At 32.3% G+C, this 72,089-nt stretch overlaps 4 protein-coding genes, 1 long non-coding RNA gene and 1 pseudogene across 5 annotated transcripts; 2 read left to right on the forward strand and 4 right to left on the reverse strand.

Moving 5' to 3' along the window:
* Positions 1-13,539: 13,539 nt before the first annotated feature.
* Positions 13,540-16,009, forward strand: LOC145571774 (EPD1-interacting receptor-like cytoplasmic serine/threonine-protein kinase). The gene is made up of 5 exons (XM_081630809.1): positions 13,540-14,235; positions 14,339-14,474; positions 14,593-14,729; positions 14,885-15,011; positions 15,203-16,009. The coding sequence occupies exons 1-5, from the start codon at positions 13,822-13,824 to the stop codon at positions 15,673-15,675; spliced, it is 1,287 nt and encodes a 428-aa protein (XP_081486935.1). The 5' UTR covers positions 13,540-13,821; the 3' UTR covers positions 15,676-16,009.
* A 5,403-nt stretch (positions 16,010-21,412) lies between these two features.
* On the forward strand, positions 21,413-22,035 carry LOC145570727 (protein DMP7 pseudogene; annotated as a pseudogene).
* Positions 22,036-22,805: 770 nt separating this feature from the next.
* On the reverse strand, positions 22,806-25,026 carry LOC145571776 (trimethyltridecatetraene synthase-like). The gene is made up of 2 exons (XM_081630810.1): positions 24,059-25,026; positions 22,806-23,639 (listed from the first exon to the last, which is right to left on the reverse strand). The coding sequence occupies exons 1-2, from the start codon at positions 24,962-24,964 to the stop codon at positions 23,010-23,012; spliced, it is 1,536 nt and encodes a 511-aa protein (XP_081486936.1). The 5' UTR covers positions 24,965-25,026; the 3' UTR covers positions 22,806-23,009.
* A 2,809-nt stretch (positions 25,027-27,835) lies between these two features.
* Positions 27,836-30,110, reverse strand: LOC145571777 (trimethyltridecatetraene synthase-like). The gene is made up of 2 exons (XM_081630811.1): positions 29,109-30,110; positions 27,836-28,585 (listed from the first exon to the last, which is right to left on the reverse strand). Exons 1-2 carry the CDS (start codon positions 30,015-30,017, stop codon positions 27,956-27,958), a joined length of 1,539 nt encoding a protein of 512 aa, XP_081486937.1. The 5' UTR covers positions 30,018-30,110; the 3' UTR covers positions 27,836-27,955.
* A 31,540-nt stretch (positions 30,111-61,650) lies between these two features.
* LOC145571778 (uncharacterized) lies at positions 61,651-63,638 on the reverse strand. Its single transcript, XR_014096624.1, has 4 exons — positions 63,543-63,638; positions 63,277-63,441; positions 62,729-62,843; positions 61,651-62,493 (listed from the first exon to the last, which is right to left on the reverse strand). It is a non-coding gene; the product is annotated as an uncharacterized LOC145571778 (long non-coding RNA).
* A 3,674-nt stretch (positions 63,639-67,312) lies between these two features.
* LOC145571779 (trimethyltridecatetraene synthase-like) lies at positions 67,313-68,998 on the reverse strand. The gene is made up of 2 exons (XM_081630813.1): positions 68,081-68,998; positions 67,313-67,943 (listed from the first exon to the last, which is right to left on the reverse strand). The coding sequence occupies exons 1-2, from the start codon at positions 68,996-68,998 to the stop codon at positions 67,314-67,316; spliced, it is 1,548 nt and encodes a 515-aa protein (XP_081486939.1). The 3' UTR covers position 67,313.
* Between the last annotated feature and the right edge of the window lie 3,091 nt (positions 68,999-72,089).

A 72,089-nucleotide genomic window follows, 5' to 3' on the forward strand; every position in this document is an offset into this window, starting at 1 on the left:
GTATTATGTGTTAATAGCTTTTAAAAAGCATGTTGGTGAGATTGGGTAGGAAAGAAATTGGGCATATAAGTTAGAAATAATCATGTTCTTGTATGCATTAATATTTAGGTTGTGATGTTTAATCATTTTTATGGACTACTTGTGAGCATGTATTTATGTGGTTAGAAATAAGAAAATTTTTTGATTGAACATTGAACCTATTTCATGCAAGAACTGTATTATTTTGTTTTCTTTGGGAAAGGGAATTCTTTTCTAAGTCTTTTCCTTACAGGATGCCGAATCTTCCTAGCAGATACACCGAACTAGGCACTCTCACTAAGAAACCTAATGAACATCCCTATGATTACGTTCAAAAGATTCGCTTTTACTGTTCCTACAGGAGCAACGTGTTAAAGGATAGAGTTTTTGATAGCCCTGATCGTATTTCAGCTATGATTGTCCGTTGCTTGTCGGATGAGCCCCCTTATTATGCTATCAAATCCAAATTTTCTGATTTCTATTTACCAGGGGGCATCCCAAACTACTACAAATACAGGGACTATTATGGACAATGGTACCTGGATTACAGATTTTTAATTTCCTATCTTGTTAGGGTTGAGAAAGCCCATTGCCGACAACTTCACCTTCCATACCAGGACTATTGTTTCGAAAATCCAGTGGGGCAAAATCCACCTTCTCCTAGTCATCAGTCAGGAAGTTCTTCTTCTTCTCCTTCTTCAGGGGAAATCAAGCAGAAAATGAGGAACAACAACAGGAAGATAGTTCACTCATGGAAATTTCTAATCCATATCCACCTCCAACTCCAGTCATTATAGAAATTTCTTCTAATGAGGAGGAAGAGGGAGAGTTCGTGCAGGTAGAACCTGAACCAGAGTCACCTGAGCCAATGGAGGAGGAAGATGATCTAGAGTTTGACCCTGGTAGCTACAAGCAGTCGGCCGACAAGAGAAACGATGTCCGAAAGGATTAGATTTTTATAGTTTTCCTCGTCATGAATTTTCAGTCTTTATTTCAATTATTCTCATTTTAGTTTTAAATTAATAAGTGGCAGGACCACATAAGTTTCTAGAAAACAATTTTATTTTAGTAATTCCACACTACAAGAAAAATCACTTTTCGTGGCGATTATTTCGTAGCGATTGTTCATTCACTACAATATGCAAGTATGTTTGTCAAATAATTAAGGATGTCGTATCATTTTTACAATCGCCATGGTTTTCCCATATAAAATCGATACGGAAAGCATAATAATACATATCCACACTATTTTTACACATTTATATAATTTTGAGAAATCGTATCATTTACAATCGCCACTAAATCCTAAAAATCGATACGAAAAGCCTTTTCAACACTAGATATATAAATATTGTTTGACAAAGAATACATAAAATATGTCATAGCTTATTGGTGAAACATTTAATATAAGAGTTTGAGGTTGCATGTTCGAATCTTGTAAAGATCATACGCATGTTTTTATTTTTTTGAAGAAAATGAGTTGAACATTTATAGCGATTGTAATCGCTACAATAATCACCACGATTAGATGTAGTTTTTCGTATCGATTATTGAGGCCAACCCCAGCGATATTGAAAACCACTACTAAAGGCTAAGGCAACGGGGGATATTGTATCGAATGACCATTCGTTGGGAAAGCTTTTTATTGCAATTACAATCGATACTAAAGGTTAAAATAATCGCTACGAAAATGTTATTTTCTTGTAGTGCCAGATTATTTTAATTAATAAAATCTTATTTATTTCTTTGTTAAAATTATTTATATTATTAATAAATAAATTCATTTATTTTCCAAAATCTTCCATTTCACATCACTATTCCAATAGCCAAAATTCCAAGCAAATTAATTCCAATAAATTATTTCTAAGCTATGGGAATCTATGGGAATTATTTTTATTTATCTATGTGATGCTTTATTTAAATGTATGGTTGGTTAGCAATCAATAATTAATTGACAAAGCTACAAATTTAGGGAATTCTTAGCTTTTGCTATCCCAATTTGTTAGCTTCAAATTTTACTGTGACTGTTTCAAGGGTGCTAGGTAATAGATGAGTGTATGTCTTGAGAGCTAACCATAGACATCTCTAATATAGACCCTTGTCCTTAATTCGGGAGAAGCAAAATGGCAGGGGGAAATAATTCTAGTAATGGTGGAAACGATTTGAATGAAGTTGTGAGACAATTAGCAGTTGTAGCCCAGCAGTTGGCAAGGAATTCAGCCACCAACGGGGATGCTCAGGGAGAACTTTGTAAGAAGGTGGCCCAAAGCAAACCACCAACCTATCAAGGAGAGCCTGACCCTACCATACTGGAAAATTGGTTAAGGGAGTTTGAGAAACTGTTTGGGGCAGTTGGGTGCCCAGAAAATTTTAAGGTGGGCTGTGCTACTTATTACTTGAGAGGTGAAGCTGATCTTTGGTGGCAGCAAAATGAAGCAACTATTAGAGTGCTACATGGATTCAATTGGACTAAGTTCCAAGAAAAGATGAGAGACAAGTTTTACCCTAGCTTCTTACAGAAACAAAAGGCTGAGGAGTTCTCAAACCTCAAGATGGAGGGCATGTCAGTAACTGAATACTATACAAAGTTTATTGAGTTGTCCCGGTTTGTTGAAGAGTCTGTTTCTACAGAGAAGGCAAAGGTTAGGAATTTTGAGAGTGGTTTGACTACTGATTTACAACTGAAGTTATGTGGTCAAGTGTTTGAAACCTTGGATGAGGTGTATGGCAGAGCTGCGCTCTTGTATGCTTTGGAATTGAAGAAAAAGAAGGAACTGGCTGATGTGGAAGTGAAAGAGAAGAGGAAAGAGATGGGATAGAACTCTGGGAATCAACAGGGTAACCAGAATAACTTCAAAAAGCAGAAGTACCACCATAACAACAACAACTTCCACAACAACAACAATTCCCAAGGTAACAACCGTCAAGGAGGACGTAACTTCAATGGAGGGGCTAGAAATAATAACTAAGGGAACAACAGAAATGAGAGACGTTATTTTTGCAGGAGATGCAAGAATAACCATCCTGGAAGGGACTGTGATGGAAACCTGGTTACTTTCCATGCTTGTAACAAATTGGGGCATAGAGAATACAAGTGATTCTCCAAGGGTTCTAATGGGAATAAACCAAACAATAATTTAGGAGGGACCCAAAGGAACTTTCAGGGAAACAACAATAGCTTTAATGGGAATAAGGGAGCGCAGCAGAATGGAGCAAGGAATAACAATAACAGCAGCAATGGGAACAATCAGCAGAAAAGTGGAGTTGTAGGAAAATTGAATGTGTTGAGTAGGCATGAGGCGGATTCCACAAAAGATGTCATCACTGGTACTTTTTCTATCCACTCTATTCCTGTTAAAGTTTTATTTGATTCTGGTGCAACTTTTTCTTTCATTTCGTAAGGAATTGTTTCGAAACTTAAAGACTGTTTGAAAACAGTAGAAGTAGTAGATTAACCGATAACCATTCCGACGGGTGGGGTAGTGAACTGTACCAAAACCTTTAGGAATGTACCTTTAGAGGTCGAAGGGAAAGTGTTTCAGTCGGATCTTATCGAGTTTGGGTTAAAGGATTTTGATGTCATCCTAGGAATGGATTGGTTGAGTAAGTACAATGCAGAAATAGGTTGTCGATCGCAGAAAGTAAAAATGACCACAAGTGGGAATGAGGCAGTGACTTATTGGATGCATGGAAAAGTCAAATGCCCTAGGTTGATTTCTGTATTGAAGTTGGCAAAGTACATGAAGAAGGGGCATCCAGTATACTTTTGTAGTGTGAGGAACATGGATTATAAGGAGGCAATTAAGCCAGAAGATATAGAAGTAGTGAATGAATTTCTGGATGTATTTCCGGACGAGATCCCTGGAATGCCACCTAAGAGGACAATCGATTTCACCATAGACTTAGTCCCCGGGACATCACCAATATCCAAGGTACCATATCGGATGGCACCGGCAGAAATGAGTGAGTTAAAGGAGCAATTGCAGGATTTGTTGGACAAAGGGTACATCAGGCCGAGTGCATCCCCTTGGGGAGCACCAGTTCTGTTTGTTAAAAAGAAAGATGGAAGCATGAGGTTGTGTATCGATTACAGGGAACTAAATAAGGTGACAATAAAGAACAAGTATCCATTTCCAAGGATTGATGATTTATTTGATCAATTGAAAGGCGTGACCGTGTTTTCTAAGATTGACTTGAGGTCTGGATATCACCAATTGAGGATTGCAGATGAAGACATTTCTAAAACTGCTTTTAGGACGAGGTATGGACACTATGAGTTTACAGTGATGCCATTTGAAATGACTAATGCTCCGGCAATCTTTATGGATTTGATGAACAGGGTGTTTCATCAATTTATGGATAAGTTCGTTGTGGTGTTCATAGATGACATATTGGTGTATTTCAAGAACAATGTCGATGGTGTGTACCTAAAAAGTGTGAGGAAGTGAAGAGAAAGCTAAAGGAAGAGGGGGCACAATACGCCCTATTCAGTACACCCAGGAGGGGATAAGCTATATAAGGACTTGAAAAGGGTGTATTGGTGGCCTAAAATGAAGTTGTGGAATTTGTAGCAAAGTATCTGACTTGCCAAAAAGTGAAAATACAGCACAAGAGGCCACAGGGAACAGTGCAACCATTGGAAATTCTTGGATGGAAGTGGGATTGCATTTTAATGGATTTTGTGACTTGCCTTCCAAAATCAAAGAGTGGAAATGACACCATTTGGGTAGTGGTGGACAGACTGACAAAATCTGTGGTGTTTATACCAATGAAGGAGACTTGGAAGATGGAGCAACTTGCAAAAGCTTACATCAAGAATGTTGTGAGGTTACATGGAATTCCAAAGGATATTGTGTCTGATAGAGATTCCAGGTTTCTTTCAAAATTTTGGAAAAGCATACAGGAAAACTTTGGTACGACACTTAAGATGAGTACAGTGTTTCACCCTTCCACAGATGGGCAAATTGAGAGAACCATTCAAACCTTGGAGGACATGTTGAGAGCTTGTGTTATAGACTTCCAAGGAGGATGGGAGGATAGCTTGGATTTGATTGAATTTTCTTACAATAATAGTTATCATGTGAGCATAGGAATGGCTCCATTTGAGGCATTATATGGGAGAAAGTGTCGTAGTCCAATTTGTTGGAACGATATAAGCGAAACAATGATTCTCGGGCCTCAAATGATCGAGGATACAGTGAAGCAAGTAAAGGGAATTCAAGCCAAGATTCAAGCAGCTCAAGATCGCCAAAAGAGCTACGCAGATTTACAGCGTAGAGAAGAGGAGTTTGATGTTGGTGATAAGGTGTTATTAAAGGTATCACCAATGAAAGGAGTAATGAGATTTGGAAAGAAAGGGAAACTAAGCCCAAAGTACATTGGTCCATATGAAATACTACAAAGAATAGGCAAAGTAGCTTATAGGTTAGCCTTACCTATGGAGCTAAGCAAAGTGCATGATGTATTTTATGTGTCTCAATTAAGAAGGTATATACCTGATAGATCCCATGTGCTACAACCTGAAACCATAGAGCTGGACCAAAGTTTGACCTATGAAGAGAGACCTGTCAAAATTCTTGATAGTAAAGTGCGTAGTACAATCAATAAGAATGTTAAGATTGTAAAAGTGTTATGGTCTAATCAAGAGTATGAGGAAGCCACTTGGGAGGCAGAAGATGAAATGAAAAAGAAATACCCTGAGTTGTTTCAGGTATGTTGAGTTACGAGGACGTAATTCGTTTTCTTTTAGGGGGTAGAATGCGGTAGAATTTCGCGTTTTTTCCTATATTTTCAGTTATTTTTGTGCTTTTTGCACAATTTTATCGAGTATTTTGAGTTATTGTGTTCTCAATTAGACACAAAAGGTAAAGGTATGACAAAAAGTACAACAATATTATACTAATTAAGGAAAAACTTCGGATTTCAGTTCCCAAGTTTCGGGACGAAACTTCTTTTAAGGAGGGTAGACTGTAATACCTCATATTTTTATACTTATTTTATTTAAAATAAGTATTTTGAGAAGTATTTAATTGAATTGAAATGTCTTATTTAAAGTATTTTAATTATTTATTTTAATAAGTTGGAAATATTTTATAAAAGGAAAGTTTATTTAATTAATTATTTTAATTAAGTTGGGGTTTATCGGAAGAACGATAGGTTGATAAGGCTGAAGTTGCTATGTGGCAAGGAGATTGTGAATGTTATCAGTGCTTATGCTCCCCAAGTGGGTTTAGATGCAGAAGAGAAACGACAATTTTGGGAGGACCTAGACGAGGTGGTGCAGGGTGTCCACCACTCAGAGAAGTTATATATTGGAGGGGATCTAAATGGGCACGTTGGGGCGAGCCGAGATGGCTATGAGAGTGTCCATGGAGGCTTTGGGTATGGGCAGAGGGACGCCGGTGGTGAAGCTATTATGGATTTTGCCCAATCATATGATTTAATTTTGGCTAATACTTGGTTTAAGAAGAGGGATTCACACTTGATAACTTTTCGGAATGGAGCAAATGCAACTCAAATAGACTTCCTGCTCACAAGGAGCATAGATAGACAAAGTTGCATAAACTGTAAGGTTATCCCAGGGGAGAGTGTGGTCACCCAACACCGGCTATTGGTAATGACTATTCGTCTGAAAGAGAAGGCGAAGAAAAAAGTTAGACAAGAAGAACCAAGGATAAGATGGTGGACCCTAAGGGATGCAAAAGCTAAGGTTTTTACAGAAAAGGTAATTGAAGAAGCGGATTGGGATGGAGAGGTGGATCCGGACATGACTTGGTTACGAATGAAGAACTGTTTCCTAAGAGTGGCCAAAGAGGTCTTAGGGGAAGTAAGGGGAAGAACTTCGGTACAGAGAGATACTTCGTGGTGGAATGAAGAGGTGAAAGCAGTAATTAAGCAAAAAAGGGAATGCTATCAAGCCTTAGGAAAATGTAGGAGTGATGAAACCTTTGCAGCGTATAAGGAGGCTAAGAGCAAGGCAAAGGCAGCTGTTCGCCAAGCAAAAGAAAAGGCATATCAGGAGGTTTATGAAAAGCTTGATTCCAAGGAGGGAGAAAGGATCATTTATAAGATGGCAAAGAGAAGACAAGAGGCAAGGAAGGATATTGGCATGGTGAAGTGTGTCAAAGATAAGAACCAAATGGTCCTAGTGCAAGAGGAGGGCATCAAGGACAGGTGGAAGGGGTACTTCGATGAATTATTTAATGGAAGTAATGGAGTTGTGATAGGAGATACCTCTATGAGTGATGAAGAAATCAACATGGAGTATGTGCGAAGGATTAGGAGAGTAGAGGTGGAGATTGCACTGAGGAAGATGAAACCTAAGAAGGCGGTTGGCCCTGATGGGGTACCGATAGAGGTGTGGAGGTGTTTGGGTAAGATTGGTATTGATTGGTTAACAAACCTTTTCAACAAGATATGGACGGCTACAAGGATCCCACAAGATTGGAGGAAAAGCACCTTGGTCCCGGTTTATAAAAACAAAGGAGACGCTCAAGATTGTTCTAACTATCGAGGAATTAAGCTTATGAGCCATACTATGAAGTTGTGGGAAAGGGTGATTGAACAAAGGTTGAGGGCATGCACAAGCATTTCAGATAACCAATTTGGTTTTATGCCTGGGAGATCTACTATGGAGGCAATCCATTTGATAAGACAAATGATGGAGTTTTATAGGGTAAAGAAGAAAGATCTTCATATGGTCTTTATTGATTTAGAGAAGGCATATGACAAGGTGCCAAGAGAGATACTTTGGTGGGCAATGTTGAAGAAAGGTATCCCACGAAGGTATGTAGACCTAGTTAAGGATATGTATCGGGATGTGTCAACAAATGTGAGGACATGCGGAGGGTTGACAAAAGATTTCCCTATTACAATCGGATTGCATCAAGGGTCTGCATTAAGCCCTTTTCTTTTTGCAACGGTTCTAGATGAATTAACTAGACCAATTCAAGATGAGGTTCCATGGTGTATGCTGTTCGCAGATGATATCGTTTTGGTGGATGAGACTAAGGATGGGGTTAATGTCAAGTTGGAGCAATGGAGGCAAAGGTTGGAATCTAGAGGGTTTAAGCTAAGTCGGAGTAAGACTGAATATTTGGTATGTCGTTTTGGCACTCAGAGGGGGACACGCAATGAAGTGGTGAGTTTGGATGGAAAGGATTTGACCATGAGTGAATGTTTTAAGTACCTAGGGTCGATCATCCAGAAGAATGGTGACATTGATCAAGACGTGACCCACAGGATTAAGTCAGGGTGGCTTAAATGGAGAGCGGCCACGGGAGTGTTATGCGACCGCAGCATTCCCTTAAAGTTGAAGGGAAAATTCTACAGGACTGCCATACGACCAGTGTTGCTCTATGGTACAGAATGTTGGGCTTCTAAGAAAGAGCATATTAAAAAGATGGAGGTTACGGAAATGCGCATGTTAAGGTGGATGTGTGGAAACACTTTAAGAGATAGAATCAGAAATGAGGTTATTCGCAAGAAAGTAGGTGTGGCGGGCATTGTAGATAAACTAAGGGAAAATCGTCTGCGTTGGTTTGGACATGTAAGACGGAGACCCGAGGGTGCACCGGTGCGAAGAGTGGAAGAGTGGGACCATGGAGGGATTAAACGAGGAAGAGGGAGACCAAAGATGACTTGGTTGGAAGGAGTGAGGAAGGATATGAAGTGCATGGATTTACGTGAGGATGAAGTTTTGGATCGTAAGGGATGGAGGAGAAAGATTTATGTTGATGACTACACGGAATAATCAAATTTGGTTCATGTTAGCCGACCCCACTTTTGGGATTAAGGCTTTGATTGATTGAAGTTGGGGTTTAATTTAGGAAAGTTTATTTTAGTAAAGTTTTATTAGGGATGGGATTAGGAAAATTAAAAAGGGAAAGTTTAGGGAGAAAGGTCTTAGAGAAGGGGTATAAACATCCTACATATGAGGCAAATCAAACTTTGCCCAGAGTGGAGAAAACCCAAGGTAAACTACTCTCTCCATTTTCCTTATTTTCTTTCTTTTTTTCCTTTCTCCTTTTTTCCCCTTCCCCTTCTTTTTTTTCGGCTGCCCACCACCACCACCACTGCCAGCCACCGGCAGCAGGTGGTTGCCGCCGGTAGCAGTGTCAGCCGCCGGCAGCAGGCGGCCACCGGCGCTAGCAGCCGGCGTGGTGGCTGTCGCTGCCTCCTTCCTCCCTCTTTTTTCGAATAAAAAAAAATTAATCTTTGTTTTAAAAATCAATTTAATCCTAGATCTAAATATTAATTATGGGTTTTGTGATTTGATTTTTGAGGTTTGATTATAAGTATTATGTTAATTATTTTCAGATTATGTTTTTAAATAAAAAGCCCCAATTTTTGAAACCCTAGGTTCTTGATTTATAAATTATTGAAGGATTATGATATATAATGGTGTAAACCTTTGATCAAAATGTTTTAAGACTAAATTACAACAAGATGTAATTAAAATATAGTGCTGGAATTTTTGGTAAAGCATTAAAAATCAAGTTTCTTTAAGGAATTTTAATTACCCATAGTTGGGATTGAATTATGATGTTTTAAATATAATTTCAGCTTATTTTAAATAAATTATGAGGGGTTTTATAATAGTATATATTGCTGGAAATTTGTGTAGGGTGGATTTTAATATTCTTCTATGATTTTAAATTGTAGGAGACTTTGAAGTGAGTGATTTCTATTAATTGTGGCGATATTAAGATCGTATTCAAGGTACGTTCGCGTACTTAGCATAATTATGTTGATGTAATAGCATGCTAAATGTGTTTGATTGATTACAAGTAGTATCATGCTAGGTTTGGATTGGAAATTATGATTTGGATGTCATTGGTGATTGGATTATGAAGCATGAATTATTTGTGATGGATTATTGAATGGAAAATAATAGCTTAGAATATTATTTATGAACCCATATTTATTTATGGCATGATAGAGAGCATGTTTAATTAAACTAAATATTTAATTTGGTTTGGAATATTGAAAATGAATTTTATTATGGTTTATATAATTTTTATTGACGCTAAAAGCATGAGGAAAGAGCTATATAAGTGTCTATGTACACGAGGAATAAATTGTATGTTGGTGTCTTAGTGCACTTAAGGTGTTTTAACACCGAGGGATAGGATTTGTGGCGCTTTATGCGTTTAAGGTGTCATTGGCACCGAGGTAGAATTAAAAAGGGTTCAACATTAAATATTATGTGGTCACTAATTATTCAAGAATTAAATTGAGACATTTGATTGTTTGAATAATTATTGTTGATTGAATGATTATGGTTTGAGAGTCATCACCAAGTTTAATAATCGGTAAATAACGTAAAGTGAAAGAGATTGTGCACCAAAACTCTTGGAACGTATATACCTTGAGTATGAACATATAGGGGGAGTTATGTGACTTTATATTTGATCATAACTTCTAATGGATTACAGGACGCTGTATATTCCTTTTATTATTATTATGCGCTGGAATTCCGCCACCTATGTGTGGTTTTGATGCTGGCACGGTTAGCTCCCGTGTCAGTAACCTCAACTTATTGGGGGAGGTTAGTGGGAAACCCGTTCAATGCGTAATCAACGCTAAATAAATTATTTAGTGTCTAGTGAGAAATTTTATTGAATGTGGTATGCTTGAAAAAAACAGGTGCAACAAGGTAAGTAGTGTGTTGATAGAGAATTGTATGCTAGTGTGTTAATTGCGTTTATGTACTCAGCTTTGCCGATTGTGTGTTTTGTGTGTTTGTTGGCCTTGTCTTTATCTTGGCCCTATGATGACCCATTTTTAATGAAGAGTAGTGGAAATAGGTAGAGATAGGCTTTTCAGGTGATGAAGCATTTTCATGAATGGGCATGAGTGAAGAGCGTATTATGCTAATTTCCATAAGTATATGATGTGTTTATCGCTTTAATTATTTATGATAAAATTATTATGCGTGACTAACGAAAAGGTTTGAATTTGGTTTGGTTTTAATAAGGGCCTATATTGGTTCCAAGTTGTAGGTTGATTTTATTTCTCTTCGTTTGACATTGGTTTGACTTTACTTTCGTTGATTGACTTTTCAAGTTGACTTGTTTTGAAAGGTTTTGAAATTAGTCTTCCGCTGTGTGTCTTTGATAGTTGTCTTAGCCATTATCACGGTGGCGGTAATGTCTTAGATATTCCTATTTTAAGTTTTAAACATGGCAAAACAGGTATTTTAAAAGAAAGGAATTTCTAGGGTGTTACAAAAACAAAGAAAAAAAAAAGAAAAAACCATAACTCCTAACCCCAGCCACCACCCTCACCACCGACGCCAGTTCTCCCTGCCTCCACCGTCGTCACTCCATTCCCGGTTGTCGGCTGCCTCAGACGACCACCCTAGACTGACGAAACCATCCTTACTCCTCTGCCGCAAGCCCAACCAAGCCTCACTAATCCAGCCTCCCGCCATCACCGGTGAAACATCCTCACTCGAGCCCAGCCACCAAGCGTAACTGGCGCTTAAAACATCCCAGCTAGCCACGAACGAAAACCATCCACCTTGAAACACCCCAGCCTTGAAACATGCCATCCCAACCACGATCGTAACGGCCGAAAGCCCGAAAACCACCAACTTTTTTTCCACCCTCAAAATGGCTGGAATCGATCATGGAAACCCAGAATGGTCGATTTCCACGGTCGATTTGACCGTTTTAAGGGTGGGGAAAGGGGGTGGTTTTACATAGTGGTGGCCGGGGTAGGTAGGGAAGGGAGCGATGGCGGTTGGGCTAGGGTTGTGCGTAGGGGCGTCCAGGCTAGGGTGGAGCGCCGGTGGCTGGGGTAGGAGAGGAAAGGAGCGCCGGTGACTGGGGTTGGGATGCTGGCAGTGGCAGTGGCAGTGGTGGTGGTGGGTTTAATTTTTTTTTTAAACCAATAATATGGTGACATTTGGCAATGTGGACCCCACTTAACGGATTCCATCCAAAAATCCGTTAAGTGGTGGTGAAATCAATTTTTTTTGGTTTTTTGTGATGTTATAATAAAAGTTTCAAATTTGTGGTGTTATAATCAAAATTTTGGCTATTTTGTAGTGTTATTTTCTAAAAAATCCTAAATAAACAACCAATAAAAAATTAGTACAATGATTGTTAATTTAAGGACGACTACCATAAAATTTTCATACAATTTGAGACAGAGAGAGTAATATATACATTTTCAAGGATAACAATATTGTACTCTAGCTCTCTTGTGATTTTGCCTTGTAGGAATTTCAGATATAATAATTTGCAAGTGGAAAGTGTTGATACCAATTCTTCATTAGTTAGAACATTGGTTTCACTATAATTTGGAAAGTTTAATTGGATTACATACTTTAAATATTTTGAGCAATAATTTAACGACAAAACTACAGGCAGAAGAACTTTTTCTTAAGCAACTAGCGTGTATATCCAAATGCCACATGGTAACGAAAGTAAGCACTATTTTTACACGGGATTTCATATTGCACTTGACTATTTTTTATTTTTTATTTTTTATTTTTATTTTAGCAACAATTTTTAGACTCAATATTTCTGGATAATTAGCCAGTCAAAGTCAACTATATTTTTTAGCTATAATTGTATGGGCCGTTACTTATCATTAGAAACTTCTATTATATTTACTGGCTTTATTTTAGTTTGTTTTAGACCTTATTATTCCTCAAGCTTTTTTGGCATTAACATTAACATACGCGTATAAATACTATATTTGTCTTATTTGTTGGAGTATTTTTCTCAAATTCCCTAAAATAAGGAGAAAACAAAATATATTAATCAATAAAATTGAATTGAATGAGACTAGGTCATTTGCAAATTTAAGCACAATTACTTCTACATATAAACAAGAATATATTAATGTTTGTGACTAATATAATATATGTATATAGATGAATGAAGCATTGAAGCTCAATAGCTAGATATTATTAAGTGGTTTTGAGTATCATATAATTGAAATGTTATGAACGTGTTGTATTAATTTTTGAAAAATGGTTTAATTTTTAGTAAGTAGGTTCAATTAATTAATCTGCCATGCGTACAATTAAAGAAAGAAAATCTCGTTTTGAATTGGTGGTGAGAACTCTTGCTTTTCACACACCTAGTTAGCAAGAGTTGTCACACACCATTACATTTACATCATCACCTTAGCTATGAGAAAGTATCCTTGTTGCTCCATCATGTACCACACAAATTTTAAAAATGAAAATACTTTATTTAATGACCCTTACATATCAAAAATAGTTACTGTATTAGATGGAAAATAGTAATTTTATATATAGGAAAAGATTTAACTTTAATATTTTATTGTATAAGAACTAAGAATTCTATCTACATACGGAGTAACAAGTTAGGCAGCTAATAAAACAAACTATAGTTAATTTTTTCTTCAGAACAAAAAAGAGAAAGAACCTACATAAATAGACTATTCACCCAATAATATTAGTGATATCTAGTTGATAGTCTTCACTCGATCTTATTCAATATACCAACCTAGCTTGTTCGTAATAATTTAATTTTCCTTGTTGATTAATTAAACACTTAATCCAGCTTGATCAACAAGAAATTCAAGGGAGTGGGGGAAGAGGAAGGAGGCCAAAGTCAAATCTATAGACGCACAAAGTTTCTCCTTTCACAACTTGTTTGTCTATAAATATTAGCACAATTAGGTGCATTTTTTCAACAACCATATTCCATAACTACTCTAAAAACAAACAAACCAATTACCCAAAATCATATATATCTCACATCAAAATTAGCATCAAATCAACACAAATTCCAAAAAAAAAAAAAAACACACACACACACAATGGGTTCTAAGAAGATTATTACATGGGACACCATTTTACCTAGTTGCTTTAAACCAAAAAGATCACAATCAAAACCTAAACTCATAACAAGAACTAAAACTATTCCACAAAGAGTAGTACCAAGTTCTCCACAAAGGTTATCCATCTCAGACATTAGCAACCCGAATTCGGAGATTTCGATCAACGATCTTTCGAGCTCGTTGATCGGGTCAAATCTTCAAGTATTCACAGTTGATGAACTCAGGATTATCTCTAACAACTTCTCTTATACCAGCAACTTCATTGGAGAAGGCGGTTTCGGAGCGGTTTATAAAGGGTTTATTGATGATAAGCTTAGACCCGGTTTAAAAGCTCAAACTGTTGCTATTAAGGTCTTGGATTTGGAAGGTTCTCAAGGACATATAGAGTGGCTGGTAATTTATTTTTTACCACCCAAATTAAAAATATCATATTATATATATCACATTTATATTTATAATATTTGGCTAATATATACTTTTGAAAATTAATTTTCAGGCTGAAGTTATATTTCTTGGTCAGTTGAGGCACCCTCATTTGGTGAAATTGATTGGATATTGCTGTGAAAATGAACAAAGAGTTCTTGTTTATGAATATATGGCTAGGGGTAATTTGGACAACCAATTATTCAGAAGTAAGTATCTAAATTTATTAATTTTATATTTTTTTAAAAAAATAAATAAATAAATTACTCCGGTAATTCACTAAATTCAAAATTTGTATATTTTTCTAACATTTTGATATGAATGCAGGGTGCTCTGTCGCCTTACCATGGTTGACAAGGATGAAAATCGCGCTCGGGGCTGCTAAAGGCCTTGCATTCCTACATGAAGCTAATAAGCCTGTGATTTTGAGGGATTTCAAGGCTGCAAATATACTCTTAGATTCTGTAAGCTCTCAACTTTCTTTCAACTTTGACTTAGTATGGTATTCTGCTTTATTAAATTACTCGGACTCTTTATTTCATTTCAAGTACTTATAACTGACACGATCTTTAAAGTCTTTGGTTCATTTTTCTTACTAGTTTTGTTTTTTATGGTATAGAATTTCAAAGCAAAGCTGTCAGATTTTGGGTATGCAAGAGATGGACCAGAAGGAGATAAAAGCCATGTAACTACCGAACACATTCTTGGCACCAAAGGCTATGTTGCACCAGAATATGTCATGACAGGTAATTAGTAATTTAATATATTTGAATTTACAAATTTTAATTACAATTAACGTTGACGATTAGTGCTAATATTATTAAGTCACATAATACGTGCAAATTTTATGGTTTTTCGTAACAAGCAAGACATACCTATTCTAACCACTAATAAAATTGTCAATATTCTAACATATTCCATAATATTAAATTTTCAGGTCATTTGACAACGATGAGTGATGTATACAGTTTCGGGGTTGTTCTTCTAGAGTTATTGACCGGAAAAAGATGCATGGACAAGATTCGTCCAAGAAGAGAGCATTGCCTAGTGGAATGGGCTAGGCCACTCCTAAAGGATCCACGAAAACTCGATATAATCATGGACCCTAGGCTTGAGGGTCAATACTCAGTCCAAGGGGCGAAGATAACCACTATGTTAGCCTATCAATGCCTAAGCCACAACCCCAAGTCGCGGCCTATTATGGGTCTAGTGGTTAAGACTTTGGAGCCACTATTGGAAATGAACGACATTCCGAGCCATTTTGTGTACGTTGTACCAAAAGATGGCCAAAAGAAAGAGTACGTAAACCAAGTTAAAGAAAGGAAAAGTAGAGATGGAAATAGAGTTAGACACAACAATTTACATAGGAGGCTTGTCAATGATACGGATTCCCCTGGTTTCCATAGATGAAGAAATCAAGAATACACATCATCAATTCATCACGTACTTCTATTATTCGAGCATAATATGTACATACATACATACATACATACATATACATATACATACAAACTACAAAGGTGTTAATTTTATTTTATTTTTATTAAAAAAAAGAAAATTAGTGTGGAGTTTAATTTTGACTAGCAGCTTAAATTAAAGAACATACTCTTAAGAAAGAAAAATGATGTAAATAGTGAATACTGTACGGTCAAAAAACGGCTTAAGCTTGTATTTCTTTAAAACTTTTATCAAAGAGAAATATGAAAAATGATGTATAATTTTTATGATTTTATATCTAGATGCCTTATATATACATCATGTATCATGTTGTTACTGTATAGATATTTATTCGTACTCGATAACATATATAGATATACATCATGTTATCATGTAACATTGTCTTACATCGTAACATATATAGATACGGTGTATAGTAGACAATACTCTCTTATTAGTCTCTTGTAATTAAGGATATGTTATACTCAAAACTTGAAAAGTGATTGACAACATATCTATCAACAATAATTGTATGCGATGGTGGAGTTTGGGTTAAATGTGTTAATTAATTGACATCCAATTCCATTTATGTACAAGCAAATTAAAGAATCTATAGAGGTATAATGATATTGGACAGCTATGTGTGATTACTGCTGCCAATAAGTGAAAGCAATCACCACTAAAATTTTAGTGATGACTGGTTATTATGACGTTCTTGGGAAAAAGTAAGTCAGTTAATCTTTTTACATTAATAAAATTATGCACTAATTAAGCTAAACATGCCACTTTCTTTAAAACATTAGTTATGGATTTGTATCATTACACCATTTACCTTTATTTTGTTGCTTGTCATATGGTTCATTAATTAGTGCCAATGGTGTGAAACACATTTAGAGAGTGTAATTCACTTAGTACTACGACTATTGTATGTCATCTATTAACCATACAATATAATACTCCCTCCGTCTCCAAAATTTCGACCCTTTTGGCCTAATTTTAGTCCCAATATAATCGACTCATTTGCATTAAAATACCCACCAATTTACAACAATATTTGTGCAAAATTATCTTCCCCATATAAAATTTTGATTTTCATGTATTTTTAATACTTTATCACTCTACTTTTTTACAAAACCCATGTAAAGTTATCTTTCCAATATGTTTTTATTTCTTTTTATTTAAGTTTCTTAATAACCGCAAAATCAACCCAAAAGGGTCGAAGCTTTGGGGACGGAGGGAGTAGGAGTATAATTGATTACTCAGTTACTTTCTTTGTTCCTTTTTACACGTTTATTTAATCATACAATAGGAGTACTCCCTCCGTCCCCTATTGATAGTCCCTTATGGGCATTTTTCACGGGAATTAAATATAAACACAAATAAGGATAGTAAAAGTAGAGAGAGAAAATAATAAAGTACCTTGTAAAACAAAATTTACATGGGAAAGTTAAATTTGCACAAATATTGTTGCAAATTGAAGGAAATTTTGGTAAAAATTAATATTAATGGTTGTTGGAAAAAGCAAATGGGGTGAACATTTTTGAACTAATATATATATATATATATATATATATATATATATATATATATATATATATATATATATATATATATATATATATATAAATACTTCATCCGTTCTTTTTTTATTGCACCATGAGGGGTTTTACGTTACCAATGCATTACTTTGGCCATAAGTATCTTTAATTATACTTTTGTAAAAATTATAAAAAAATTGATATTTGAAAAAATAGATTTCGAGACGAATCTAACTAGATCCCACATGAATATGTTTTTCTTAATGGATAAATCACAAAAGATAGTCAGAAAAGATTAGATGAATAATGTAAAAGTTCTTATGGTGCAATAAAAGAAAAACGGAGGAAGTATATATTTTGATATTTTTTTTTTTTAATTTCAAAAATACTGTACTCCGTGTTGTTCAGTGTTCATGAAAATCCAAAATTAGATTTAATCCACTTTGGAAATGAAGTGTTGATATTGAATACTCAGTAGCATATTATTCTCAATAATTTTATAAGGTGAAAAGGACAATGAATTAATTAGCATCACAATTTCAAATTTTGGTTGTGTCCAAAATACATACTCATTTGGACTTTAAATTTTCTTTATAAAATTACTTAATTAATTATCTGAAAAAAATTATCATTTTCAAAATATTTATAATTGTATTTTATTTATTTATGTATTATGAGTAGAATAGAAAATACTAGAGGTCGAGATTCTATCCTGATTTTTAGACATTTCAAATTTTGGTTAATTAAGAAAGGTTGGTGATTCAATCTTTTAGATTCTTCGTTTCTATCAATCGAGAAATTGAGTCATACTTCTCTCTTGGAGTAGTTTCTACTAGTCAATCCCCGATCCTTCAAGTAAGTGACCCTAATTTTTGTCCACCATTAGTAACAACTTAATCTTATCTAGTCTTAAAGTTCATCTTAATTATTGAATTTCACCAAACTCACTTAATTAACCCATGCTACAAAACTAGAATGAATCTTATTTTCTTCCGAAATGTCATAATGATTAGTCAACACTTATATTTTAAGTCATATTTACAACCTTCAAATCAATTAGTTGCTCTAATTCACAGTATTATTTCATTCATAATCCACAATATCATCACCTAGAGGTATATATTTTCTCCAAATAAATAGTACTATTAACATAGTAATTAAAGAATTTGTTATACTTAATTCAGATGCATTAATTAGCAAACCGGCCAAATACAGTTAATTTATGAACTAATTAACGAAGAATTATATGATTAAAGAACGGGTACATTATCACGTACATGTCATGAGCATTAGGAATTGATGTACCAACTAACATATCCCTTAATTCTCTGACTTTTTGCCCATTTAATGGGGTTTATTCAAATGTGGGCATGCCTAATTCTTAGACAAACAAACATACATATATAATACATTGTCAGCTTTCTAGAAGGTTAGAATCTTACTCTCATCATATTTGCCAATCAAGTAACGGCTCTTGTCATTTTCAATTTTCCATTGGTACTGTAAAATATTTACAGAAGATATTACATTTACTAATAATTGCACCGTTTGTCTTTTATAGGTTTAACTTTATACATAACAAATATTTTTCATGACATCCTGTTATATATTCTCAAAATATAAACTTTTTAATTTTTGCACTTACTTACAATTAGAGATATACAAAGTCAAATGAGTACTTAGAAGAATTTAACATAAAAATAACAATAAATTGTGCAACTATTATTAGTGTATGAGTGTTACTTCATCAACCTAAATTAATGTTTGATATATTATAGTTGTAACTAATAGTTTAGTTTATGCTAATTACAAGTTACTCCGTACTATAATAGTAGCCTAGTAGAAGTATTACTATATTATCACCAAAAAAATAAAAGATTATTATTGTGAAGATTTCAATGGATGACTTAATTACATGCTAGGGGCATGGCTCATGCACTTTTTCAACTTTGTGCAAGATATGTTATACAAGTACAATGTTGTTAATATCATGATGTCAATTGTTACGTTAAATGTACAATCTTAGGATCCTTAGTAAGATTATTCCTATATAATTCTTTAATGAATAAATAATGTTTTGAATGTACTCTATAATGAATCACATAAAGGATAGAATTGTACGGAAATACATGATGTAGAATTACGTAACAATATTCAATGTCAAACAATACCACATAACCCTACTGATCAATTGTACAATATACAGTAACTAGTTCGATCAACATGATTGTATATAAGACATTTAGGACTCTAGATGGCCCTCGAAAGAGTGTAGTTTGGTAGAATATCTTGTGTATGGAATAATAATTGTGATGTTGTAATGTAAATCGCCATTACATTCATATTACTATGCTTACGCATTGATCTAACGTTAATGGCAAAAAAAGAATAATGGGATGAAGCCATTGGTTCTCGAGATGAAAGGATTCTAATAACCCAGTATAATTCCTTTTCTCAAGTTATATTCAAGTGATCGAAAATGATACAGAATAGCAGAATACATCTTATTATTTGTATTGAAATGACAATGTTACTCACGAACATTATTACTACTACATCTATTCGATAAGTGGGTTAAAAAAATAGATTATTTTTAAAATCTTCGGTAGTGTTGACTTGGACTAACTTTCATTAATACTCCATGCTATTTATTCCTTAATTAATGTAAGCTTTGAGAGTATCAACAAGAAGAGTGATAGGCTATTAATTTAACTACATCCACTAGATACCTTTTATTATTACAGTACGGATTATATGTTAATTAGTGTCTAATTGTTCTGATAGAATTAATTGGTATTTGCTTGGTCAATGGAATACTGATCTAACTGTCATTGTGGCCTCGTTTTATAATCTATATTGTGTTATAAGACTTAAAACCAGGGGCGAAACTTGATGGTTTTGAACTTTGAATGAAGCCTTTGATGAACATATATATTAACACAATAAAAATAAAAAATAAAAAAATAAATAAAAAAGGTTAGAAACTAACTAATAAAACTGTGATTTTATGATAAATTACCTAATAAATTTTTTTGGTAAAACTACCTAATAAAAGGCAAAATGTCGTAAGATACGTATTACCTCAGGCCAAATTTCCACCATTGACCTTATTTTCCTACATTGATCCATCTCAAAATAACCCCAAAACCACCATGAGGGTTCGTTTTCAAGGTGGTAAAACTATTTTGGGATTGTTGGGGGATATTCTGAGTTGGTGAGGGTAGTTTTGGGCTACGAGATGGTGATTTCATGGGTATTTTGAGGTGGGTCAATGTCGGATTATTATTAGGTCAATATGGTGGAAATCCGGCTAGAGGAGGTAGTATTTTACATCATTTTACCCTTTATTAGCTAGTTTCTTGCAACCTTTTTTTTTTAATTATTTATTTTGTACAAAATATGGGTTTTATTAGTTAGTTTCTGACAAAAAAAATCCTATGAAAATTATGTGTTACTTAGCTAGGCTATGTTCTCCTTATTTTATTTTCGCCTATTTTATTTAGGTTTAATAAGTTTACGATAAATTAAATTAAGATAATACAAACGGTTGAAATTTAAATGAGATAAATTAAAGGGGTAGATCAATCTCACCTCATTGCTAATTTTAAGTTTAATAAGATAATATAAGGGCTAATAAATTTAGATAAGCTAATGGAAGGTTTAAATGAGTTAGGTGAAAACAATATAAAATAAATAAAAACGAGGGAGATAGGAGGGAGGTGATTTGTGCATGATATGTTATGAGCTATTTCAGCATTTATATAGAATGTATAATATTTCAATTAATTAATGCACATAAGTATTTATAAAATATTTTATTATATTAAAAGCGTTGTGAATGTTACAATCAAGCACCTCATAAATAGATTAACAACTTGAGTTCTTAACAAAAACTTCGATCACTAATTGAGCTACATGCGAGCGAGATGAAAAACTTTAATCCAGCAAGCAGTTTCTATTTTGAGCATCAATTTGTTATATAATATACCTACTAATTTTTTCATACAACCATTAAAACCCACATTTTTTGAAATATAAGACGGAATATTTACCTTTATAAATTTGTTCTGCTAATTTTCCTGCCTTCGATAAAATTCTCTAGTAATCCTTACATACATTTATAAAAAAAAAAATTTAATAATAATAATTTCTTTCTTGAGTACAATTTTACCATGGATATTAAAATTGAAGCTCAAGATAATCAACAACAACAGAGAAAACCTCTTCTAGAAAATGAATTAGAACCAACAAAAAAACCGAAAACTCAAACCCAAAAGGCCATTAGAAAAACATTCAAGAGCACATCCCACTTAACTAGCCTCCTCCCCTCAGGCTCAGTTCTCACATTTGAAATGTTTTCTCCCATTTTAACAAATCAAGGCCGTTGCGAAACGTCCCAAAGCCAACTTATAACATTATGCCTCATAGCATTCGTTGGTTTATCTTGTATTATAATGTGTTTCACTGATAGTGTGAGGGACGAACGTGGTAAAGTTCGATATGGAATTGCAACATTTAAAGGTATATGGATAGTTGATGGCTCTGTAAGTCTTAGCCCTGAACAAGCAACCAAGTATCGAATTGGGGTTTTGGATTTTCTTCGTGCAATTATGGGGATATTGGTGTTTATGGCTGTTGCTTTGTCGGATCAAAATGTTTGTTTCCATTGCCATCTGAAGAAACTAAAGAGAAACTTGTTATGTTTCCTATTGGAGTTGGAATTGTTTGTGGTTTGTTGTTTGTTTGTTTCCCTAGCAAACGTCATACCATTGTCTCTCCTCTTTCTAAACGCTAAATATTGTGTAACTACTTCTTCTCTGATGTGGGTGTAATTTTTACTTCTTTTTCATGTTTTTGGGTTTATTTATACTTATGCCTCATATTCACAAAAAGTAAGAATGACTTTAATGGTATATATACTTTAATTTTGCCTACTTGTTTTTTCTATTCTTCTTTTATACTTCGCAAAAATAAATGTATATAGTTAACTATATAGAGTTTTTCGTCATTTTTGGTTTACATGTTGATGTCAAAAAGAAAACAAGCAATTGATACCCTATTGCGAGGTTTAGAGTACCTTAAGGCTTTGCTAAAGAACTTATAATCTATTAACAATAAGGTAAGAATTATCTTCAGTATAGAAGATTACCAAATTATGTGTGAATAAGCTCTTAAACTTTGTTTCCTCAAAAAAATTCATATATCTGAGTACAGTTTAATATCACATTCAGCTCAATTTTTTTTTTTCATAAAGTTCAAATAAAAGTAACGACGAATTATCAAAAAGAATAAGTAATAGCATTTATTATAGTAATTAACTCAAGCATGAAGAAATGGGCTTCATTTTTGGTAAAAAAGCTGTAAGGGGCTAAACGAATTGAAAACACAGATGGCCTTTATTAACGGGCTCAGGCCGAGAAGCCCAAAATTTTCGATTGGGTTATAAACAACATAAGCCCAATGACAAATTGCAATAAATGTTCTTCCAAGTTCTAACCAGTTATGAGATTTTTATTGCAATTACACTCTTAAATTACTTCACCATTGACAATTGATTATGCACTCATTCCACTCAAAAATCAACGTTTATAAAATATCTAATTCACATTCTTGTAAATAATTCATAAATTTCTGATTCAGCTAAGATATTGAGCTGATAATCTTATTGCCAATCGTTATGACTAGTAATATAACTTACATTAAGGAAAGGAAAATACTTAGGTTTAATTAAGACGATAACAAGCACACAACATAGGTATACATATGACCTTAATATTGATACATATGAAGAGGAAGTCGAGGCTCAGCACAAGCAACGAGAGGAATTTTCTTAGGGTTTGAGAGACCGAAAATCTCATCCATGTCCAAATCTTCGGGTTTTATGTTGTCCGGTAATTTCCATGTAAATCCTTGAAGAATATTAGCCAAACTTGCCTCAATGATTTTAAGGCCAAGACTATACCCTGGACACATCCTTCGCCCTGACCCGAAAGGCAATAACTCGAAATCGTGACCTTTAACTTCTATGTTCTTTCCAATAAACCTTTCAGGACAAAACTCCTCTGGCCTTTCATACACTTTAGGGTCTCTTTGTATAGTGAAAGTATTCACAAGTACTAGACAGCCTACAGGAATATCGTACCCGTCAATTTGAACTTGTTCCCTTGACATTCGTGGTACGAGCATAGGTGCAACCGGGTGCAATCTCATTGTTTCTTTTACTATATTGCGAATGTAGGGTAAGTTTGGTATGTCTTTCTCTTCAACCCATCTCTCTCTTCCAACTACGCGATCAAGCTCTTCTGTTGCTTTGGCTAATGCGTCTGGCCTTCTAACAAGTTCTGAAATTGCCCACTCTACTGTTACAGTTGAGCTCTCTGTACCTCCAGCAATTAAATCCTGAAATTATACATATATTTGACTTAGATAGTTGTCAATTTTAAAATAGCTAGTTAATTTTTGGAACAATTTGCCTTTTGTATTTTTTTTTTTTTTGAACGCTGCCTTTTGTAATTTAATCCTACGAAACTATGTTATTTAATCGTGTGTAAAAAAAAAAAAAAATGTTATTTAATTTTTATTTTTTTATTTTTTTTTATCTATTAATTTTTTATAAAGATAGATACAAAGGGAGATTAATCTTCTTTTTTTTTTTGTTTATTAATAAGGGATTAGTCAAGAAAATTAAGAGCCCGTCCAAAAAGATGGAAAAACAAAATTATGTGGACTACAAATAAGCGATAGTGTTATTTATTTATTGAATTTTAAAGTCTAGTCTTAAAATAATTGAAAAACATAAAAGTTAGACTAGGACATACCTGACTAAATGCCTTGACTCCAATTCTTTCAAGTTTGACTTCATTATTTGGATCATCAGCAAGTTGCAACAAAACATCCACCATATCTTTAGCCACCCAATTTTCCTTCTCCTTCTCTCTTCTAGCATTATGTTCATCTAACACATGCTCCATAAACCTATCAAATTTTTTAGCCAAAACCTTCATTCTTTTCACATAACCTTGTACATCAACATACTTCAAACAAGGGATCCAATCACCAAGATTAAACACCCCATTTAGTAAGAACAATTCATCAAGCATCAACTTGAATTCGTCCGGTGTAATGATTGGTTTCTCTTCATTTTTGTCTAGGTACCTTTTCCCTAATACCATCCGACTAATCACGTTTAAGCTCAAAGTTGAAAGGTGATCTTTTAACACAATGGGCTCACCATTTGTGTTAAATATACCTTTTAACACGGAATTGAGCTCTTCTACACGTATGTACTCGTACGATTCGAGCCTCTTAACACTAAAGAGCTCCATCAAGCACATCTTTCGTGCTTGGCGCCAGTATGGACCATATTGAGACCATGTTATATCAGAGTAGTTATAAGTAGTTAACTTTCCTGCTGAGGTTTTGGGCCTCCCAGCAAAAATTACATCATGAGTCTTAAGGAATAATTTTGCCATATCAACTGATGAGCCCACTAACACTGGGACTGACCCAAATTTAAGCATCATTAAAGGCCCATATTTCTTAGAGAGCTCATGTAGGGAACGGTGAGGGAGTGACCCAATAAGGTTAAAGTTTCCGATAATGGGCCATGGTTTTGGGCCTGGTGGTAGATTGAGTTTACTACCGCGAAGGTGGTTAGTAAGGAGTACTAAGGCTATAGCCACTAGCCACGCAACCGCGTAGGCGGCCCAAGTTGGTGCCTCCATTAGTGATTGGTTTATGTGGTGTTAGTGAAAGAAAAAAAAAAAAATTGTTTGTGATTTGAAAGTGGTAGGTTGAATGGCTTGGCCAAACTCTATGATTGTAAGGGTATATATAGTACGTTATATGCAAGGAGAAACTAAGCAGTTCATAATGCATGAAGTTGCGGTTGGTAAACTTTACTCTTTTGTTAATGGTACTTGACATTGCGGAGTAATTGCAAGAAAGTTTCCCTCCTTTTTAACAAATTAATTAACTTGACCATAAAGACAAGTGATGATGTATTGATCAATCAATAATGCAATTATAGTATTATACACTCTATACTTTAAACATATAGGGATTGAATAAAAGTCCCAATTAAAACTAAGATTATATATATATATATATAAATTGATTTCGTTAAGTAAAAAAAAAAAAAAAAATTGAAGTGTTTCATGTTTTTTTTTTAGACCGAATAGTTTCATGTTTGATGTAACATAATAACGTTTGTTGACTACTTTCAAAGAGAATTTCCAAAGACTTTTTTGAGTTCTTGTAAAATTGATTTATGGATCCAAATTCAACTATATTGATGAGAGAGACCTCATGCCATGGACTTGTTAGGTGTATGTTTGGCTTATTTCGTGACTTGGTTCCTTGAATTGTCTTGCCCACGTACTTGACCAATGTTTTGTTGCTAACTGTTTTGCTTAAAAGTCTCAAATTTTAGCAAGTGAAATTTCCCACGAATCTCATGTGTAAATACTTTGAGATATCGGAGCAACTACTAACTAGTGCTACTACTTTGTGGAGTATTATTGGTGATTGACCAAGAAAAGACTCATGACTCGATTGGGTTCTTGTAAAGTATCATGAAGCAAGATATCTACTTTTAGTTAATTATATACAAAATATATATTTTAGAGTAATTGTAGACTATGTAGAGAGCGACAACAAATAAATAATCTAGGGCAAGATTTGATATCAAGCTTTGATTCAATCTCAATATTTTAGCCAATTAAATTACTTGATTTCCATCAAACAATTAAGGACTTGTATAGTACAGATCCGTCTAAGACGTCGTTCACTTCACCTTATTTTTGCTAAACTAAAATTATTTTCACTTAACTGAAATTATTTTTGCTGAAGTTAAATTATTTTTACTGAACTGAAATTAATTTTACTGAACTGAAATTATTTTTGCTGAATTGAAATTATTTTTACTGATTCCATGTTATATTTCTTCTTTGAACTTACTGATTTTTACTGAATTGAAATTATTTTTACTGAACTGAACTTATTTTTACTGAATTGAAATTTTTTTTGCTGAACTAAACTTATTTTTATTAAACTGAATTTATTTTTGCTGAATTGAACTTATTTTTATTGAACTGAAATTATTTTTACTTAATATTATTTTTTTTAAGGCGAAGTGAACGGGACCTAACTTCTAAAAGTTTTAGCCAAATGACAAATTAATACGAGTAATACAGTTGTTTAAACTTGTTTCCCAACTAGTCTAATTTATTACCATATTCTAGGATTTATTTGTCGTTTCAAATATATAATTAACAAAAGTACTCTTTTGGTCCATTCCACTATAACTTAATTAGAACAATCTAATGAAAGTTTATTAATTTTATTGAATTGTTTATTGTAATGTAAAGCGGGTACTTTCATTAGTAGAAAACTAGAAATTAAAGCATCGCATGTAGAGGAAGAGAGGGAACTGGGTTTGGTAGGGTATGTTTTTAACTTAAAAACTTAAACAATGGCTATAGTGGGTGTTTTGAAAATATCTTAAAATATTAGTAGTTTCTTGCTATTTTTAAGAGTGTATAAACTATATATCAACTATTATTAAGGAATAGCTCTGGTCCTGTTTTTTTGAATTTTTGAACAAAACAGAGCACATTTCAACATATTAGAGCAAATTATTATTACTCGACAGAACAGAATAGATTTTAATATATCATTGCATCTCAAAAGAATAGGGTCTAACATGAGAAGTTATTTTTAATTATCCAACGATTTTGTATAAATAATTAATATATCCGGCTAATTAAGATATTGAATGTAAATAGCTAGTTAAATTATTCAAGGGAATCATTTTTTTTTTTTCTTTTTTGAAAGGCCAACAACGGAATCAAATTTTGTCATCAACTACTCGTTAATTACCAAAAATACCCTTTAAGTTTTCCCATCCAAATTAATTAAGGAAATGTGGGGTCAAAAGATCCTCTTGTATATTACTCTTCAATTAGTCATGTGCAACTTGCAGTGAGCCTAGGCCCAACAGCTAATAACTCGTACAACAGTCTACAGAAACTCAAGATTGGTTATCAATTTACAGAATCATTTAATATGTTCATTCATTTTCCCAAATTGCATATTAATGGATCATCAACTAACAACAACATACTTAATCGCGTTAGGCAAGCCCATGCAAATTGTTAACGACTCTAGATAACAGCAATTATTTGTTTTTGTTTTTAGTGAGACGTTTGGACAATACAAACTACAAATGAGATAAAATACAAAGTAACAATTATTGTTATCGTTGGTATGGAGTATTAGTTTATAACATCATTCGAAACTAATTTTCACTCTAAATTAAGTGATGTTTATGCAATTTTAATTGTTACTCATGAAAATTACAGATTAATGACATCTAAAATTTTATACTATCTCTATCTCTAAAAGTTCTTTATATTAAGACAATGATTATCTCACAAAAATAAGTTATGAAAATAAGATTAGCTAGTAACATACGAATATATATACTGGATAAACATATGCTTCATAACTATATATGTAATTTTGTCATATCTCTTACAAATCCATAATTACTTATTTCAAGCGAAACATCAATTGAGTACCTTAATTTGTAGTAAATCAAACAATCATCTCTTATCAAGACATTATAATAAATAGTACAGTACTCCGTAGCACACAAGAGGAAAAACTAAACTCCAAGATTTAATTAAGGCAACAATGCAAATAAATCACAATGTTCACATATGATACATGTGATGAGGAAGTCGAGGTTCAGCGCATGCAACAAGAGGGATCTTCTTAGGATTTGAGAGACCGTAAATTTCTTCCATATCCAAATCTTGAGGCTTCATGTTACCAGGTAATTTCCATACAAATCCATGAAGAAGATTAGCCAAACTTGATTCAATAACTTTGAGGCCAAGACTATACCCGGGACACATCCTTCTTCCCGTCCCAAAAGGCAATAATTCAAAATCGTGACCTTTGACATCTATATTATTTCCAAGGAATCTCTCGGGCATAAATTCATCTGGATTTTCATACACTTCGGGGTCTCTTTGTATGGTGAAAGTATTCACAAACGCTACACAACCTTTAGGAATATCGTAGCCTTTGATTTTCACATCCTCCCTTGCCATTCGAGGGACGAGCATTGGTGCAACTGGGTGTAGCCTCATTGTTTCTTTTGCTATTGCGCGAATGTAGGGCAAGTTTGGTACATCTTTCTCTTCAACCCATTTTTCTTTTCCTATCACACGGTCGAGTTCTTCTGTTGCCTTGACAATAACTTCAGGTTTTTTCAAGAGTTCTGAAATTGCCCACTCTACTGTTACTGCTGAACTCTCAGTACCTCCAGCAATTAGATCCTGAAATTCGATGAGTATATAGACTTAAACCAATTGATTAACCAATTTAAAGTCAATAGACATTATTGTTACATAGGTGTGTTATTTAGTTGCAATCCTTCTTATCCCTATATAATATAGTATACTTGCTAGTTGCTACCCCTTATTTTCATTCGTTACATCTTATGTATTAAGTTATACATAGTGTAACTTGTATATATTGTATAATTAAAAGTGTTGCCATAAAAAATAAACGAATACTCCTTAGCAAGTGGATGGTATCATTTATAGTCATATAGTAACTACCACGAGAGAACCACTCATAATTACATGACCAATAATACAAATTTGGCTCCATCTTCCATCTTAACCCGTAAGCCCCCCCCAAAAAAAGTTGTCACTCTCTCCCGGAGTACAGTAACGTTCTTTATCGTTTCCATTATTACATCATTACATGTGAAACATCAAATAATATCTCTCTTTTCATGTTAAAATAAAGTAAAAATGTATTTTTTCATAAAGTTAAGTTAAGATTAAGACGTACCTGGCTGAATGCCTTGACTCCAATTCTCTCAAGCTTAACTTCAAGAGTAGGATCATCAGCAAGTTGTAACAAAACATCCACCATATCCTTAGGCACCCAATTTTCCTTTTCATTTTCTCTTCTAGCATTATGTTCATCTAATACATGCTCCATAAACATATCAAATTTCTTACCCAAAACCTTCATTCTCTTCACATAACCTTGTACATCAATGTACTTCAAACAAGGTATCCAATCCCCAAGATTCAACACTCCATTTAGTAAGAACAATTCATCAAGCATCATCTTGAATTCTTCGGGCGTAATGAACATTTTCTCTTTATTATTTCTTTTTAAGTATTTTTTCCCTAACACCATTTTACTAATCACATTTAAGCTCAATGTTGAAAGGTGATCTTTTAACAACGTTGGCTTGTTGTTAGTGTTAAATATGTCATTTAACACTAAATTAAGCTCTTCTACACGTATGTACTCGAAGGATTCGAGCCTTTTTACGCTAAAAAGCTCCATCAAGCACATTTTTCGCGCTTGGCGCCAATATGGACCGTATTGAGACCATGTTATATCGGAGTAGTTGTAAGTTGTGTACTTTCCTGCCGAGGTTTTAGGCCTCCCGGCAAAAATTACATCATTAGTTTTAAGAATAAGTTTAGCCATTTCAATTGATGAGCCCACTACCACCGGGACTGACCCAAATTTGAGCCTCATTATGGGCCCATATTTTTTAGAGAGCTCATGGATGGAACGATGGGGGAGGGCCCCAATAAGGTTGAAGTTCCCAATGATGGGCCATGGGTTTGGGCCTGGTGGTAGGTTAAGTTTACGACGGCGAAGGTGGTTGGTAAGGAGTACTAAGGCTATGGCCGATAGCCATGCGGCCACGTAGGCGGCCCAAGTTGGTGTTTCCATTGGTAAATTGGGTTGTGTTGGTGGGTGGTGGTTAAACAAATATGTTTTGGTTTGTGGCTTGGAATTGAAAGTTGGATTTGGCTTGGCCTAACTCAACAATGGTAAGGGGTATATATAAGTAATATAGTAATGCATTTTTAAAAAGGAATAATAATATAAAATTATGGATTTCCAAAATAATAATAATAATAATAATAATGGAAGATAGATTGCAAAAAGAAGCTAAATAGTTATGCATAATAAAGTTGTTTCCAATAAGAAATCATGCATAAAGTTGTGGTTGTTAGACTTCACTCTATTGTTTTGGACTTTTGGGACTTCGTTATTGCATTATACGAAGTAATTGCCAGACATTTTCGTTATACACGAGTAAGTCAGCAAGGAATTGTACAGTCCCTTTCCACATTGTTCAACTCCATATGACCAATTTGACTAGTTTGGGGGAAAGATTTTCTGATTTTTCACTTTCCATTATTACGACCATAAAAAAAATTTCTAAACAATGGTCGAACATAAAATAATGACTAATCTGAACTTATTTTTTCTAAAATAAATAAAAATAAGTTGAATTAAAAAGGCCTTAATGACAAGGTCATACGCTAGTAATCTAGTATGTTTTTATTAGATTTATCTCTATGCATAAATTTAAATTATCAACTTTTAGAAATCGAAGTATAAATACTTCATGTGCAATTTCTTTTGTATAGGCTAAACATATGCTAAGTAACATAATAAGTATTGTACTCCGTATGTATTAATGATCAGATTTGTTCATTAATAAATACAACCGAAGTAAAGTGTTATTCGTACGTAAAATATTAGTACTCCGTAAGAAACAAAGAGAGTACTCACGTTTTAAGAAACTTTAGTGTTTGCATTGCAAAAGATGAGAGTAAGAAAACAAGTGTGGCGGTGGTCCAACCTTTTTTGCAAATTTCATGTGCAATTTCTTTTGTATAGCCTGAACAGATGCTAATTAATATTATTCCGTCTTAGGCCTTGTTTGGTAATTGGCTTTTAGTTGGCTTTTTGGTTGGCTTTTGGCTTTTGGCTTTTTCTTTTGGCCAAACAGCCAAAATACTTGTTTGGTAAATGGCTTTTCAGCTAGGTGAAAAAGCCGGCTTTTCCGCCAAAAACAAAAAGCTAGTGTTACTAGCTTTTTGGTTTTGGCTTTTGGCTTTTCATTAAACAAATTACTTTTTATCCTTAATTAATAATTAATAATTAATAATTAATAATTAATAATTAATAATTAATAATTAATAATTAATAATTAATAATTAATAATTAATAATTAATAATTAATAATTAATAATTAATAATTAATAATTAATAATTAATAATTAATAATTAATAATTAATAATTAATAATTAATAATTAATAATTAATAATTAATAATTAATAATTAATAATTAATAATTAATAATTAATAATTAATAATTAATAATTAATAATTAATAATTAATAATTAATAATTAATAATTAATAATTAATAACTAATAATTAATAATTAATAATTAATAATTAATAATTAATAATTAATAATTAATAACTAATAATTAATAATTAATAATTAATAATTAATAATTAATAATTAATAATTAATAATTAATAATTAATAATTAATAATTAATAATTAATAATTAATAATTAATAATTAATAATTAATAATTAATAATTAATAATTAGTAATTAATAATTATCAATCAATAATTAGTAATTAATAATTAATAATTATCAACCAATAATTAGTAATTAATAATTGGTAATTGGTAATTAATTAATAATTAATTATTAATTTGTAATTAGTAATTGATAATTGATAATTAATAATCAGTAATTAATAATTAATAATTATTAATCTATAATTAATAATTAATAATCAGTAATTAATAATTAATTATTAATAATTAATAATTAGTAATTAGTAATTAATAATAAGTAATCAGTAATTAATAATTAGTAATTAATAATTTATAAATAGTAATTAATAATCAATAATCAATAGTTAATAATTTATAATTAGTAATTCATAATCAATACTTATTAATTAATAATTTATAATTAGTAATTAGTAATTAATAATTAATAATTTATAATTAGTAATTAATAATCTATTATTAGTAATTAATAATTAATAATTATTATTTAATAATTAGTAAATTAGTAGTTATAAGTACTTAAAAATTAATAGTTAGTACTCCGTAATTAGTAATTATTAGTACTTAATTATTAATAACTAGTAATTAACAATTGTTAGTAATATGTAATTAATATTAAGTGCTTAATAATTAGTAATTAGTACTTAATAACTAGTAGTTTATAATTAATAATAAGTAATTATAAATTAGTAGTTAATATTTTGTATTAGTAATTAATAATTAATAATTAATAATACTGATAATAAATGTATAAGAATACATAATAATGCCCTTTAAGGTGTTTTGCATAGTTACAACCAATATCTAACAACTGATTTTACCAAACGTGTTTACATACAATAAATAGTCAAACAGCCACTACAAACAGCCAATACTAACAGCCAGTCAAACAAGCCAAGTTAAACAGCCAGCAGCCAACAGCCAATTGCCAAACAAGGCCTTAATGAGTATCCCATATTAGACTTGACAAAGTAGTTGGTCTAGAGATTCACTAAGGCGATGATGAGACTCGATCCCAAGATCTCCTAATATCGAGAGAGAAGCTCTAACCACTTGAGCTATCCTTCACTCTCATAAAATATACTCCGTATAATAGAGTATGTTGTTATTTTTGTTGAATAGCTATTGTAAATTCAAAGCGTAACATCAATTTTCTTTATTATTCAATCACACATTCACACATATGACACATCCCACAATGACCCACATAATATCTCTCTGTCAAAAAAATCAAAAGGAAAAAAAAAAAAAATCATTCTAAATAACGTTTATTATTTACTCATTTTTTTCATCGGTTTACTTTTGACATCTATACAAGGACTAAAAGCACTAAACACTGTCTTAGAAAAATTATAAACATCAAGTAGACAGAATTGGTTTTTATTTCTAAACATGAATATTCAAAGAACGCTGTTGTATAAAAAAAAAAAAAAAAAAAAAAAAAAAAAAGAATATTCAAAGAACATTCATTTTGAGGGAAATTGTAAAGAAATGTAAATGCTCTATTGTTTTTTTCCTGAAGATAAAGGTAGTAGGAGAAACTTCGTTGTGATTTTCTAGTTTAAATTATTATTTGCCAACCTATTTGACTTAAATTTTGGTTCTTTACTGTTACTAGTATAACTTAGAATATTCAAATCCCTACTTAAAATATTTTTCCCAATATTTTACAACTCTCTTTGTGTTTGAATAAAAGGATAGTTTCTCCTTCCATCTCCCCCACTGGAGATTCGATTCCTCACCCAACTCTCATTTCTTTGATAGGATTAGGGATGACAGTGGATCTGGACCCGACCCGCATCCGTGGATTCAGATCCGTGATTTTCATGGATCTGGATCTTCAAATTTTGGACTCGTCGGATTCGGGTTGGATCCAAATCCTGCTGAAAACAACGGATCTGGATTTAGGTCTTGCCCTTAGATTCGGACCCAGATCCGTATACCTGTTTTTTAATTTTCCTATTAAAAAAAACTAAAACTGTTTGTTTCTTTATTAAAAACTAGATTAGTCCCATGCGATACACGGTTTTAACAAAAAAAATTTGCAGTATAGAATTACAAATACAAATAATCTTTTCAAATTTGTCATAAATTCATTGTTAGAATGTGAAAATCCTAACACAATATTTTTATACTCGTGTTTCATAAGTATGTATAAATAAATAGCTTTAATTTCTTGTTAAATGATCAACTATCTAAAATAAATTGATAGATAAAATCATAAGCCTATGTAGTTAATGATATACTTATAATACATTCAATAATGCTTTCTATACAATTGACCTCTAGTAGCCAACTTTAAATTAATTAACACAACATCCAAATTGATGAATAACCAAAACCCTTTGATGTAGGAGCTGTAAAGACTCTGCAAAATTAAAATACTAAGTCAAAATTTCATAACTATCAATCATCCTACTGTTGGAATAAGAAATAAAAGAGAACATAAATAAACGTTGAAAATAATACTGATATTTTGTTTTCTTTTTTTTTTTTTTTTTTTTTGAATAGAAAATAATACTGATACTTGCATACTTCATTCAATCATGAAATACATAGATGCCTCTTGCCCTACAATAACAAACTTAAACTAAAAATAGATAGTGCTAGTACTTAGGGCCTGTTCGGCATTAGCTTTTAAGGTAGCTATTAGCTTTTAGACCTAGTCAAAACACTACCTTAAAATAATATTAGTGTTTGGTGAAGTAGTGTTTTAAGTAGCTGTTAGAGGTAGAGGTAGCTTTTAAGTAGCTGTTGTTGAAAGCTAAAAAAGATAGGCTTTTGAAATTTGAAAGTAGCATTCAACTTTTTTTTTTTTTTTTTTTGTTTTGTTTTGTTTTGTTTTTTTCTAATGAATTTTTTTTTTTATTTTTTTTTTATGTTTTTATCTTTTTGACTCAGTATTATTTGTTTCACCATAATATTAAAATTTTCAATTCCATATCCTTTTTTTTTCCTTTCATTATGAGGAGTATTTTTTTTATCTTATTTTTAAAATTGATTACTTATTAGCAATATATATTATACTATATAATATTTAAAATTATCAAACATATGATACATAATACGTCACACTAATGATAATAATAATAATAATAATAACAATAATAATAATAATAAGGGCCTGTTCTCTTACGTTGAAATTCAGTTCAGTTCAGTTCAGCTAAGTTCAGTTCAGTTCAGTTCAGCTCAATTCAGTTCAGTTCAGTTCAGTTCAGCTCCTAATTTCCTTCTCTTATAAAATATTCATTTCAGTTCAGTTCAGTTCAGTTCAGCTGAGTTCAGTTCAGTTCAGTTCAGTTCAGTTCAGTTCAGTTCAGTTCAGCTGAGTTCAGTTCAGCTGAGTTCAGTTCAGTTCAGTTCAGCTGAGTTCAGTCAATGAGAACAGGCCCTAATAACTGTATTTTATAGTTTTAAATTTTCAATCGCTACTTTTACCGAACTCATAGTATGAACCGCTATCTTGACAACTGACCTCTAACAGCTACTACTTGACAGCTTAGAGCTACCTCTATAGCTCACAACTACTCAAAAACTAATAGCCAATAGCTACAGTTAGTTTTGCCAAACAGACCCTTAATGGATAAACATCAGCCATGATTTACTCCACCAAATAAACTGATTTCTAATACTCCTAAAAATCTACTACGTACTTTGAGATTAATATGCCACTAAAGCACTAACAACCTAATATCCATTAATTCCTAACTTTTAAGCACATAAATAACTTAATTACAAATTATTTTGAAGGAATAATATCAACACCTACCGGAAATTTTACACTTCATATTCAACAACGCATAATATAAGATATTGAAAATAAAATTCGGTTTACAAATTTGGTCAAAGAAACTCAATTAATAAGAAGCTAAAGTAAGGTTGATTTCCATAATTTAGAAGAAAATACATATCACTAAAAATAAATTATATTTAAATATTATCATTCAATATAATAAATTATTATTTAACATAGTCCAGTACTCTAGTATTATAATCAAGGTGCAATGCATATTTCCAAGCTCAAAATATCTATTTTTTATAAGAAACTTAGAGCTAATGCAAAGACAAATTAGATAATTAAAAATAGATAGTTGAAAATCGAATTGAAGAGTTGTATTCCAATTTTCTAGAATAAACTTGTTGAAAGATTTTACTTAGCTTCTTATAAAATATCACAAAAAAAAAAAATGACATCATCAAATCAAAGCTTTTAGGCGGGAAAAAATTTAAAAGAAAAGCAACACGTGTACAATTTTGAAGAAAGATGATGTCAATTGTGATGTCAGCGGTTGCTACATTAGTATTAGTTATAGATGTTGATGATGTTAGTAGTGATAAAGATTATCCCTTTCAAGAGATGAATTTTGGATGCTCATATCTAATACATCATCGTTCTTTTCATTTGCTCATCTGTAACATCATACTTTTTTCGTTGTTTATAATTTTTATTTTAAAGTATAAGTGTATAAGTTCAATGCATGGTTCCTTCACCCAGGTGTACCATGCGCATGGTACACCTGAATTAAAATGCAGTTGTTTTGAATTTCAAATTTTAAAATTTAAAATTTAAATTTCATTTTCATAATCTTATTATCCAAAATACTATATTTTGTTCCTTTTCTTTAAAAAAAAAAAAAATATTTTCATATTTTTTCACCAATTTAAAAAAAATTTAATTATAATATTTATGTTAATGATTGTTTTGTATACTTTTTATGAGGTTCTTTATATGACTATATAATGTTCTTTATAAAAAGAAATTATTTTTTTTCTCTAAAATTATTTCACCTAAAAATAACTTAAGATTTAGTTTTTAAATTTCAAATTTCAAATTTATAAATTTCAATTTCAAAATTTCAGTTTCAATTTTTTTTATTTCATTCATATTTTTCACCAATAATATATATAGTTATAATATTCATTTTAGGGTTTGTATATATATATTTTTTGTGATGTTCTATATGTGATTTAATAATGTTCTTTATTAGAAAACAAGATGTATTTCATAGTTGTTTGTAATGTACAATTACTTTTTAAAACTATATCTTTTTCCTTATGTCCATAATTATATCACAAAATTATTTTTATTAGATTTTTTAATGGATTATTTTAAATGTCCATGTTCTTTGATTGTAATTGCAATGTACTTTTATCGTCACATAATGTTCATTGCTTATTGTGAAATGCTCTTTGAATTTTGTCTTTGGATCATGGCAAGTATATATATAAGTTATGTTCATTACATAATATTATCATGTTCTTTAATAATATTACGGATGTTCTTTAGATCTGAAAAACAATCATCAATAGAGGAGATCTCAAAAGAATATCGTCATCAACTTTCATATTCCTGATTTAAAAAAAAATATATGTAGTTAGTGATAATTAATATTAAAAAAATATATAGAATTAATAAATGATATATTATTTAAAAAAATATTATAATAATTCAAAGAACATACAAAATAAATCAAAGAACATCGAAGCAAAGAACATAAAGGATAAAAATTAAAGAACATTCATATAATTGTTTAATAATTATAATAACAACCATAGGTACAATTTATAAAGAACGTCATCTTTAACATTTGACAAAATATAAAAAACATCATCTTCAACCATTGACAAAAGAAAAGAACATCATCTTCAACCTATGTCATATGGATCTCAAATTCATAAATATCAAAATTGAAAAAAAAAACAATGATATTTACAATAATCGTGCAAAATAATAACGAAATATAATCAACCTAATACGCAAAATTCTGAAATTAAAATCAGAACAAATAAAATTAAATTACCTTCTCCGATCCATCGATTACAATGTCCTCATAGTTTGCTTTGTATTTTTCTCTCTACAAAATTCTTTATAAACTTTGTTCTCTCTTAATTCGAAATTGAAATATGGTGAAATTTAATTTTGAAAGTTATATAAAAATGGAGAATATCACGTTAAATTCCATGAATTGGGGAAGAGATTGATTTTTATTTTTTAAAATAACAAACTAACAGCTTGCAAATGAAATGTAAAAAACGCATCATTTAACACTAGGTGTACCATGAGCATGGTACACCCTGGTGTACTATGCAATTTTCATATAATTTGGTTACTTTGTGTTTTTAGATTAGCTATATAACTTTAATTTAGGTTAAATTTAATAATCCCCGAAGAAAGTTTGAAATGCATTTTTTGACCCAAACATTACATTTATTACAAAAAATTAGGCAAAATATATAGAACTCGTTTTAGACCCGGATACATTGGACCCGTCGGATCTAGATCCGGGTCTCCATTTTCCAGACCCGACAAATCCCCCATAATGCTAACGAAGTAATCCCTATAACACTAAACAAGTAACCCCTATAACACTGTTGAAGTAGGGCCCGTTCTCTTCAACTTATTTTCAGTTCAGTTTAGTCAATCAAAACAGACCCGTAATCTTGATATATATTGATCGGTAACCCTATAACACTAACGAATTAATTCTCATGATGGCCGGCTAGTCGGCCACGCCGATCCATATAATAGTTATACATAATAAAATATCGTATATGCGAAAAAAAAGCTAATTAAATTGAATAAACCTGAGAAGATTAGTGTGACATTATTCATTTCTATAATTTATTACTTTGATGATGATAAGTTGATAATGAGAAAAGTAAAGGTAATAAAAAGACAAGTTTCGAGTGGGCAAATTAAAGAAAGTGAAAGTGAAATTTCCAAATTGAAATGTACTTGTGCGTTGTATAGATTATTGAAGAGCCTCAATCTCCATGGAAGTAGGTCAAGAACATTTGGGCCCTATCAAGCAACGTGATTTTGCAAATTTACAAAGACTAGTTGTGGACCCACGCGCAACGCGCACGGTTCCCAAGTTATCGGTATTATATGTTGCTCATGGTTTTATCGTTGTTTGTATGTTCAACATATATTTATGGACGTTTTCCTTCGAGTAACCGTTCTATTATAATTTCTCATGAAATAACTGTTTTTTTTAGTAAGAAATATAACAAATTTGAGGATAAAAATATTTATGTATTATTATTCATATAGATGGCCCTAATTATGCTCCATTTCCCTCCTCTATAGCCTCAAAGTCTCTTCCACAATTAAATACTAAGAACAGTCTCTTGAAATGATTTTCCTTTTCGTTCCTTTATTGCTTTAAAACATCTCTTTATCTATTTCCTTTTATCTCCCTTGTGGCCTTGTCTCCCTGATTTAATGACTTTGAAAATTATAGGTCGCACTTGCTCCCATCTTACATATTCTTTCTTTTATTGTCCAAACTTTGTCTCTCACTCTCTTTCTTTATTTCCTAATCCGACTTATCCGTATTCCATCCTCTAAAAGGCTTTAAAAATTGTAGGTTGCGCTTTCTTCTTATTCACCTTGGCGCCTCCCCCTTTTTCTCTCTCCCGCTGCTCCCTCTTTCTCTCCCAACTTCTTTCTATCTCCCCCTTTCTTATGGCTTCCCCCTATCTCTCCCTCTTTCCCTCCCGAGTCTTTTGCTTCTTTAAGATGTTCTCCAGTATTTACAATGAAATGAATTAATGATTTATTCACAATTGTTAATTTAATTTTTAGGTTTACAATTAGGATTTAATTGTTATGATTTTTTGTAAATAACCACCCCAAATTGTACCCTGTGTTGAACTAACCACCCATTTTTTTTGAAATTAAAAATTATCACCCCTATTTTAGAAAATCAGTAGCTTTCACCACCTCTCTTATATTTCGGCATGTTTTCTGACTGGTAGTCCACGTGTCACCACCCTATGGGTCTAAAATAACAAATTAAAAAAATTTAAATAAAATCATTTTTTTTTTAAAAAAAAGGCAGTCACACCTCCGCTTTCTCCTGCCACCGGGACAGTCAACCCCGCCCAAACCAACCTCTTGCCGGACTACCAAATAAAAATTAGACAGCGCCGCCCTCTCCTACTCCTCATTCACTGCAAGCGTCCAGCACAACCTCCCCGCCAGCACCCATTCTTCCCCTACTGCCGACAAACCAAAATCAACCCAGCCTCCACCTTGACCACTGCCTGAAACTCGCAAAAGGCTTGTTGAACCCCCGAAGAAGCACCAATCGCTATCCCCACCCTCGCCTAAAATTCCCACCCCTTTACCTGAAATCGAAACGCTCACCCTCTCTCCATAGCCAGAAATCCCCTATTTGCCCGAACACCAACCTTCACCTGAAATCCTAACCCCGAAACTATCCTAAACCAAGGAGGGAGGTCAAAATTGTTGAGGGGGAAAGGAAAGGGGCCGAAAACAAAGACGAAAAGAAGGAAGGGATGCCAGAAACGGAGACGCGAAAAGGAGGGGTGCCGGCGGTGGCAATGCTGCCGCGCTCTTGGAGGTGGCAGGGATGAGTTTTAATTTTATTATAATATATTTATTATTTAAAAACCCTAAATCAAAAAGTTGGCCGAAAAACTAGCCAGAATAGAGGTAGGGGTGGTAAAACCTACTGATTTTGTAAAATAGGGGTGGTACTTTTTAATTTCTAAAAAATGAGTGGTTAATTCAACACAGGGTACATTTTAGGGTGGTTATTTACAAAAAATCCTAATTGTTATGCTAATTTTGAGATTTTCAAATGTCAAAAGTACAAAGCTTATTCTTTACTAAGTTCGTTCATGAAACACTTGCTTATCAACTCGTTAAACAAGCCGTTCATGAAACGCTTGTTTATCAACTCGTTTAATAAACGAGCAGTTCATGAACCGTTCGCGAATATATAGTGTACTAAATGAGCCAAGCTTGAACAGATCGATATTTGAGCTCGCACTACAAAAAAATGTCCATATAGAAACGGAATTTTAGCGACAGAATTTTATCCGTTTCTAAATTAGAGACGGAATCAAAAAATCCGTCTCTAAATTAATTTAGAGACGGAATTAAAAAAACCGTTTCTAAATTAGAAACGGAATTAAAAATTCCGTCGCTAACTTAGCAACGGAATTGAAAATCCGTCTCTAAATTAGCAACGGATTTTTTCCGTTGCTAAATTAGCAACGGATTTTTTTTTCCGTTGCTGAATCTAGCAACGGATTTATTTTCCGTTGCTAGATTTAGTGACGGATTTTTTTTCTCCGTTGCTAAGTTAGAGACGGATTTTTTTTTCCGTTGCTAATATGAGCGACGAATTTTTGATTCCGTCTCTAGATAATTTTTGAAAATAATTATGTAAAATATTACATTAGAGATGAATTATGTAAGTAAAATTCATCTCTTAACTAGAAACGGATTTTCAAATCCGTCTCTAATTTAGAGACGGATTTTCTAAACTAGAGACGGATTTTAAATTCCGTTTCTAAACTAGAGACGGATTTTAAATTCCGTCTCTAAAATTTCTTTCATTTATTATCATTTATGTGCGTAAAAGTAAACAAATAATATTTGGTATAGTTGGTAAGAGTTTCACTATGTGACATTGAGGTCACGGGTTCGACCCTTACCAATTGCAATTCTTGCGATTGGAGATTCAAGGAGCCTTACATGGAAAGTCGAGTCGGGTTGACCCGATTGAGGTCAACAAAGCCGAGTCGGGTTGACCCGAGTGAGGTCGACCCAAATAGCAGCTCTTTTTAGATTCAAAATGTTTTTTTCCGTTGCTGAATCTAGCAACGGATTTTTTAATCCGTTGCTAAATCTAGCGACGGATTTATTTTTTCCGTTGCTAAATCCAGCGACGGGTTTATTTTTTCCGTTGCTAAATCTAGCGACGGATTTTTTTTTCCGTTGCTAAGTCCAGCGACGGATTTTTTTTTTCCGTCTCTAAATTCATTTAGCGACAAGGTTTTTACCAACGGAGTGATTCTGTCGATATATCCGTAGCTAGCTATGTCCAGCGACAGAATTTTAGAACTCGTCTCTAAATATATAGAACTCGTTTTAGACCCGGATCCATTGGACCCGTCGGATCTAGATCCGAGTCTCCATTTTCCAGACCCGACAGATCCGGGTCCGGAGATCCAACCTGTTGCCATCCCTAGATAGAATAGGGGCCCATCCCGTATCTTAACATATAAAAAAAATTAAAAAGAGGATTTGTTTGACTTTTGCACTATTCACATAAATATGTCATGTCACTAATATAAACATGTTACATCTTTGAGCACTATAAACATGTCATGTCAATTCCACAACATGTATTAGATTTGACAATTAAAAATACTTAGATGTGAACTTGAGACCAACAAATATTGTATTAAGTTACAAGTCGTATCACCTTAGCTATTCATTTACAGTGCGTTTTTAACCAACAAAAATTATACTATAGTTAACTTTAATATATGAGATGATTACTCGTAGTATTTAGTTGTACTATTTGTTCCCATAATATAATGATCATAAACAATTTAACGACTTTAATTTTGAAGTTTGACAAACTCCTATTGTTTTTTGATTTTATGAAAAATGATATGTTTGTATTGAAGTTAAATTGTCAATAGCTGAATATCTTTAAATCATAAGTTCATAACATACAAAATATTGAATATGGTTTTTCAAATATAAATCTTTTTTTTCAAATTATGAATTTTTTAATATGATTATCAAAACTCTAAAATGAAACAGCCGAACATAATTATCGTCAAATTAAATAAGTATTTCCTCTGTTCTTTTTTACTTGACCTGTTTTATTTATCACGCTTGCCAATGCAGAACTTTAACCATCAATAACTTTAATTTTGCATTAGTAAAAATTATAAAAGTTGCATGTTATGATAGTAATTATTGAGACAATAATTACAATATCTTACATGTATATTTGTTTTTCTTACCTACAAGGCTACAATTCACAAAAGATGGTCAAAAGAGAAGCGATGAATAGTATAAAAGTCAAAACGAGCCAAGTAAAAAAGAACAGAAAAAGTACAAACTAACTATTCGAGACATTGCCAATAATACCCTTAAATTGATACAGAGGCAATACAAAATCATAATAGAGTTAAAATTCTACTAGTGTTACGGAGTAATAATTATTGTGAAACAGCCAAAGTATTACTGTGTTTGCCAACTGACCAAGACTAGACCTTTAGCAAATATTCTGATGGACAATTACTGGGTTCCCCCTTTGTCAGTGGGCACCCGAGCCCTACGCTCTAAAATGGTCCAAGTTTTCAATTATTTTGATTACGTTTTTTTCTGGTGCATTATGCAGTCATCAAATTGTAGACAAATTTTGATCAGGGTCCCAGGCATTGTTCTCCGACGATGTCCCCTGGACGGAAGGGGCCACCATTCTCTTTCTTTCTTCAATCGCTCGGATATCATTCCCAAAGTATTACCGGCTAATATTTCATTTTGTTGCGATATACTTTATTACTCCCTCTATCTCAAAATTATGTTATTGTTATTTTACGTAATAATTTTATTCAAAAGAACATTATTATTGCGGGCTAGGACGCTAGGTATAAGAGGGAAGTTGGCTTAAAGTGGAAAGTACTACGTATATGTTGGGTTGGAGATGGTTTCTTGAGAGGAAACGCCAATCAAACACGTTATACGGAGTACTTGTTTAATTATAGGCAACACTCATAATTACTTCAGATGTCCTAATTCAATCATCACATTATTTTCTTGTAAAATTTACAATAAGTTATTGTTAATTTATACTTTTACTTTAAAAAATGAAAAAAACTGGCTTGATGTGATATTGTAAAGCAAATTTTTAAATACATGAGAAAAAGTATGAAACCCAAAATTTTAATTTTGAAAAGAGATTAATAATAAAAAGTTTTTTTTTTTTTTTTTTTTTTTTTTTTTTTTTTTTTTTTTTTTTTGTGGCGGCTAGACACAACATGTGACTAATTGTAAATCAATAAAGTAAACCTCTATAATACTGACCGAGTTTCCCCCATAATGCTAACGAAGTAATCCCTATAACATTAAACAAGTAACCCTTATAACACTGTTGAAGTAGGGCCCGTTCTCTTCAACTTATTTTCAGTTCAGTTTAGTCAATCAAAACAGACCCGTAATCTTGATATATATTGATCGGTAACCCCTATAACACTAACGAATTAATTCTCATGATGGCCGGCCAGTCGGCCACGCCGATCCATATAAAAGTTATGCATAATAAAATATCGTATATGCAAAAAAAAAAAAAAAAAAAAAAAAAAAAGCTAATTAAATTGAATAAACCTGAGAAGATTAGTGTGACATTATTCATTTCTATAATTTATTACTTTGATGATGATAAGTTGATAATGAGAAAAGTAAAGGTAATAAAAAGACAAGTTTCGAGTGGGCAAATTAAAGAAAGTGAAAGTGAAATTTCCAAATTGAAATGTACTTGTGCGTTGTATAGATTATTGAAGAGCCTCAATCTCCATGGAAGTAGGTCAAGAACATTTGGGCCCTATCAAGCAACGTGATTTTGCAAATTTACAAAGACTAGTTGTGGACCCATGCGCAACGCGCACGGTTCCCAAGTTATCGGTATTATATGTTGCTCATGGTTTTATCGTTGTTTGTATGTTCAGCATATATTTATGGACGTTTTTCCTTCGAGTAACCGTTCTATTATAATTTCTCATGAAATAACTGTTTTTTTTAGTAAGAAATATAACAAATTTGAGGATAAAAATATTTATGTATTATTATTCATATAGATGGCCCTAATTATGCTCCATTTCCCTCCTCTATAGCCTCAAAGTCTCTTCCACAATTAAATACTAAGAACAGTCTCTTGAAATGATTTTCCTTTTCGTTCCTTTATTGCTTTAAAACATCTCTTTATCTATTTCCTTTTATCTCCCTTGTGGCCTTGTCTCCCTGATTTAATGACTTTGAAAATTATAGGTCGCACTTGCTCCCGTCTTACATATTCTTTCTTTTATTGTCCAAACTTTGTCTCTCACTCTCTTTCTTTATTTCCTAATCCGACTTATCCGTATTCCATCCTCTAAAAGGCTTTAAAAATTGTAGGTTGCGCTTTCTTCTTATTCCCCTTGGCGCCTCCCCCTTTTTCTCTCTCCCGCTGCTCCCTCTTTCTCTCCCAACTTCTTTCTATCTCCCCCTTTCTTATGGCTTCCCTCTATCTCTCCCTCTTTCCCTCCCGAGTCTTTTGCTTCTTTAAGATGTTCTCCAGTATTTACAATGAAATGAATTAATGATTTATTCACAATTGTTAATTTAATTTTTAGGTTTACAATTAGGATTTAATTGTTAGGATTTTTTGTAAATAACCACCCCAAATTGTACCCTGTGTTGAACTAACCACCCATTTTTTTTGAAATTAAAAATTATCACCCCTATTTTAGAAAATCAGTAGCTTTCACCACCTCTCTTATATTTCGGCATGTTTTCTGATTGGTAGTCCACGTGTCACCACCCTATGGGTCTAAAATAACAAATTAAAAAAATTTAAATAAAATCATTTTTTTTTTAAAAAGGCAGCCACACCTCCGCTTTCTCCTGCCACCGGGACAGTCAACCCCGCCCAAACCAACCTCTTGCCGGACTACCAAATAAAAATTAGACAGCGCCGCCCTCTCCTACTCCTCATTCACTGCAAGCGTCCAGCACAACCTCCCCGCCAGCACCCATTCTTCCCCTACTGCCGACAAACCAAACTCAACCCAGCCTCCACCTTGACCACTGCCTGAAACTCGCAACAGGCTTGTTGAACCCCCGAAGAAGCACCAATCGCTATCCCCACCCTCGCCTAAAATTCCCACCCCTTTACCTGAAATCGAAACGCTCACCCTCTCTCCATAGCCAGAAATCCCCTATTTGCCCGAACACCAACCTTCACCTGAAATCCTAACCCCGAAACTATCCTAAACCAAGGAGGGAGGTCAAAATTGTTGAGGGGGAAAGGAAAGGGGCCGAAAACAAAGACGAAAAGAAGGAAGGGATGCCAGAAACGGAGACGCGAAAAGGAGGGGTGCCGGCGGTGGCAATGCTGCCGCGCTCTTGGAGGTGGCAGGGATGAGTTTTAATTTTATTATAATATATTTATTATTTAAAAACCCTAAATCAAAAAGTTGGCCGAAAAACTAGCCGGAATAGAGGTAGGGGTGGTAAAACCTACTGATTTTGTAAAATAGGGGTGGTACTTTTTAATTTCTAAAAAATGAGTGGTTAATTCAACACAGGGTACATTTTAGGGTGGTTATTTACAAAAAATCCTAATTGTTATGCTAATTTTGAGATTTTCAAATGTCAAAAGTACAAAGCTTATTCTTTACTAAGTTCGTTCATGAAACACTTGCTTATCAACTCGTTAAACAAGCCGTTCATGAAACGCTTGTTTATTAACTCGTTTAATAAACGAGCAGTTCATGAACCGTTCACGAATATATAGTGTACTAAATGAGCCAAGCTTGAACAGATTGATATTTGAGCTCGCTTGAAAGCTCGGGATCAATCTTGCTCGAACTCTCCTAATTAAGTTAAATGAACTTGAACATGAACCTCTAGCTCGCCTAAGTTAAATGAACTTGAATATGAATAAGGTAATACTCGACTCATTTACACCCTTACTCTGAAGTGTATCAAGAAATTCATACCACCTCACAACAACAAAGTAGTTCATGCATAACCTTTTTATGACATTACTTGAGATGTTCAAACCATTTGACCAAACAAAATTGTAAGTTTGTAACTATCCAACGTATCATCCCTTTGAGAAAATATATTGTTTTGGTTAAGTAGTTCATGCATAACCTTTTGTGTGACATTACTTGAGATATTTAAACCATTTGACCAAGCAAAATTGTAAGTTTCTGACTATAATAATGCATTGTATAGTACCTGAAATACAGTATATATTCGACAATAATAAGTCATAACTTCCTGAAATAATACTAAGAAAATTAAGTGAAGACATTACGAGAATAAATTTTATAGAATGTGAAGTCAAATGAAACAAAAAGTAAAGAACACGTCACATGTAAATTTAATAAACACTATAGTTTAAAGCTACTAGTTACACAGAGGAAAAAAAATGGTACAAGTAAGCTTGCAAAAAACCTAAACATATCAAGCAGCCTTGAAGATTTTAAAATAGATCTTTTGGGTTTAGTTCTTTGTCCCAACATTGCTTTGTCAAGCCTCTTCTGGTGCTAGCTACAGATTTTTCATGCTCAGCAAGAACCCTGTCATTAGGAGCATATTTACCATTAATATTGAAGATGTTGACTCGAATGAACAATACAAGAGGGGGGTGAATTGTATTGTGGAGGAACTGGGGTAATTTTTGCGTGGTTCTAAAAGAAACTCAAACAAAAACTTTAAAGTGCAAGAGAGATTTTACGTGGAAAACTTCTTGGCCCTAATCAAGAAGAAAAACCACGACCACAAGGGATTTTAAACTCAATTCTTAATAATAATAGGGCAAACAACCTATTACAAATTAAGACTCTAAACTCAAGTTCCTCTACGAACTTAAGTTCCCCCTCAACTGATCCCTCAATCAGTTGAGCTCTCAAATCTCTCTCTTTCTCCTTGCTTCACTCAAAGCAATCTACACACTCTAGAGTTTACCCAAACTCTTCCCAATACAACTCGAATTAAAACTCTAAGATGCTAAGTACAAAGACACTCAAGGACTTAAGTGGATTTTGACTCTTTTCAAAAAGCTTAGAAGATTGTAATGCTCAAGTGTACTCTTCAAAATAGAAAACTAATTCTATTTATACTAGAGGAAATCAGTTGAAAAACTCCCACGTCTGCCTTGACTTCCACTTCACCACAACTCCCATGAAACTAGGAAGTGCAGTTCGTGGAGGCTTGGGCAACAAGCTGAAGTATACTTGAGGAAGTGGTTTACTGCTTCCTTAAATTTCTCAACCTCCTTGACCAAGTAAAAGATCCGTTTAAAAAGAGTTTTCAAAGGAGATTTTACCAAGTCAGATTTTCCAAAATATTAGGATAATTAAAACAGAAAATCTTTAAGAAAATAGAATAGTTTAAAAGATAATTTTCCAAAAATAAAATAGAATCTTTTTAAACAAGGAAAATAAAATCTTTATAAACAGAAATTAAATCCACTTAAAATCCTATCAATAATCAAAGTACTTAACATATATACAAGAAGTCTAAAATAAATAATAAAGTTACAATAGACTTCTTGAAACTCAGTGAAGCTTCGACTCTGGAGCTTCAGTTCCTCACTCAAGGAACTTGGCTTCTGATTGTCTTCTATGCTTATCCAAAGCTCTTCCTTTGACCTTGTTCCATGCTCCACTCTGACTCTAGAATATCGTTGCATGTAAAACCTGTCAACACATCAAAGCTAATAGACAAATGTTAAAGCCCTTATGGGTTTGCTTAGGTTCCTTGAGTCATCATCAAAACTTAAGATCAACAGAAGACGATGTATATAAAGAGAAAGGATGCAGTTCTGACATATATAGTGGATAAAAAAGGCTTAGAAATAAGCTGAACAATGTATGCAAAGAGAAAGTATTGTTTATTGAGTGATTCTTGAACAATGCAATATTCGCTAATCCTCGTTAATCCAAAACCCAGAACCTTACCTCAATCAAGTATAATTGAAACAGTTTAAAAAATCAATTAAAATCTATTTTTAAAAACTAAGCTACAAGGGATTCATCCAGCTTGAGTATATTACGGAGTAATAATTAATCACCAAATAAGAGAATTCATGCCTTGACAGAGTTCGCCAAGGGTAGAATGGCTAACATCGCTCTTGACAAAGGTCAAGTCTTCCTGTTTGCATCCAAAGACTGATCCTTACTCTAAGAAGCAGATTCAATAATGGGCCTATCAAACCACAATGAGCCCTACAAACCACAAAAATTAACAGTAGAGAGGCTACATATGTTTTTGATTGTCTGTCCACAATGGGCTCTTAGATTTTTTTGATTCTGCATATATCTATTGGGTGGTTCAGTCATTCAGATTGATCCTCCTCCATGAATTTCTATTTCAGACGAAGCAGCTTGTCTGTGAGGTTAACAGCCTGAAATCAAAGACACCAAAGAATATAACATATAGTGTTAACTACTAATGAATCATATAACTATTGTTGAGATCAATTGAGATAGTTGTATATGATCCTGTTTTGGGATATTCCGACTCAAAGTGATGGTCGTTTCAACAAAATCATATCCATAATTCAGCATCCAAGTTCAATGCAGAATGCATGTCACTGGCCACATGAGAATCTTATTGATTATTTTGCTATAACAGTGACGAACAATAGAATATAAGTATGTAACAGGTTAGAAATAGAAAAATAGAGAATGAAACATGCAAGAAGAAAGATATCAACCTTGATAGATATTGTAACACCCCAATAATTCTCTCTTTAAACCTCTGAGGACCCTGAACAATATTCAAGAGAATTACTGGCGTGCTACCGCCACGTGTTCAAACGTTAAGGCTTTATCAGAAAATAGCAGCGGAAAAACTAAATCAGTTATAAATAAGTTTCAAAACCAACGAATGAAACCAAATTAAGTCATACAACTTGGAACCATTAAGGCCCTTATTCAAAACCCAATAAAAGTAGTAAGTGATTAAATTCAGTGTTCAAATAAATTCAAACCCAAAAGAAATAGTGTCGAATAAAATCGAATTAAAATAAATTCAAACTTGCAAAAGAAATAAAATGAAACAACCAACTCTCTACTCAAGATCCCACAACCCTGATGAATGCTACATGTGTAAGAACCTGTGGTAATTCTGCTCCCCAATATTACAAGTGTAAAAATTGGATCGTCACAGGGTCATTGAAAGGCGAAGGCCATGACCAAAGAAAGACACACAAAGCACGCAATCAGCAAAGCTGAGTACATACAAGATGCAAAATAAATTAAGAATTCCATAACATGCTACTAATAATCAATCATCATGCATCATTAAAATATAGACTCAACACACGACTCAACTATTTATATTACTAAGACTCCATTAATTAATAATAGGTAAATCATTATTTTTATTCATTGGATTACGCAATAGACAAGGTTGTCCAACCCATGCTCCATTTGGAACATCAATAAAAGAAAAACCCCATGCCTCCTTTCGGAAACATCAATAAACATCCAACGACCACGGGCGCGACTCCGTGACCGTAGTTAGTATGAGATCTCACCTAACTCCTAGTTTTGAAAAATATTTGAAATAAGAGACTCGTAGATCAGACGGCCTCGAGAAAAGTACACGGCTAATACCCCATGTACCCCAACCCCTGATTGTCATTACTCCAGAAGTGCACCAATCCAGAGTTTTATTGCTCATCCATCTTGCACTTTACGTGATTTACAGGTTTAGACTTGGTGATGACTCATATGCATAACAATACAATCAATCCAATATCAATTCAATCAAGTAAAGCAACTTTTCAATTTCAATTCTTGATTTATTAGTGGCAAGCAACATTTATTATTTATTCCTTTACTACCTCGGTGTATAAACACCTTGAGTGCATAAGGCACCCCAAACTCTTAACCTTGTCTTATAAGACATGAACCATTCCTTTACTCATCCTATTTCATTAAATCATGAATGAGTAATAATTAAGTCATTTCACCAATCACATACCTTTGCCTCTAAGTGCACCTTGCATAATTAGAACATAACCAATAATTACAATAAGGAATAGTGCACGTCAAAGGAAATTCACAATGTATAACCAAACAATTTAACCCAGTCATCCCTAGACATGATACTAAGTTCTCGATCCGTCCTTAAACATGCACCTAAAAGCAAGGTTTTGTAACTTGTACGTACCTTGAGCAAACGAATTAGTATGCCACTTTACTAACTAGAAATCACCTTCAATAAACTCCTCTCCTAAGCCAAATAATAACATCTCAATTAATACCCAATCAATCAAATTTACAGCAATACTAACTTACTTTAAAACCTTCAAAATCCAAATCAAACAACACTTTAAAATCTTCCTTTTAGTTAAAATTAAAGGCTTATATATAGTTCTTTAAATTTTTCTTCATAAAAACCTTAAAATACACTCTTATACATGAAATTACAGCAAGTTCAAAGTCTAATAAAAATCTGAAAATTATATAAAAACCCCTAAAATCTCTCTTTTTAATGGGTGATTAAACCCTCTTTATAAAACATCAAAAGTAGTACTTAGAAACTATTTCCAACACTTGAAACTTCAATAAAAACATATATTTATGCTTAATTAACTTTAAACATAATTAATTTTATTAATCAAACTCAAGGATAATATTTTAAGTATGTAAAAACTTCGTTAAAATCAAAAACTGCCCGAAAATCATATTTAGAGGCTGAATTTGGCCTCGAGAGGGTGGTGCTCACTACCAAAGGTAGTGAGTCTTTCTTAAAACGTGGTTTCCACATGGAAAAAACTACTTTTTTGTCAAAATCGGATGAGTTTAGAACCTGGTCGGGATTAAAACGGGATTAATATTAACGAACGGAAATCTAAAAATTAAAACACGAATCTATGTGTTCAAAATAATCTGGAATTAAGTTAAACTAATCAGTAGTTATAATCACCAAAATTTCAAAACATCATTACTATAAAAGCCCTAAATCAATTGTTCATAAAAACCCTAAAATCATGATTTTCAATAAATTGAAACCCTAGGTTTATAATTCATAAAATATGAAATTTATAACATAAATATAATCTGAAATTTATAATCTTTATACCATTAAAATATAATTTGATACTAAAAATATAATCTTTATACTAAAATCAAAACCCAAAATAATTAAATTAACATTAAGCAAAATAAAGAAACAAAGGAGGATAAAAATAAGACTAACCTTTTTGTGTGGGAAATTTTTGAAGATTCATGGGATATTTATAGGAGAGAATTATTGTAGGGTAAAAAGAAAGATTGGGCCTCATAAAAATAATGGGTCGATTAAGTAAACAAATGGGTTAGGCTTGTATGATTGGACATAAATTGTAGAATAAAGGTGCATAAAATAATTTGTTCAAATAATTTTCGACCCAGATTAATAATTTGAAACTTTTGAAATTAAATTATGAAAAATAACAAATAAATATTATAAATAAAATAAATTTTCATTTATAAAATATTTAAAAATACGGGGGATTACAATCTACCCCTCTTAAAAGAAGTTTCGCCCTCGAAACTTAACCCAAAAGCCATAAATTTTCCAAAACCATTCAAACTTTTGTGTTTTATATTGCTGTAAATTGATTGATTCTCAACATGCATACTCAACAAACTGAACTTTATGCTTAATAGACTCGTACTTGGCCAAAGTTTACATACTTTAATTGCATGTAAATACAACAATAGTGCATATTAATAAGCAAAATAATGCAAACTCAAGCAATAAATAGCATAATTGAGGTAAAAATCGCGAAATTACATCGCATTCTACCCCTCTTAAAGAAAAGAGTTACGCCCCCGTAACTCACCTCAATAATTTCATTAGGCATTTCTTTTTCATTTCTTCTTTCTGCAATAATTTATCCATAACTTGTTATTCTATAATTTCCTCAAATTTGAATAGCTCAAATCATAGGCACTCAATAATCTCTTTAGCTCTCCTTAGCTAACAACCAAAGGCTATTAAGAGCTGTAAAAATCTTACAGGTGACACTGTATTTCAAATGAATCTCCAATGTAAACAATATATACGCAATCTCAAGATCATGGTAGGGTAATTGGTCTCATAAGATTTGTCTTGGCAAGAAGCATTATCATTTTTTTCCATTTTGTTGCAACACACATCCATTAAGTAAAAACTTCAAGGCCACCACTCCTATTAGGCAAGACTAAAACAAGTGCAACGATTAAATGTTCTTTAAGAGTTAAAAGGTTTGTTTACACTTCTCATCTCATTCAAACTAACTCTCTTTCATTAATGTATATACAACAATCCTCAAAAGTCCTTTACAACCCTCTTTAAACATCTAATCCCAATAAACAACTTATATCGGTCACATTGTTAGGTGTAGACCACTTACTCACCACTTGAATTTTTTTGTCCCAAAATGAAACTTACTTTCATTAATAAAAATTCACACTTCGAAAACTGAGCATATTACAAGTCGTCCCTAAAATGTCACAGAATCCTCAAATGTCTATTATAATTCTCCTCACTCTTCAAGTATAGCAAGATATCATTAATAAAGCCATATATTTATCGAATTACTGTACTCATGGAAATACTCGATTCATTAAATCCATAATGATTGTTAATACATTAATTAACCCAAAAGGCCTGATTTATATTTCCATGTTTATGAATCCATGGGCTCCTCAAAATTTTCTTCTCTCCAACTTGGTTTTCAAATACTCCCAACAAAAGTCAATTGTCTCACGAATCGTATCCCTATTCTCTTTCCACCAAAGTTATGCTCCTCAAATTCTCATGGCAATTCAAAACAACAAAAACTCATCTTTCACTACCTAGTTCTACAAAAAAGCAGGGTCTCCACTCTCCTTAAAGTATGCGGCTTGACCAAAGCAAAATTCATACACTCCTCTCGCGTAGTTTATCATCACCAAATATATATATTCATCAATTCTCCAAGTACATTCCTAATTTGATCATAAGGTTTCTCAAATAAACACTCATTGATTGCAAAAATTGAAGGAGATATTAAATAATAAAAATATAGATCTTACCAATAACCTAAAGCACCAAATAAATAATAAATAACATCATTAAATAAGCATAACCAAATAGTCACATAATTACATGCTTCATATAATGATCATCCATACATACACATTACATTGCACAAATCATCACAAATTAATCTATATTGTATTCTTTAATCCTTACACATGATTCTAGGTGATCACAACACCCAAATTTGCATGATTATATAGAACATATGCAATTAAATATAACTTGCATAAAAACTACAATCAAAATAAATGGCACCAAGAATTAAATTATAATGCACATAGAAAGAAATCATCTGTCCTATATGCCCTTCTTAAGACTACCCAAATCTCACACATAAAATAAAATAAATAATACTAAGGATCAAAGAATAAAATAAGTACGCAGATTCAACTAATTTCAAAAATAATTAATAACATAGTAATTTATAAAAAATACATATATTTTATTTAAACTGCCGAATTATTTTAATTAAAATAAAATAATTTTTTTGAAATTAAAGTTTAACCTTAAATCACGTCATAAAATCCAGAATCATAAGATTTAAAACGTTAGGCGCCCAAAAACTTTTAAAGTAACTTTAGTGGTAATTAAATCGAACCAAAGCTCCCAGATACCACTTTGTAACACCCCAATAATTCTCTCTTTAAACCTCTGAGGACCCTGAACAATATTCAAGAGAATTACTTGCGTGCTACCGCCACGTGTTCAAACGTTAAGGCTTTATCAGAAAATAGCAGCGGAAAAACTAAATCAGTTATAAATAAGTTTCAAAACCAACGAATGAAACCAAATTAAGTCATACAACTTGGAACCATTAAGGCCCTTATTCAAAACCCAATAAAAGTAGTAAGTGATTAAATTCAGTGTTCAAATAAATTCAAACCCAAAAGAAATAGTGTCGAATAAAATCGAATTAAAATAAATTCAAACTTGCAAAAGAAATAAAATGAAACAACCAACTCTCTACTCAAGATCCCACAACCCTGATGAATGCTACATGTGTAAGAACCTGTGGTAATTCTGCTCCCCAATATTACAAGTGTAAAAATTGGATCGTCACAGGGTCATTGAAAGGCGAAGGCCATGACCAAAGAAAGACACACAAAGCACGCAATCAGCAAAGCTGAGTACATACAAGATGCAAAATAAATTAAGAATTCCATAACATGCTACTAATAATCAATCATCATGCATCATTAAAATATAGACTCAACACACGACTCAACTATTTATATTACTAAGACTCCATTAATTAATAATAGGTAAATCATTATTTTTATTCATTGGATTACGCAATAGACAAGGTTGTCCAACCCATGCTCCATTTGGAACATCAATAAAAGAAAAACCCCATGCCTCCTTTCGGAAACATCAATAAACATCCAACGACCACGGGCGCGACTCCGTGACCGTAGTTAGTATGAGATCTCACCTAACTCCTAGTTTTGAAAAATATTTGAAATAAGAGACTCGTAGATCAGACGGCCTCGAGAAAAGTACACGGCTAATACCCCATGTACCCCAACCCCTGATTGTCATTACTCCAGAAGTGCACCAATCCAGAGTTTTATTGCTCATCCATCTTGCACTTTACGTGATTTACAGGTTTAGACTTGGTGATGACTCATATGCATAACAATACAATCAATCCAATATCAATTCAATCAAGTAAAGCAACTTTTCAATTTCAATTCTTGATTTATTAGTGGCAAGCAACATTTATTATTTATTCCTTTACTACCTCGGTGTATAAACACCTTGAGTGCATAAGGCACCCCAAACTCTTAACCTTGTCTTATAAGACATGAACCATTCCTTTACTCATCCTATTTCATTAAATCATGAATGAGTAATAATTAAGTCATTTCACCAATCACATACCTTTGCCTCTAAGTGCACCTTGCATAATTAGAACATAACCAATAATTACAATAAGGAATAGTGCACGTCAAAGGAAATTCACAATGTATAACCAAACAATTTAACCCAGTCATCCCTAGACATGATACTAAGTTCTCGATCCGTCCTTAAACATGCACCTAAAAGCAAGGTTTTGTAACTTGTACGTACCTTGAGCAAACGAATTAGTATGCCACTTTACTAACTAGAAATCACCTTCAATAAACTCCTCTCCTAAGCCAAATAATAACATCTCAATTAATACCCAATCAATCAAATTTACAGCAATACTAACTTACTTTAAAACCTTCAAAATCCAAATCAAACAACACTTTAAAATCTTCCTTTTAGTTAAAATTAAAGGCTTATATATAGTTCTTTAAATTTTTCTTCATAAAAACCTTAAAATACACTCTTATACATGAAATTACAGCAAGTTCAAAGTCTAATAAAAATCTGAAAATTATATAAAAACCCCTAAAATCTCTCTTTTTAATGGGTGATTAAACCCTCTTTATAAAACATCAAAAGTAGTACTTAGAAACTATTTCCAACACTTGAAACTTCAATAAAAACATATATTTATGCTTAATTAACTTTAAACATAATTAATTTTATTAATCAAACTCAAGGATAATATTTTAAGTATGTAAAAACTTCGTTAAAATCAAAAACTGCCCGAAAATCATATTTAGAGGCTGAATTTGGCCTCGAGAGGGTGGTGCTCACTACCAAAGGTAGTGAGTCTTTCTTAAAACGTGGTTTCCACATGGAAAAAACTACTTTTTTGTCAAAATCGGATGAGTTTAGAACCTGGTCGGGATTAAAACGGGATTAATATTAACGAACGGAAATCTAAAAATTAAAACACGAATCTATGTGTTCAAAATAATCTGGAATTAAGTTAAACTAATCAGTAGTTATAATCACCAAAATTTCAAAACATCATTACTATAAAAGCCCTAAATCAATTGTTCATAAAAACCCTAAAATCATGATTTTCAATAAATTGAAACCCTAGGTTTATAATTCATAAAATATGAAATTTATAACATAAATATAATCTGAAATTTATAATCTTTATACCATTAAAATATAATTTGATACTAAAAATATAATCTTTATACTAAAATCAAAACCCAAAATAATTAAATTAACATTAAGCAAAATAAAGAAACAAAGGAGGATAAAAATAAGACTAACCTTTTTGTGTGGGAAATTTTTGAAGATTCATGGGATATTTATAGGAGAGAATTATTGTAGGGTAAAAAGAAAGATTGGGCCTCATAAAAATAATGGGTCGATTAAGTAAACAAATGGGTTAGGCTTGTATGATTGGACATAAATTGTAGAATAAAGGTGCATAAAATAATTTGTTCAAATAATTTTCGACCCAGATTAATAATTTGAAACTTTTGAAATTAAATTATGAAAAATAACAAATAAATATTATAAATAAAATAAATTTTCATTTATAAAATATTTAAAAATACGGGGGATTACAATCTACCCCTCTTAAAAGAAGTTTCGCCCTCGAAACTTAACCCAAAAGCCATAAATTTTCCAAAACCATTCAAACTTTTGTGTTTTATATTGCTGTAAATTGATTGATTCTCAACATGCATACTCAACAAACTGAACTTTATGCTTAATAGACTCGTACTTGGCCAAAGTTTACATACTTTAATTGCATGTAAATACAACAATAGTGCATATTAATAAGCAAAATAATGCAAACTCAAGCAATAAATAGCATAATTGAGGTAAAAATCGCGAAATTACATCGCATTCTACCCCTCTTAAAGAAAAGAGTTACGCCCCCGTAACTCACCTCAATAATTTCATTAGGCATTTCTTTTTCATTTCTTCTTTCTGCAATAATTTATCCATAACTTGTTATTCTATAATTTCCTCAAATTTGAATAGCTCAAATCATAGGCACTCAATAATCTCTTTAGCTCTCCTTAGCTAACAACCAAAGGCTATTAAGAGCTGTAAAAATCTTACAGGTGACACTGTATTTCAAATGAATCTCCAATGTAAACAATATATACGCAATCTCAAGATCATGGTAGGGTAATTGGTCTCATAAGATTTGTCTTGGCAAGAAGCATTATCATTTTTTTCCATTTTGTTGCAACACACATCCATTAAGTAAAAACTTCAAGGCCACCACTCCTATTAGGCAAGACTAAAACAAGTGCAACGATTAAATGTTCTTTAAGAGTTAAAAGGTTTGTTTACACTTCTCATCTCATTCAAACTAACTCTCTTTCATCAATGTATATACAACAATCCTCAAAAGTCCTTTACAACCCTCTTTAAACATCTAATCCCAATAAACAACTTATATCGGTCACATTGTTAGGTGTAGACCACTTACTCACCACTTGAATTTTTTTGTCCCAAAATGAAACTTACTTTCATTAATAAAAATTCACACTTCGAAAACTGAGCATATTACAAGTCGTCCCTAAAATGTCACAGAATCCTCAAATGTCTATTATAATTCTCCTCACTCTTCAAGTATAGCAAGATATCATTAATAAAGCCATATATTTATCGAATTACTGTACTCATGGAAATACTCGATTCATTAAATCCATAATGATTGTTAATACATTAATTAACCCAAAAGGCCTGATTTATATTTCCATGTTTATGAATCCATGGGCTCCTCAAAATTTTCTTCTCTCCAACTTGGTTTTCAAATACTCCCAACAAAAGTCAATTGTCTCACGAATCGTATCCCTATTCTCTTTCCACCAAAGTTATGCTCCTCAAATTCTCATGGCAATTCAAAACAACAAAAACTCATCTTTCACTACCTAGTTCTACAAAAAAGCAGGGTCTCCACTCTCCTTAAAGTATGCGGCTTGACCAAAGCAAAATTCATACACTCCTCTCGCGTAGTTTATCATCACCAAATATATATATTCATCAATTCTCCAAGTACATTCCTAATTTGATCATAAGGTTTCTCAAATAAACACTCATTGATTGCAAAAATTGAAGGAGATATTAAATAATAAAAATATAGATCTTACCAATAACCTAAAGCACCAAATAAATAATAAATAACATCATTAAATAAGCATAACCAAATAGTCACATAATTACATGCTTCATATAATGATCATCCATACATACACATTACATTGCACAAATCATCACAAATTAATCTATATTGTATTCTTTAATCCTTACACATGATTCTAGGTGATCACAACACCCAAATTTGCATGATTATATAGAACATATGCAATTAAATATAACTTGCATAAAAACTACAATCAAAATAAATGGCACCAAGAATTAAATTATAATGCACATAGAAAGAAATCATCTGTCCTATATGCCCTTCTTAAGACTACCCAAATCTCACACATAAAATAAAATAAATAATACTAAGGATCAAAGAATAAAATAAGTACGCAGATTCAACTAATTTCAAAAATAATTAATAACATAGTAATTTATAAAAAATACATATATTTTATTTAAACTGCCGAATTATTTTAATTAAAATAAAATAATTTTTTTGAAATTAAAGTTTAACCTTAAATCACGTCATAAAATCCAGAATCATAAGATTTAAAACGTTAGGCGCCCAAAAACTTTTAAAGTAACTTTAGTGGTAATTAAATCGAACCAAAGCTCCCAGATACCACTTTGTAACACCCCAATAATTCTCTCTTTAAACCTCTGAGGACCCTGAACAATATTCAAGAGAATTACTTGCGTGCTACCGCCACGTGTTCAAACGTTAAGGCTTTATCAGAAAATAGCAGCGGAAAAACTAAATCAGTTATAAATAAGTTTCAAAACCAACGAATGAAACCAAATTAAGTCATACAACTTGGAACCATTAAGGCCCTTATTCAAAACCCAATAAAAGTAGTAAGTGATTAAATTCAGTGTTCAAATAAATTCAAACCCAAAAGAAATAGTGTCGAATAAAATCGAATTAAAATAAATTCAAACTTGCAAAAGAAATAAAATGAAACAACCAACTCTCTACTCAAGATCCCACAACCCTGATGAATGCTACATGTGTAAGAACCTGTGGTAATTCTGCTCCCCAATATTACAAGTGTAAAAATTGGATCGTCACAGGGTCATTGAAAGGCGAAGGCCATGACCAAAGAAAGACACACAAAGCACGCAATCAGCAAAGCTGAGTACATACAAGATGCAAAATAAATTAAGAATTCCATAACATGCTACTAATAATCAATCATCATGCATCATTAAAATATAGACTCAACACACGACTCAACTATTTATATTACTAAGACTCCATTAATTAATAATAGGTAAATCATTATTTTTATTCATTGGATTACGCAATAGACAAGGTTGTCCAACCCATGCTCCATTTGGAACATCAATAAAAGAAAAACCCCATGCCTCCTTTCGGAAACATCAATAAACATCCAACGACCACGGGCGCGACTCCGTGACCGTAGTTAGTATGAGATCTCACCTAACTCCTAGTTTTGAAAAATATTTGAAATAAGAGACTCGTAGATCAGACGGCCTCGAGAAAAGTACACGGCTAATACCCCATGTACCCCAACCCCTGATTGTCATTACTCCAGAAGTGCACCAATCCAGAGTTTTATTGCTCATCCATCTTGCACTTTACGTGATTTACAGGTTTAGACTTGGTGATGACTCATATGCATAACAATACAATCAATCCAATATCAATTCAATCAAGTAAAGCAACTTTTCAATTTCAATTCTTGATTTATTAGTGGCAAGCAACATTTATTATTTATTCCTTTACTACCTCGGTGTATAAACACCTTGAGTGCATAAGGCACCCCAAACTCTTAACCTTGTCTTATAAGACATGAACCATTCCTTTACTCATCCTATTTCATTAAATCATGAATGAGTAATAATTAAGTCATTTCACCAATCACATACCTTTGCCTCTAAGTGCACCTTGCATAATTAGAACATAACCAATAATTACAATAAGGAATAGTGCACGTCAAAGGAAATTCACAATGTATAACCAAACAATTTAACCCAGTCATCCCTAGACATGATACTAAGTTCTCGATCCGTCCTTAAACATGCACCTAAAAGCAAGGTTTTGTAACTTGTACGTACCTTGAGCAAACGAATTAGTATGCCACTTTACTAACTAGAAATCACCTTCAATAAACTCCTCTCCTAAGCCAAATAATAACATCTCAATTAATACCCAATCAATCAAATTTACAGCAATACTAACTTACTTTAAAACCTTCAAAATCCAAATCAAACAACACTTTAAAATCTTCCTTTTAGTTAAAATTAAAGGCTTATATATAGTTCTTTAAATTTTTCTTCATAAAAACCTTAAAATACACTCTTATACATGAAATTACAGCAAGTTCAAAGTCTAATAAAAATCTGAAAATTATATAAAAACCCCTAAAATCTCTCTTTTTAATGGGTGATTAAACCCTCTTTATAAAACATCAAAAGTAGTACTTAGAAACTATTTCCAACACTTGAAACTTCAATAAAAACATATATTTATGCTTAATTAACTTTAAACATAATTAATTTTATTAATCAAACTCAAGGATAATATTTTAAGTATGTAAAAACTTCGTTAAAATCAAAAACTGCCCGAAAATCATATTTAGAGGCTGAATTTGGCCTCGAGAGGGTGGTGCTCACTACCAAAGGTAGTGAGTCTTTCTTAAAACGTGGTTTCCACATGGAAAAAACTACTTTTTTGTCAAAATCGGATGAGTTTAGAACCTGGTCGGGATTAAAACGGGATTAATATTAACGAACGGAAATCTAAAAATTAAAACACGAATCTATGTGTTCAAAATAATCTGGAATTAAGTTAAACTAATCAGTAGTTATAATCACCAAAATTTCAAAACATCATTACTATAAAAGCCCTAAATCAATTGTTCATAAAAACCCTAAAATCATGATTTTCAATAAATTGAAACCCTAGGTTTATAATTCATAAAATATGAAATTTATAACATAAATATAATCTGAAATTTATAATCTTTATACCATTAAAATATAATTTGATACTAAAAATATAATCTTTATACTAAAATCAAAACCCAAAATAATTAAATTAACATTAAGCAAAATAAAGAAACAAAGGAGGATAAAAATAAGACTAACCTTTTTGTGTGGGAAATTTTTGAAGATTCATGGGATATTTATAGGAGAGAATTATTGTAGGGTAAAAAGAAAGATTGGGCCTCATAAAAATAATGGGTCGATTAAGTAAACAAATGGGTTAGGCTTGTATGATTGGACATAAATTGTAGAATAAAGGTGCATAAAATAATTTGTTCAAATAATTTTCGACCCAGATTAATAATTTGAAACTTTTGAAATTAAATTATGAAAAATAACAAATAAATATTATAAATAAAATAAATTTTCATTTATAAAATATTTAAAAATACGGGGGATTACAGATATTCCCTTTGCAATGGCAAACTTGAGTTCGCATAGTAATAAAACTATGCTCTGCCTCGATCTTCCTTCATAAAAATAACCCTCCAATTTTCCATGGGAACTTAAAAGCTCACTATAAGGTCGTTCTTAATGCCAATTTTAAGAGCAAACTCGGTGACTTGGGAATCTTCTTTTTATCCCACAAAACGAGACTCCTATCAAAAACCAACATTGTACTTTATCTTAGTTTATATTGACTTGAAACTGGAGTAGTTACTCGAGAATCAGTTATATATTCATTTGGAATGATACTTCTATAACTCGTTACTGGTATAATTGCTCCAGGAATTGTGAAGGATATCAAATGTGCCTTGAAAGATAAGCTTGACTTTGTATTAAAATTTCAGCTGGAGACTAACCGATTAATCAAGCAAGAATACTTGCTGAAAACGGCTTTAAAGTGCTGTGATGGAAAACCATCAAAAACGACAAAACTTAGCTTCAATATCTGGAGGGTTCTTTAGCCATTGAGAAAGTTACGTACAATGACACTGAAACATCATGCTAGCAGAAAAAGGAAAATCGCCGGCCTCCATCTAATCAATATATAGATAATGTTAGTGAGATACAACACTAATTAGCTCTGCTTAGGTTGGATGACTAACATAGATTGCAGAATTCGCAGGCCCATACTCTCGCAACATGAGTAAAATGTTCAAAGGGGCCCAGTAAGCATAGAAAAAAAGAGAAGAAAAACTTGCCATTTTCGGATGATAACCGATTTTTGGGCAAGAATAGATAACTAATGCACAATAGTTCTTTTCTCAACTTCCTTCTCCCTTGCTAATACACGCTAATTCATGATTTCTGCAATGTACCAAAGATAAAGAAGTGAAAATCACAAGATCCTTTACCACCATTAAGTCCATTCATCACCTCATTTAAGAAAGAATAAAAAGATAAAATATGTTTAGGCAGCTTCCAAGAGCATTAATTGTTGAGACATTCATTCCCTTTTACAGGCTAATAATTTATGTTTCATATGTTAATGACTTCATTCCAATGATAAATGGATAAGAAAAGGAGCTGTAAGGTTAGTTACCGGTAGTCATTATAGCAGATATTATTGCGGCAGGGCTCCATTTAGGGTGCAGACTGCAGAGTCTTGAGAAGGCCAACCCCAGATATATGAGGGTAAGACAAATATGTACCCGAAGCTGAAATTAAACCATGGAAATTCAAAATTTGTAGCTTATGTAATCTCAAACATTTTGAAGATTTTAATATAAAAGTTCAGCTTAAAACATAGAGAATTCAAAATTTCAGCTTACAACACATTTTAAATTTTAAAACCATGAATTTATGATATCCAAAAGTGATTTCAGTACATAAATAATGCAAGGGTACCCAAACAGAAGATAATTTCAAAGCTGATCAAGTAGCAACACTTTTGTCAAATTGAAGTCATTCTTATCAGATTATTGAAGCTCAAATCAAAATCAAATAAACCTATATACAGTTTATAGATAAAAATAAATAAATAAATAAAAATAATTGAAATTCAAAGACACTTTCATACAAATTTTAAAAAATACATATAAAAAAAAAATTCAAATTTATAAACTTAAATTTAAAAGAAAACAAACCTACTTTCATGTTCTCGATCTAGATTTAAAAGCTGATTATCTCTGAAAGCGGACATAACATTTCAGGATCATAGGTCAATAACTGGCTGAGCAAGTCAAGCCTGAATCAGGAAGTGCTGGAGAGCTTGTAAAAAAAGCACGAGGGAACTTCTTATGCAATTAATTATACCTGAAAGCAGAATAAAAATAACATAGTGAGATCCACTTTTCTTAAATAGCGTAATAAAGTGTGTGTTTCAACTATAAAAAAAAGAAGGAAGTATGTGGTACTCTTGTAATCCCATATAAAGAGAGTGCCCATTATTTAAAAGAGGTTAATTGGTTTATTTGGAGCTCTTCAATACAGAGTAATTTTTTGGAAACACAATCTTCAGTGTGCTTAGACTATACACAAAACCACCAAAGTGTATAATGAAAAGTGCATTGAAATCAATTTGGTTATTCAGTACCTTTCATGTTATTGAAATCAATTTGGTTATTCAGTACCTTTCATGTTATTGAAATCAATTCATTTTCCATGTCAATCAAACGAGACCTTACATTAACGTTTTGCATTGAAATCAATTTGGTTATTCAGTACCTTTCATGTTATCTTTAATAAGGTCAAGACCTTTCAAAATTGGCACCTAATATATAAGTTGTATTACTCATATGCGACTGGGCATAAAGCTCATCACATAGTCAATTACTAACATAGTGCCCGTGCGATGCACGGTTTATAAATCATATTATGAATCTCACATGAAAAAAACAAAAAAAATTCAATTATTAATAAAGGGCTCATTTTCGCTAACAATTTAATTATTAAAATTTTATTTAGTCGCAGTAATGGCCAAGACAGAAATTACGGAATGTGATTTGAATAATATTTTATGTCATTGACATTTGTTTTAATATTTTATTCGCTTTCTTTTTTTATAATGTTGTTTTATTAATTGAAAAATATAAATGAATAATGTTTCGCATAACCATATAAGAGAAATAGACCGAACATCAAAAAACATATAAGAGAAATAGACAAATTCATTTCCTATCCCTCGCCAGGAATGAAAAATTAAATTTTTTCTTGTCATATCATCCGCTTCAATAACAATATAATCTAATATTTGTTTTACCCGTCGTAGTCAACAAATCTATAGACACAATAGTAACTAACCTTATATCTTACACACTATAGATAAAATTTTGGCATATTTTTGTCTAGGAACATATTGATCAACTTTTTGTAATAAATTATTTGGAATCAATCAAAGTCAATAAAATATATTTTGAATTTAATATAATTTATATAACAGAAACTAACCAAAAATATGCAACAAAATATACCAAGTCTTTGTTATCTCATTACAAATATAAGATAAATGAATCAGTGATTGATTGATTTGTTTGTCTTATAGTATAATGTATTAATTGATTGATTTAAATTAGAATATTCTAATTAACAACATTAGAATATATAGAACAACATAAAATTATTACCAATAATGGTTATATATTTGATCAGAAAAAGGCCGAGTAGCTGTCGGTACTTCCTGGTCGGGAGTCGGTTCCACAGGTGGCCGATCATCGCTCCCCTCCTTTAGTATCGCACCCATGCAATGCACAATTTTATTTTGAATCAAAATAATATTTTTTGTCAAAACTCTTAAAAGTAATGGCATTGTCAATATACGAATATTACAGTTTTAAACACGAGTATTTATTGTAAAACATTTTAATCCTATATATATTTTCCTATCAAATGTCTAATTTAACTTGTATTCTTCTCGTTTAGACTGATTTTTGCTGCAATTTTTCTTATGTAAAAAAAAAAAAAAGAAGGAAAAATGGCATTGTAAGAGACATTGTACAGAAATTGAAAAGACAATCAAAGTTAAATTTATATTCAAGTTTCTAATTTTTTTAAGTAACATTTCAACTTAATATTCAATATTTGTCTAGGAGTACAACAACCGATACAATTAATTATAGCACTATTTTGTATTGTACCTTTATTGACTCCGCTTCCGTTATTGCTGCTGGATTATTGGCTGTAGGGCTTGCTTCTATTGGACCTGGAGTTGGTCAAGGTATTGCCGTGGGACAAGCTGTAGAAGGTATTGCCAGACAGCCCGAAGCAGAAGAAAAAATACGAGGTACTTTATTACTTAGTTTAGCTTTTATGGAAGCTTTAACAATTTATGAAATTGATCTCAAACTAAAGTCTACCATTAATTTTGTTTAATTTTCAATAGAAAAACAATATTAGGCTTTCAATATACGAAATATTTTGTTTTCTTATACCACTTAAATTATATTTATTCAAATTATTTATTCTGTAACTTGATGACATTTGTAATCATAGATGAAGTAAATGTTGAAAAGATATTATGAGTTATTTGTAGTACTAGAGTAAGTAAATCTACATAGCTACACTATAAAAATTACGGGTAACATTTAAGAATCACAATACAGAAAGTATATTTATTTTATTGCTAAAAATAAAATACAAAATTTTGTTAGGAAATCATGAAGATCTTATGCATGTATAAAACTTGCTTTTTAGTGATAGATTTAAGTTTGAAGTTTAACAAAAATAATTATGATTGAATATGTAAATAATAATTATTAGAAATATTTATATAAATAAAACAAGCAAATGAGGAAGTGATATTTGTCAGTCTCACATTGAGGTGTTTGTCTTTTAGTATAGTATATGGAGGATTAGTCATATATGCATGCCACAATTGCCACCTCTTGACTTCTTGTTACTAGACTAGTTAGACTCTTAGTTGAATTTTATTTTAGTAATAAGTAAGAAAATTAAAAGGGGGATTATTCAGCTGATAGAGAGGATCGGACATGGAAAATCTCTTAAATGAACTATACATGAAGAAAAATATCACCACTACGCTACCACCTCAACCTCGTCATACATCTCTCTTTTGCCATGTGAGTTTGAATACTATTGCTGGTACCAACTGATCGAACTCAGCTCAATATAATATACAAAGTACTACTATGCTTGTCATTATTCTTCATCTTTTATTATTCTTTTCATTATATATAATACAAGTAATAATTATTAATAATATTATTGTTTTCATGTGAATGATATGGCCAAGCAACATGACAAACGATTTGGTTGACCTCTAATCTAGCCTAGCACAAAATATTATAAACAGTCTCTAAACAAACATATAACTGCACTGAAATATGTTTTTTTTTTTTTTTTTTTTTATTTACTAAACCACCTTTTAAGTACCTAAATTTTTTATTGCACCACTTCTATTTCAAATTTTGACAAAAATTTAACTGAGACGTCAAAGGGGCCTACAACTTGTGCTTTTCCCTCCTAAATCATTTATTTTTTCCCTCCCAAAAACATTCGACCCTTCCCTCTATATAAATGCATGACTAAATTGAGTAAAGCTCTAAAAAACTAAACCTAATTTTGCCGCACAAATGAAATTGTAGTCTTTGTTCATTCTCAAACCCTAAACTGAGGTAATTGAAGTGGATGGTTGAGATGGAAGGGAAGGTTTTGCTGTGGTTGTTGATTTGGAAGTGTATGGTTGAGTTACGTTACATTTGAAATAGGGGTGATGCAATAAAAAACTTAGGTACTTAAAAAGTGGTTTAGTAAAAAAAAAAAAAAAAAAAAAAAAAAAAGGTGGTTTTTTCAAAAAAGTTGGACAAAAAAGGTGATTTATACCAATTTTACCTTAATTTAATGAAATCATCATTTTATGCTCCTTCAAAGTTTTCATACATACACTTTCCATTATTAGGAATTTCAACTACTACCTCCGTTTCATATTATCTGCAACGATTAGACATTTTTCCTCTCTACTTTATGTCAAATCGTTGCAGATAATATAAAACGGAGGTAGTAATTAACTTGAATATTATTCTTTTTGATAAAACTTGAATATTATTCTAATATCACATGTAACATACATACTTAGGTTAATAAAAACAAGAAAACGAAAAGTCTTGGATTATTACCACAAAGCCCAAAACTTGAAATGTCAAGTTCGTTTATGCTATGTTCACTGAAACTTAAGATGATAACTGATACATGTGATGAGGAAGTCGAGGCTCAGTACAAGCAGGAATCTTCTTAGGCTCTGAAGCACCATAAATCTCTTCCATAGCCAAATATTGGGCCTTCATATCCTCAGGCAATTTCCATGCAAAACCTTGAAGAAGATTAGCCAAACTTGATTCAATAACTTTAAGGCCAAGGTTATATCCCGGGCACATCCTTCTTCCTGACCCGAAAGGCAACAACTCGAAATCGTGACCTTTGACATCAATATCATTTCCAATAAATCTATCTGGCCAAAACTCGTCAGGCCGTTCATAAAGCGTAGGGTCTCTTTGTATGGAGAAAGTGTTTACAAACACAATGGTATCTTTAGGGATGTCATAGCCTTTAATTTTAACTTGTTCCCTAGCTAAGCGAGGCACCAGCAAAGGTGCCACTGGGTGCAATCTCATTGTTTCTTTTACTATTGCGCGAATGTAAGGTAAGTTTTGTATGTCTTTCTCTTCAACCCATCTTTCCTTTCCAATCACGCGGTCCAACTCTTCTGTTGCCTTTTCAATGATGTCTGGTCTTCTTATGAGTTCAGCAATTGCCCATTCCACTGTTATTGTTGAGCTCTCTGCACCTCCAGCAATCAAATCCTGCAATTCATTATTGTGTAAGATCTCATATTAGTATATACTAGATTTTACATCTCATAGGAACATTAATTGTGTGTTAAGAGAAAATACAAGAATGAGATTAAATTACTTGATAAAACTAAAATTAGATAAATTACCTGGCAAAATGCCTTCACTCCAACTCTTCCAAGCTTAACTTCATTATTAGGGTCATCTGCAAGTTGTAACAATACATCCACCATATCTTTAGGCTCCCAATTCTCCTTTTCTTTTTCCCTTCTAGCATTATGTTCATCCAACACATGCTCCATAAACCTATCAAGTGTCTTCGCCGAAATCTTCATTCTTTTCACATAACCATACACATCAATGTACTTAAACAAGGGGATCCAATCCCCAATATTAAACACCCCATTTAACAAGAACAATTCATCAAGCATCAATTTAAATTCTTTAAGTGTTACCATAGAAGTCTCTTCATTACTTTTTTCCAAGTATTTTTTCCCCAACACCATCCTACTAATCACATGTAGGTTCATAACAAAGAGGTGATCTTTTAACACTATGGGTTCCCCCTTAGTGTTAAATATGCCTCTTAACATGGCCTTAAGCTCTTCTACGCGTATGTACTCGTATGAATCTAGCCTCTTGATGCTAAAAAGCTCCAACGAGCACATTTTTCGTGCTTGGCGCCAGTATGGATCATATTGAGACCAAGTTATATCGGAGTAGTTATAGGCTGTGTACTTTCCTGCAGCATTTTGAGGCCTTCCGGCAAAGGCTTCATCATGCATTCTTAGGAAAGTTTTTGCCATTTCCACTGATGACCCTACTAACACCGAGGCTGACCCAAATTGGAGCATCATTATATCCCCATATTTCTTAGATAGCTCATGGAGGGAGCAATGGGGAAGGGGCCCTATGAGATTGAAGTTCCCGATAACGGGCCATGGTTTCGGGCCTGGTGGTAGGTTAAGTTTTTGACGGGTAATGTGGTTAGTGAGGAGTACTATGGCTAGAACTACTAGCCATGCAACTGCGTAGGCTGCCCAAGTTGGTGCCTCTAAACCCTCCATTGGTGATATAATTAGTTTGTGGAGGTAAAGTGTTTTTTTTTGTTTATAAATTGTTTTGTGGTTTTATGTTATGCAAGTAGATGTTGATATGTATGAAGGTATTTATAGTATAAGAATCGAGAAAAAATAAAATAAAATATGTTGCATGAAATGAATACTTTTCAGATCGTCTTTGTTGGACTATAAAGAACGCATAAGAAGACAATTGGATATCATGAATGAACTATATATTTTTCCATTTGTCTTTGTTGGACTAATAATAAACGCAAAATTAAAGTAATAAGAAACTAAAACAATGCATGAAATATATATTATTATCATCATCGACTTTGTTGAACCAATTAAATGTTATTGTACAGGATCTTAACTTTTTGTTGTTCTTTGATCTTATGCATGAAGAAACATTATTGTTGGCTAAATTGGAAAATGTTTAGTCACAAAATTAAAGTAATAAGAAACTAAAACAATGCATGAAATATATATTATTATCATCATCGACTTTGTTGAACCAATTAAATGTTATTGTAAAGGATCTTAACTTTTTGTTGTTCTTTGATCTTATGCATGAAGAAACATTATTGTTGGCTAAATTGGAAAATGTTTAGTCAATTTTGATCGCTACTCATTGATGTAGTGTACTTCCTCTATTTTTTATTAGATGCATCATTTCTGAAATTGCAGATTCTTAGGTAATTTTTGGAGTAGAGAGAGATAAAAAGAAAAAATAAAGAGGATCTATGTGATATGAGAGAGATAAAGGAAATTTATTTACTAAAAGAGAAAGTGATGCATCTATATTGAAACTTTCATGCATAGAAAGTGATGCATCTAGTAAAACACGAAAAAAGTAAAAGATATTATATGTACTAGTATTTGGTAAGATCATTGTTAGAAATTTATTTTTAGTCTAATGCCCCGTTCACTTCACCTTATTTTTGCTGAACTGAAATTGTTTTTACTGAACTGAAATTATTTTTGCTGAACTTAAGTTAATTAAACTGAACTAAAATTATTTTTGTTGAAATGAAATTATTTTTATTGATTTTCAATTAAATTTCTTCTTTAAGTTTATTAATTTAAACTAAACTGAAATTATATATTTTTACTATATGAACTGAAATTATTTTTGCTGAGCTGAACCTATTTTTCCTGAAATGAAATTAATTTTACTGAACTAAAATTATTTTTACTGAATATTATTTATTTTTGGGAAATTCTCAATGGTAGCTATAAACTTTTGCACATTTTCAATGGTAACAAAATATTTCACAAATTCTCCCAAATAGCATTATTATTTATTAGTTTCTCTATTATGACATTTTTTATAATTAGTAACTAATTAGCTTAATTAAACAATAATTAACAGTTAATTAACAATCTTGTAAAAAAAATTATCAAAAAAAAAAATGTACAGACCCCTCTTTGCCAGCCACCCCACGTCGCCGCTAACCCAACAGAACCCACCATCACCTTCGATATTCATACAACTGTACTCGCCTGAACCTCCCACCCTTTCCTTCATTTTCCTTTCCCCTTTCCTCTGCTGAATTGATTCCTCATTAGCCTAGAAATTTTTATTTCAGATTTTAAGGGTTTTCGATTTTCCCCAATTGACAATCTTCATCAGGTGCAATTGGTGGTGGTGGATTCTGGTGGACAATCGGCGGCGTGGGTGGGTTTGTAGGGGTTTAGGCGATCTTTTTGGTGGTGGACTTTGGTGGCTATTCGGCGGCATGGGGTGGGTTCGCAGGTCCGTTTAGGCGAGCTTGGTGGAGGGTTCGCAGGGTTCTTTGAGGCGAGCTTGGTGGTGATGGATTCTTGTGGCTAGTCGCAGCGTGGGGGTGGGTTCGGAGGGGTTTAGGCGAGCTTGGTGGTGATGGGTTCCGGTGGATAGTCGGTGGTGTGGGGTGGCTGGTGAAGAGTATTGCACAAATTTTTTAATTTTTTTTTTAAAAATCATATAATTAAGCTAATTAGTTACTTAATGTAAAAATATTGTCAATTCAGAGAAACTAATAAAAAATAATGCTATTTGAGAGAATTAGCCAAATATTTTGTTACCAATGAGAATGTGCAAAAGTAAATAGCTACCATTGAGAATTTCCCTTTATTTTTTTAAGGTGAAGTGAACAAAGCGTTAATAACGATATAAGACGGACTTTTATGTGATGTTATTGAATTTGATAGGTCCTTAATGGGAGACAAATGACTTTCCAACAATTCTAATAAGGCTTAGAGACAATTAATGTAGATATAATTGGATTTGATAGATTATTATAAGACTGTTAGTTGTTTAAAGCATCGGATAAAAATCTCACCTCTCTCCTATTATATCATGAAAAAATTATTGAATATGTTGCAGGCTAGCTACTTGTAGCTATATATACTTATTTACATACAAGTATATCAATATATGACTTTGAACTTATGTCTTATTTTGGATCCTATAGCCATTATTTCAGCCGTTGCCAACAATTTTTACTCAAAATTACTAAACTACCGTGGTTTGCTTGAAATTGTTAAAAATGTCTTACAAGTTGATTGACTTAGACCACATCCAAAGTTGTAACACATGCAAAATCTACATTTAATTAAATATGTTGAGCAAATTTGAGTTGTAAGTTGTTATAGTTGACCTTGCTTTCCACACAATGAAGAACTATTGCTAGTTAGATCTGATCTCAAAATGGGTAGGGGTGTCGTCAAGCATGCCTCATACTTATAGTATAAAAATAAATATATGAATTAATTTCACTCGTATTTTCAATCACAAAACATGTCTAAATTCGTATCAAACCAATATAAATAAGTTCGTAACCAATCCACTAATTGTCGTTTCATAAACGATTTAAACCAACCTGCCAACTAAATGAATTGAACTTGCTCAAACCAAACGGGAAATAAAACCATCAACCCAAATTAACACCACTACTTATATATAGGGATTAACCTCTTTCATTCGGACTTAAAGACCTATTCTATTCAGCTTAATTTCAGTTCAATCTAATTCCTAATTTTCCTTTCTCTTAAAAATAATTCAGTTCATCTCATTTCAATTCATTTCAATCAATCAGAACAGACCTTTAGATTT

Source organism: Chenopodium album, chromosome 12 (genome assembly GCF_948465745.1).
Source record: "Chenopodium album chromosome 12, dcCheAlbu1.1, whole genome shotgun sequence".
NCBI classification, from domain to species: domain Eukaryota; kingdom Viridiplantae; phylum Streptophyta; class Magnoliopsida; order Caryophyllales; family Amaranthaceae; genus Chenopodium; species Chenopodium album.

Excerpts from the sequence above, each read along its gene's own strand:
- LOC145571777 (XM_081630811.1), bottom strand. The coding sequence starts at position 30,017 with ATGGAAACACCAACTTGGGCCGCCTACGTGGCCGCATGGCTATCGGCC. Across the intron at positions 28,586-29,108 it reads GAGTCAAGGCATTCAGCCAG|GATCTAATTGCTGGAGGTAC; the intron begins GTACGTCTTAAT and ends ATCGAATTTCAG.
- LOC145571774 (XM_081630809.1), top strand. The coding sequence starts at position 13,822 with ATGGGTTCTAAGAAGATTATTACATGGGACACCATTTTACCTAGTTGC. Across the intron at positions 14,730-14,884 it reads CAAATATACTCTTAGATTCT|AATTTCAAAGCAAAGCTGTC; the intron begins GTAAGCTCTCAA and ends TTTATGGTATAG. Across the intron at positions 15,012-15,202 it reads ACCAGAATATGTCATGACAG|GTCATTTGACAACGATGAGT; the intron begins GTAATTAGTAAT and ends TTAAATTTTCAG.
- LOC145571779 (XM_081630813.1), bottom strand. The coding sequence starts at position 68,998 with ATGGAGGGTTTAGAGGCACCAACTTGGGCAGCCTACGCAGTTGCATGG. Across the intron at positions 67,944-68,080 it reads GAGTGAAGGCATTTTGCCAG|GATTTGATTGCTGGAGGTGC; the intron begins GTAATTTATCTA and ends AATGAATTGCAG.
- LOC145571776 (XM_081630810.1), bottom strand. The coding sequence starts at position 24,964 with ATGGAGGCACCAACTTGGGCCGCCTACGCGGTTGCGTGGCTAGTGGCT. Across the intron at positions 23,640-24,058 it reads GAGTCAAGGCATTTAGTCAG|GATTTAATTGCTGGAGGTAC; the intron begins GTATGTCCTAGT and ends GTATAATTTCAG.